Genomic DNA, 72,089 nt, shown 5'->3' on the forward strand with positions numbered 1-72,089 from the left:
ATTTATCTCTATCTATCCTCAGTGAAATTTTGTTTTTAAAAGTGTTATTTCAATATTATTAATCCACATTAAATAAAAGAAATCAACTAACATAATGAAACCCATAAAATACTAATTTTCTAAAAGTAATAAATAAACAAATCATTAGACGAGGATTTCTATGGTAATAAGAAATTTTTCCTACATTAAAACCTAATAATCAATTTAGGGAAAAAAATAAACTTTATAATTTTTTACATATGATTGACAATTAAATTTGATAAAATGACCTTATTTATTTGTAATCTATGTATTGCATTTATCTTGTTTAAGAGTTTGATGATTGATTTAGTATTTAGAAATTATATAAATTGATTAAGCTATAATTACAAATTTAAAAAACCTTGTAGATGTTTTTTAAATTCCAGGAGGCACTTGCCCACCCTAAGCCAGTGTTGTGTTGTGTGACTTGTGTCACTAGAAATTATTGTTTTGATTTAAATTAATAGAATCTCAATCAAACAATGGAATAAATTGAATGGAATCTCAATCAAACATGGAATAAATTGAATGGCCAATACTTTTTATCCTTCAATTGTGACAACACTAGTCAAGTCTTTCAAAAAAAAAAAAAATTATTGGAGTCTGATTAGGAAAATATATCTTGAAATATATCTTGACAAATTAAAAAAAAAGAAATATCATATCTGTAAATTTATCATTTAAATTACAAAATGTAAATAGAGAAAAAATGGAACCTATGTCATACATAGCTTAACCATATATATCTTATGGACAAAAAAAGAAATATATTTTCAACCCTACGTAATTAGAGGTTTCTAAATGTTGAAATGAATATATAATGACAAATTAAACAAAGAATATCATAAACCTTATTGAAGAAAATAAATTTTCTTCATACGTTTTGAAGAACTTTTATGTTGAAATTTCAATATATATCTCGAACTAGATAAAGAAATATCATAAACCTCAGGTGATAGATTCCTTATGGGTCACTCGTAAATTTCCTTCTTTTGGTCATAAAAATCTCTATCAATAATAGAATAAATTAATGCCCACAACTTTTCATCCTTAATTTACTATAGATATTTGTTAAGTCTTTCATTAAAGAAAAAAAAAGACTATATTGCAAATTTGTCGTTTAAATTACGAAAATGTTAATAGTTACGTCTTTTATTAAAGACAAGAAAAAAGGGAACATATGTCATTCATATCTTAATAATATAATCTTGTATGAATAAAAGAGGAATTTGCTTTCAACCCTAATACTTTGAAGGGTTTTTAAATGTTGAAATGTAAATAATATGGACAAATTAAACAAAGAAGATTAATGTGTCTCCTCGCCATTAATTGAAAACTTATAAAGATTTCAAGACTAAATAAAATAATGAAGTTGAATTTTCAGTTTGTAGTTATTATTAAAGAAATGGAAATTATATCTAATTGAATCAACCACGACTATAAACATTAAATGTAGCGGGACGTGTTCCACACTTGGGTTACGCCATTTTTTTAATGGATAACATTTTTTCTTTCCCCAAAATTTTTAGTTTTTTCTTTTTTTCTTGTCATTTTATGAAAGTTTGTCTTCACAAAGTAAACTAAAAAAACAAGTGGGGACATTCAATTTAAAGCAACCATTCACAAACAAGAGCTTTGGGCCCCAACTAAATAATTCTATCATTCTCTCCAAAGGCTCCCCAAATTCATTGAATACAACACAACTCTCTAGTACTTCCAACGCAGCACGCCAATGTTTCCAATGTGAAAGCAATGATTTAGTGAACAAATACTAACTTGTTTTGTTACACTTTTTAAAAAATGTTATTGTGATAAAGTGTTTAAGTTGAGTTCAGTTGAATCAAATCGAATTGGATTCGAATTGAAAATGTCTTTGATATATTTAAAAATTACATCAGAGTTAAATAAGCCGAATAATTGTTTAGTAAATTTTTTAAAATATTTTTAATACAGAATAATTCTTTGATACATTTTCTAAGATGTTTATTTTATTTTGAAACTTTTGTTTTTCCAATTTAAATAATATTAAATAGTTTGCTAATTTTTTATCATTAGATTTTAAAAATTCTCCATAATAAATATTTCAACTTCTTACTGAACTAATTTAAAAACTAGAAATTGAGAACATTACAATATCGTGCCATAAGGAGTCATACATCGTATCTGAATAAGAAATGATACTATTATATAATGATTACAATTGAAAATGAAATGAGTTGATAACTGTATTATAATTTCATATACAATACTAACCGATCCAATGGAAATTGTGATAATATTTTAGCCCATTATTACTACAGATGCCAATTCAAACGGTCAACCTATTAAAACCATTCACTATCTTCTATGACTCCTCCATAAGACAGCACCATGGCCACTGTATTTCATAAACTTCTTCAGCAAAAGACCAAAATTGCAGTCGTACGTCCACCAGCGCCCACGTGAACAGCGATCATCAACAGGTTTTTAACCCTCATCTCTGCCCTTGGCGGCAGAGATGATCACTTGAGCCTCAACATAAATCTATCTTGATGCTCTAACTCCTGAAGGGCTGGGATTAGCATTGGCAGGAGCCTCTTGTGATATGCTCTAGCGACTGTCGGGCTGCGATTAGCATCGGCAGAAACCTTCTGAATTTCTTCTTAATCCTTTCACCCACAGCAGGATTTGGAAGCCCTTCCTGGGAGGGCATACCCCCAGCATCTTGGGAACTTTCTTCGGCCTCACCCTCCCTGTTGCCAGGGTGTTCTTCGAGCACTCTAAAGGGCTGAGTTGAGGAACAGGGGTGCCTTGCTTAACTATATTCATGAATCTGTCATCCAAAGTTAATTAGACCAAAGCATGCATAATGTTAAAACACACAAGAAAGATTGGCTAAAACATACCTCATCAATGAGCTCTGACGTTCAGGAGTCCCAAATCTTTGGGCAGCTTCTCGAGATTTGATAGCCAAACACACCTCTCTTCTTCCTTATAATCTAGTGGTCCCCATGCACCATTTGGGTTGGTAGACATGATGCAATTAGTGCTACAAGGCAGTACGCACTGCAAAAGGCAAAAATTAGAATAACAGATGTTTGTGCATATCGCCAATTGAAAAATCTTCAGCATTTTGGAAAATAGACTTTGCAGCATAGTTCAAGCAACCAAATTCATCCATTAGGCAGATATCTAACCATCGCGAAGCATTGCCAGAACTAAACAAATTCTATGCAGGCTACAATGGTCGACAGTCCTGATATATCAAGCTATTATTGACTACAAGAGAATGAGCACCACTATAAATGAATGCTACCACCAACCTTTAGAGAAAGTGGTATTTTGCTAAGCTACTTTAAATGTAAGATTTATAAGATACAAGAGCACAGATACATCTTTACTCAAATATTTGCAAAAGAACACTATGCTTGAACTGCTTTCAATTGTTTATACTGCTTTTCAAAAGATATAAACTTAGACTGACCCCACTTCATGATATTGTCCACAGAATGGATCTTCGAGAAGACCACTCAAATCATATCCACAAAAAGCCAAGAAGAATAAAATTTACCACTTCATGATGTTGCCAGTGCTTTGGATGGTAATTGAAATGCTTAAGCATATCTTAGTCTGGGTTTCAACAGCGCCCATTAGCTGAAAACCAAAAGCATATAAAGGCAATTAGCACATAATAACCAGAGATGAGGAGCAATGCTTTTTAAGAGGGCAATATCTGTACAGTCACAGCATAAGATGGGGCGTTAAATGGATCATCCGGCAACTGAATCCGTCCATGATAGATTCCACCTTCAGTTCAGTATCACACGGACCCCTGATGGCGAATTGCCATTCAATATATTCTCCTGTGAACAAAAACTATAAGCTTACAACACCAAAACTTGCATAAAGCACAAAAACAACCAAATTGAAAGGGAAGACCCCTTTCAAAAGAAAATTCACTAGTCAGTAGGCATATTAAACCATTTACTTCTAAGTGTCACTAATTTTTTTGGTTTTTTTTTTTTTTCCTGGATCACATTCAAAAACTTAAGCCATGATAATGACCAAATCCTTGCGTAAAATTAATCACTACTCCTTTCTCTTCTAAGTTATAATAATCACTCGTAATTAAACAAACTTAAATGAGAAAACTGTAATTATAAACTTTATCTATCCCATTCAGCTTCATTTGTAAATTCAACTCCAGGAAGCCCTATTGATTTAAAACTCATTTACGTTACACTTATGCAACTAATAATAAATTCTGCATGAGACTCCAATTTTTCAATTCACAATAATAAAAACAAAACAAAAACACACTTCCAAAAAATCAAATTTTTTATAATCTATAAATATTGAAATACACACAAAAATAAGTATCCATACAAGCCCTGAAATTGAATAACAATAGATCTCTTCGCTAATTATTTTCAAAAACCAGGAAAATTTTAAAAATTACTGAAATATATAAAACTATATGATAGTCATACACCTCGAGTGAGAAGGCTGATGAATCATCTGATGTTAGATTTCCTCTTTAACCTCCTGTAAGATTCTCTCACAGATGGATTCTTCAAATTGTACTTATCGTCCGCCTTGGATTTCGATTTTATTTATGATCGACACACTACCGGCTGATTTGAAGACCAAATTCTTCTATACAACGGGGAAGGAGAGGAAGGGAAACTGATTTTTTTTAATCTAGCTGGGGTCGAGGGAGAGCAATGGGGTATTTTTTAACTTGATAGGAAAATTAAAAACAATCCAAGTTATTTTAGTTTTAGGGGTAAATATTATTTGATAATTAAGAAATTTTGGAATTGGAGTCTACTGTTATCTTCTTTTAAGTCTTTTATTTTAGTATTTTACTCAATTTTATGATATTAGATTATGGATACATTTTTTGGCCTTATGGTAAAAACACAACCCACAAGTTTAACTAGTGTTTATGCAGGTGGATGGGGGTACGGTCTGTGAATAAGGAAACAAATGTTCTTCTTCATAACTTTGGATAATTCAAGTTTCCACCTAGCTGGATAATCTCATCATAGGCCATTGTACCCAAGCAAATAGATCTGTTATTTTACATAGATCAAGTACTTAAGGACGGGCGAACACAATCCCACCATAATATTTCCTCCAATCACCCACCCAAGACCCGAAAAGAAAGTCATATTCTAGCACATAACCTAATGTTATTTTTTTCAAGTTATGAACTGCTTCCTTTTAAAAGCAACAATAAGGAAACAAATTAATGTTAATTCTGCACACACAAAACAGATTCTCTATTACCATGGACTTGAAAGAGCATAGGATAATGTAATAAAAGTCTCATCTATACACAGTTTAAAAAAAAAAAAACAGACATAGAGAAAAGTGTGTTAATAGAACAATTTGGACAAAATAGAAAAGAAAGAAAAAGAAAATCTGCATACCATTTTATTTCAGATTTACTGGCATTTTTTGACACCCCTAGGACAGAACAGTAGTCCTGCATGTGAGACAATATTAGTCATTCTATGTAATGGAACAGTTAACCAGCATATCATTTGCATTACAAAGTATATCAAACATACATCTAAAGACCCACAAAAGTAAAACTACTAATAAAATAGAGATTCCATCATCCCAAAAGAAAGCTAAAGCTTATTCCTATACTCACCGCAACAACTATAACACACAATCGTGCTCCTCTCTTATTCTTTGGATGAGAGAGTGAACCAATGACATTTACTTGAGTGAATCACTTCGCAGTTTAACCAACTAATCACAAATTTAATGCCAATATTTAAGAGTAATACCACTACTACTAATTACTATTCAACTTTTTCACATAAACGTTTTCTAAATTTAAAATTCCAATTTAAAAACTAGTTTCTGTTTTTAAGAGGTTAGTTCAGTCAATTAAGAAGTCCATGTCAATTAATGAAATGCGGACTTGGTTAGTTACTGTAGCTTTTCCTCTTCAGAAACATGTGTTTAGCTTAAAAGATTAAAAAAATACACACAAGAGGACAATTAAAAAAATACACAGCAGATTTTAAAAATGCTGAGAGTATTTGGCTGCGGCTATTACCCTTTTAAAGACCTTATCAGAAGCAAATTTTGCTTTTCACTCTATACCTGTATTCTTGGATATGATTAACACATAAGGTTTTTGTGTTTGTTGACGAGGCAGCTCTATTTTAGATGTTGAGCTGTAAAGAAAAAAAATCCTTGACTAAGGTGTCGTCAAATCAAATGTTCCAAGTGAGCTCATAATACCTGGTTTCGTTAGTTATTACATTCGTTAGAACTTGATTAAGCTTTGCTAGGCTGTACATAAGAGACGCTACTCTTTACAAACAATATCTTCTCATTAATAGAAATTTACAGAAATTCAGTTTTATGCTTCTCTCAACTTGACTAATGTCATCAAAAATGGAAAATTCCTCCTTTCCCTTTACCAACACACTAACGAAATTGAAAAAAAATGCAAGAACTTGATTCTGATGAGTTCTTTAGCAAAAGAAAATCAACCTTCCTCTGAAAAATGATTCAAACTTCTTCCAAGACACGTAACAAATTTGTGTGGATCCAAGTCTCTTGTCCAATAATTCCTAATGTGCTTCTGAGATTATTAATGAGAAGATATCGTTTACTAACCCCTTTATTACAAGTCAGATAAACCTTTAGGAGAGCCATTCACTGAGATGTGATAATTTAGCTGCGTGCACCAACACCTTAACCCAATTGATGAAGATTGGATCAAACCCACAGGCTGCTAGAACACAAAGAACAAACCCAGCATACATATTAAAAGCTTTAGTAATGCCAAATTTGAGACCAATGTTGTTGCCTCTGCCTTTCTTCCTACACTGAACATTTTCGAAAACCATGCCATTACAATAGAGAATTATAAGCTTCTTATAAAAATCACAATATACTCACTAACAACCTCATTAAAACAGTGACTCCATCCATATCTAAGCTGTGCATTGTTGGACCTAGCATACCTCACTTTAGCATGGGCATGAGAAGAATGAGTGCATTTGTCACCATCTTTAGTTAAGAGACCTTATATTTTTAAATAGCTATCAATCCCCAACCACATCAAAATTTAAACAAGAGGAAACAAAACACCAACATAAAATTAAGGCATTTCCCAAAGTCGAACAGCAACAAAACAAACAAACAAAATAAAGAATCAACAAGCAAAAACTAACCAAGAGATCGAGAAGAAAAGGTGATCAGAGTGATGGAACAACAAACTGAATCTGTTCATTGCCCCACACTTGAAACCCTAACCTATCGGGTCATCCCTATCGGCCGACACACTGTGGTTGAGTATTGCGAGGAAGCTTTGAGGCCGAGATTGACGGAATCATCAGAGCGAGACAGTGTAAGAATCGAAGGCGAAAGGCTGTGGTCGAACAGAGATTGGCAGAGGTCTGATAAGTGTACTACTGCCACATTAGAAGAGAGAAGAAAAAGAACAGTGTAAATATTTTATTAGTTGAGTAGAATCATACAAATTAAATATGTTATTAATTAAAATTTTAAAAGTTTTGTATAAGAAAACTTTGACATTTGTATTATATGAATTAGTTTTTTTTTTTTTAAATTAAATATTATTTTGATTATAAATGATTTTGCATTAAGACTCATTTAAAATCACTTCACTATATATACAATACTTTTTTAAATTAAAAAAAGTTGAGCTCAAGACTGAATGCATTAACTTATTTCCATCTTTCCACCAACACTGTCTCAAAACTATTAACTATAATTGATTATAACTTATTACTAATCTCTCCATTACAACACTTTTAAAACGTCATCAACCCTAAAGATGAAACTTAATGACCTTAGCTTCTGTCAATTCATCAACCTTTTTTTTTTTTTTTTTTTTTCCTTAATCAACACCTTCTATCATACATTCTTTTAGATGATTGTGATATCCCCGATTAAAAGGATATTTTTGAGTATAAATTTTCTAGGAAGACATGAGTAGAGATGCGTACCGTTAGAGAAGAGTGAGATTCAATTTAGATGATTGTGATAAGTTTAGTTGTTAGAAAGGCTACATTAGTCTCTGTTTTAACCCAGGACTGGCCGATTCGACCGGGAGCCGGCCTTTACTTTGGTCCGTTTATCATAAAATTGAATTCATTAAACCCGCTTTGGCTGGAAATGGACCGGCGGAACAATACAAAACCGCCGGTGTTGAGGCTAAAACGGTTGCTATTTTTGGGTTCTAATCCTAAAAATAATATTTCTAACTCCAAACCAATTTGCAGCACTGTTTCATTCTCCATTTCATTTGAATAAAAAAACAAATTGCATCTTCCATTTTCATCTTCTACTCTTTTTCACTTACTCTAAATCTACAATGTAAGAAGAGAAGTAAGGAAGGAGAGAAGAAGAAAGAGAAGAGAGACAAGAAAAGAGTAAGGAAGAAGACTAGAAGAAAGAAAAGAGGGATGAGAAGAAGAAAGAGAAGATGAGAGAAAAATTACAGTGGAGAGACCGAATGTTTGAAAAAGAGAAAGTTGAAGACGTGAATGTGTTAAGAAAGAAGAAAGAAGAAGTGCCGGGGAGTGATGGGAAGAGAGAGAGAGAGAGAGAGAGAGAGAAAAGGAAAGAAGAAAGTGATATGGAGTGAGAAAAAGGAGAAATGGAATGATGGGAGGAGAAAAAAATATTAATATAAAACCTTTGGTGTATTTGCTTTTTTTAAACTATAAGGGCTTATAGGTAATTTTAGGGATGTATTTACCAGGTTTTTGAACTTTAACAATTAATTGAATTATTTAGATATATGCTATTACCGTTCAGATCGAGCGTCCATCGCTGGCCCACTCGCGACCAGACCATTGACGAGTCAACAAGTGGGTCCGCTTTTTAAAAACTTCAGTTAGTGTGATGATCAGTAATTGATGGCCAAAACGCAACTGAAAAAAAGCTGTATGGATTTTTTTGCCCAGATGGTGCATCAGAGGTGTTCCCAATCTAGAAATCAACGATGTGTACTAGTCCGAGAGTTTTCATACAATTCCAGATATTTACGAGGTTTTTTCCCAGAGAGGAGAGAGAGTTAGCAGTAAATGGCACCTGGGAGCACCAATTCCAATTCTAAGGCTTCCTACTGATAACTCTAGAATTGAAGGGATATTTCTAATATTTCTAAGCAAATTGGTTTCCTCTACCCCACCACTCTCCAGTCACCAATTTATTTAGTGGAAAAAAAAAAAAATAATATGTGTTATAATTAGTAATTGATAATAAATATTAATTTAAATTCAATTTATTATTTCTTATAATGATATCCACAAAATCTAAATATGTTTTATTTTGATAATAATTATTATTTACTTTAATTATTATGCTAATGTAAGTGGCTTTTGCTATGTCATGAAAACAAAGAGATATCAAACGGATATAGTTAATCCGAATTAACACTCATAAATTAACCTTGATTAATAATATTTTTGTTAGTCCCAACTGGGACCAATGTGGTAAATTGATAATTTTGCTAATGAGTTATTTTCCACCAACCGCTATTCCTCTATACCACATAATGTACCACAATATGGTACACTAATTAAATTCAATATTTTGGAAAGGAAGTAAAAATGCTTCCTTAATATAATTTAATAATTTATTCATTAAATAATATATCAATTATTAATAAATTTTCATAATTATAAGGATGTTAATTTTTTCGAGATTTAACTGTAATACAGATACAAAAAAAATTATCATTTTAAAATATATATTAAGATTATAATTGAGTTTGTTCAAATTTGTTGGATTTTAAATCTTAAGAGTAATATATTCATTTTCTTTAATTGAGATGGTGTGTGTAGAGAAAAAGGAATAGAGTTTTATTCTAAAAGAGGTACATAATGAAATATCTTTCTTGAGTTTGGTTATTGGTGGCTATGGGGCAAGTACAGGGGAGGAACCCACCATCGCATATGTTGCCACCCTGGGTTCTACTCTAGGAAGCCAAAATGTGTGGGCGTTCACAAACAGAGAGTATACTCAGACGTCTCTCAGCTATGCTTTTTGATGGCGCAAGGTTGTGCGTAAAAGGTAGCTTTTAGTTTTGGTTCTCTCAGCCCAATATATTCGGTTATTATTGTCTTTATTGGCTAAGGGACTAAGGCTTGGCAGTAGGAAGGAGAAGTGGTTTGCAAACTTGGACGGATTTTTTTAGAGAATATGTTTTCACATAATCCACTCTGTTGGTAGTGAAGGGTTCTAAGTGATTACAAGAATATGTTGTTTGTTTTTATTCTTGAGTGAGAAAATTAATTTCCTTACACATTGCTCTATTGGGAGATTTTTGAGGGGCTGAAGACCACCTGTTAACAGTGTGAGAGAGTGATTACAAAGGGGAAACCTTTATTGTTGAGCAGGATAAGAAAGAAAGAGAATCGTTAAGGAAGCAGTTCCTTTGAATTAGTGAGAAAACATGTATCAGTTGTATGATAGCTTATAGCTTTTGCTCAATTTTATACGGTAATATAAAGTTTCACAAAGTGAGTATTTTGGCCATTGTGGCGTTAATGAATGGAAGATAGAAAAGAGATAAGAATAGAAGGGCCTTGTCTTGGACAATCTTCTTGGCTGTATACGAGGAGCTGTCTTTGACCAATATTTTCAGTTACAGTTAAATATTTTTACCTGTAAATTTGGAATGGCGAGAACATTTTGTTGACATAATGGTCAGTCCACTTTGGGCGTACTATAGCACCCCCTGAGTGATTCTTTGTCGTGTATCCCTGCCATGATAACATTAGTTGTTAACCTTTAGCTTAGGATGCACTTCACTTCCATACGACATCTTTATGGCTATTGCCCACCTCTCTTTCTTAGGCAGTATTCCTTCATGACTGACTATCTAACCATTAGATGCTGGATGTTTGTACAGGCATTTTTTGCATTCTGTTGCATGTTCAGGAAATATATGATTTTTAATTGAGAATTGACATTGTATCATGCAGGCAATATTTGAATGTCCTTGTTTCAGAGAAAAAAGTGGCTAATTATCCCTAAATCAGTGGCAACAGAGAGCCCTATGAGGATGGTGAAAGCGTAAGCTAGAAACTGGCCCTCTTCCAAGATTCTGCATGTGTGGTTCCCAATTGAGGAATATGGTAACAGAGATTGGGATTGCTTTTGAAGAGCAGATTTCATGAGACCAAGCACAATTTCCAAATCGAAGTGGTAGTGCACCACCAAGTTGGGAAGGGTAATTTGCAGCTATGGAAACCTTTTAGCTAAACAAAACTCTGGTCTGAATTAGGCTTGGAAAGTTTAAGCGACTCTTGGACATTTTGAATCGAGAGCAACTGCGTTCTGATCCAGCCTATTTTGCGTATTACTGCTCTAATGAACTTGAATCCACAGACTTCCTCCACTCTTATTTCACAGAGAATCGGCGTTGGTACGCCATATTTGTGTGTCTGGCAATAATTGAGGTCTACTGCATTAGATGATAATGGCAGTGGAGCCTTGCATCTGTCTAGTTCTCTCTATTCATAAGGAGGAATAGATGATAGGTCTCCAGACAGCTTCAGACAACGGGCAGAAAACGTCTGCATCACAGTGTAATTCGTTTTTTTTTTGTAATTATTAATGTCAGTGAGTTGCAGGAAGTCTGAACCAATTGAGGCTTGATAATTGGTATAAGTGGTTTACATAACAATAGTAATAAAACAAATTCTCTAGGGCTTTTGTTAGCAATTGGAAACAATTTTAAAGCTTAGACAGCTTTTTGATATCATTGACAAGGAACATCGAAAAAAAGTTTATTTATAGATTTTAAAGTAGTTCTTAAGACTGTATCCTAAAACTTTGAAACTCCCAAAGACACTTCTTAAGTTACTCAATATTTTTTTCTAAACAGAAATGATTGGGATTCATACTAAATGTTTCCTTAGTTTCTTACATTGTCAGTCTGAATTACCGACCTCATGCTTGCTCATACTCTTGAATCTTCTTGGGCATTTCACTTTTGTTGTGACCTGGATTTGGATGTTTTGTACCACAAACAATTGGAATTTCTTATATTTTGCAATATGATTTTTTTTTTTTTTTTCTGCCATCAACTTGGTAACTTTGGATGAAGGTGCTCTACCAGTGTTGAGTGTGTGACATTTTATCCTTTTAGGCTCTGCTCTCCATTAAGCTAAAATCTTGAGTTGACAATAATGTTGTCTTTTTATTTGTGTTGTTGATTTTTGCTTCATTTTTGTGTGTGTTGTAGGAAGATTTCCCTTGTACCCCTTCTCCTGTATATATCAGTCTCGCTCCTCAAGCATGCAACGACAGATGACCAACTGATCACAGGTCCATGCAGTTACTTTGATGTTTCTGCTATTCCTTTCAGAAGTCAGAGATCAATGGCTCTGCTGATGTTTGGGTGGATAAATCTGCCTTAGATTCACTGATACTGCATTAATATCCAAAAATGATTCTCTAGCTATGTCTTTTCTAGTTTAACAGCTCCTGATGGAGCAGGGTCTTCTCAGAACTGAAAATTGATGATACCACACTAAAACTGTTGATTGGGGGATGATGTGTCAGTTATTGTTGCCCCTCAAGCAGAGAGAGATTGAAAGAAACAATAAGAGCCAGTATCATGGAGAATTATGCTGCAACAGTATCCTCGGCACAACAAGAACCCCATATCAGGTTCAGGGTCAACAGCATCACCAGGATGATCATATCCAAAGTGGCATGGAAAACTCCGATGGACATGCTAAGTTCTCTTCTATCGAGGTGCAACTATCAATGCAATCCCCTGTTCTAACTACTCCTTGTTCAACAGTGGAACCTATATGCCATCAGGTAATCATTTTAATTTTCAGCCATCTGGTGTGTATGCTCTGCACTACAATGCAGGTGATATCTCTGAATTCTGCATTTCTCCCAGATTGTTGCTGGATACCCTCCCCATGGTCTCTGTTCCTATGCCATTTGGATGCTACTTCGTCCAAGCTTAATATCAAACTACGGATTTCAACAGAGAAAACATACCCGTATGGGTGATTTGCAACTCAGAAGTTCTATGGACACCATGTGATGCTGCAACCTTCTTTTGTGAATCCTCTTCAAACGCAATACTTTCAACACCTTTGGGGATGCATACGGTGCTTCAGTTCAGTATTTAGGTTGCCCTCAAGTAATGGTACTGGCTCAGGTTGATTCTTCTATACTGAAAGAGCCCCTTCTGCTGCTTATTTGGGGATCAGAACTTCTGTCTCCACAATGGGAGTCTCGGGTATTCCAATCCTAGAAAACTGGGAATTGCATTGGTGGTAATTTGGGGTCCTCCAGTGGGTGTCATGGCACAATTTCCAGTATCGCCTATTTCTAGTCCACTGTGCCATCATTACCAGTTGGTGGAACAAGTCATCCAGTTGTCGAAATGATTAAGGTATCCTCAGGGTAACAAGAAATACAGGTATCTATCCTGGATGGCAAGGGCAAAAGGAGTAAACATCTTGATGACCCCAAGAGGCATTCATTTCTTGAAGAACTGAATCCAGCAATGCGCAAAAGCTTGAGCTCTCGGACATAGTAGGCGTATAGTAGAATTCAGGCATTTTTCTTTACTGAGTTTTTGTTGCCTAAAGCCTACATGAGATTGTTTGACTGTCTCCTATATGAAAATCAATTTGCATGCATACTCACTTCAATGTGGATCAACAGGGGAGTCAATTTTTCAGCAGAAGCTGGAGCACTGCAGTTTTGAAGACAGGTGTCGTTTTTTCAAAGAAGTTCTTCCACATGCTTCAAAATTAATGACTGATATTTTGGGAATTATTTTATTCAAAGGTATGCTTTTCAACAATATTGGTCCTAAATGCATATTATTTAAGCAAATTATCTTACTGGACTTTTGAACTCTGTATTGTATGCTATTTATTCTTGTTGAATTCTGATTTTACAGTTTTTTGAGCATGGAAGTCCTGAGCAGAGAAGGAGCTTGCAGAGAAATTGTTGGCCAGATGCTGCCTTTAAGTTTCAGATGTATGGCTGCCGTGTATACAGAAGGTGGGCTAATTATCTCGAATATATCTCTTTAAATTTAGTGGTACATTGGCTTCTTCTATGCATTGTTTTGTGGTTATGGTAGCCTTCATGCGAGAGGTTTGGCTGTTCATGATATTCAGCTGATTGGTGCTGGCTTTAAAAGCTTTTAGCCTTCTTTTTAGGCCCCACAGGCCTCATAAATTTAAAGGGCCTTTAAGGTAATTTAGTCATTTAAGAATGTTTGACTGGAATTTGAGACATCAACAGATACAGCACCACCTTTTTGGAGTAGATTGGGCAATCTAAAGCATAGTAAATTCCAAGGGAAGGCTTTCAGTGCGGAAGAAAGATACCAAATTAAATAAGAACTTTTGCAGGAATATTGTGGGGAGAGGGGGCAGAACTGGACTCTCTCTTTGAAGGAAATCTGTCTTGTATATAAAGAGAGGGATCCTTAAGGTATGACGGCATAGTGAGGCTATACTCCTCATTGTGGATTCATTATAACTTATTTATCTGATTTTGTCTACTTGGTTATGTCCAAAGTCGAAAACATTTATTTGCCACACCTGATTTTGTGAGACGGTGAACTTGCTTTTTTTTCCTTCCCCTGAATTGCTTGAGTCTTCTTTCCCTCCAGTGCTATACTTAGTCCATTGATTTTGATCAAATCTTTATTCATCCCTTTGTTTAAATTGACTTTTGATTTCAATAGTGGGACATTGAACCATTTGGATGTTTATGCTTTTGTAGCGCAAGGTTGTTGCATATAATTTTGTAGGTAGGCAACTTGTCTAGAATTTTGTGTGTTAATGTAATAAAACTCTCTGATTTTCATCATAGCTTGTATGTTATTCTTGCTTTTAGTTAATCTTGTTATTCCTTTTATATTCATATTATCTTATGACCTTTTCCTTTTCTTGGTGTTTATATCGTGTGGGTGGGGGGGTTCTTTTCAGTTCTAAGGGCGTGTGAATTTATTTTCCTTGAAACAATGCATCAATTTTGCTTGAATGATGTCCAAGTATACCTATATTCTTCAGTTTGAAATTTTATATTTTTTTTTTTTTTTTTTTTTTTTAATCAGCCCTTGAGTCATTGAGCTTGATCGAAAACATAATTAGTCCTTGAGCTTGATGGCTGATTGAGATTGTACGTATGAGGAATCATGTGATCAGAAGTGTAAGAAAGTGTCCCTACAGAAAAATTGGATTTTTATTTCTGCTTTTCGAGGTCAAGTTGCCATGCTCTACACATCCATATGGTTGGTGATCGGAATACAGATCCCCCAGACTTCTTTTATTATTATTTGAATCCCATTTGTTTTGATGAACTATTATTTTTTTCTTTTCAATAGAGTTTTGGAGCATTGTTCGATGAACAACAGGTCAATGTATAGTGGATGAAACTTTGGAACTGCTATGCTGCAGTGGGAACTATGTTACCCAGGTAGGTATGTGTGCTTTGTGCTGTTTACTTATCTTTAATTGTTGTTGGATAGATCAACTGCTATTAAGTGCTTAGAAACAAGTCGTTTCTCATAAATGGTGTGTTTTTGCTTCTTTATTCCAACACAAATTTATTTGTTTGTATATGCCTCAACTCTTTCTTTGAACTAGTTGATCACACATCTTATTTGCCTTGATTAGACTTGTAGTTGTCTTAGCTTTTCCACCGAGTTCATTACTTTGTTAATAGTTTAGCATTGTTGGCCTTCATTCACCAATGCTTATGATCTCACCGTTGGTGAGTAGATGATTCTTCATATTTATTTGGTATTACTGTCAGATGGTTTGCATATCTAATTGTACTAGACAGATTAATTGATGGCTAACAGCATCATACAAATCTAATTTATATACTGCGTTGTTCCCCGCACAAGTTCATATGAGACTTGCATGTGGAGTGTCTTTTTCAGGCTTTTTGGTGAGCAAACATATGGTGACAAATTTGCTCTAGAATGAGATTTTTTGGACTTTTCTACTCACATTAATTTTTTTTTTTTTTTTTTTTTTTTTTTTGAATTATGGATTTATTGATTTTGGATTTTGAGTTTTGCTTTGTTGCATTTTTTTTTCTTCTCTGATGTTGGATTGAGAATTTCATGCCTTGCAAAGGAGTTTTTATTCCTACTCCATCTGATATATTTTTTTCCTAGTGACAAGATGAAGGGAAAGGGTTTCTCTTCTTGTGAACTAAGGCTAAAGCACCCTCTAAAAGTCTGCTGTGGTCATCCCCCTTTTTTTAGTATATTGTAGCCTTGACCTTTGAATAGTATTCTGATTTTACATTTATTAGCTTGCTTTGTGAATTAGTGTGTGTTTGCATATTATTCTTCCGGTCTTTAGTGCTTTATGAGGTTCTGTTTTTAGTTGGTCAAAGTCATGTTTTGTCTGAGTTTTTTACTGCCTAAATTACCCACCTTTTCTTTTTGTTTGTAAGATGTTCTGATCTCTCTGATGGTTTTCATACTTTATATGAATTGGTTATACTGCTCGTAGCATGTTCTGGAGAGGGGTAAATCCAATGAAGAAGCCAAATTATCAGCAAGGTGGCTGGAAAAATTGTACAGTTGAGTCACATAAATATGCATCAAATGTTGTTGAGAAGTTTTTGAGTATGGTGATCTGCTCGAGCGGGAGCTATTGATTGAGGAGATTATGGGCAATCAAGAAAATGACAATTTATTGGTGAGACAATTTATTCGTAATTTACAAATTCTACTATTATCTTTCACGTCATTGCCTTTTTTGAGGTATGTCTTTTTTTCTCTTTGCTGACTCTTGAGTTCTGAATTTCCATGTATCAGATTGATGAAGGACCAATTTTCTATGTGGTAAAAATTCTTGAAAATGTATGAATACAACGGGCAGCATTGATCAATCGATAAAGGTTCATTGTCGGCTCTGAAGAAATACACTTATGGGAAGCACATAGTTGCTCGGTTTTGAACACTTTAGGTGAGGTCATAATCTCCTATTGGTGCTGCTGTTTAATTTTGTTGTCATTGTATGCTTGAATGTTTGTTTGCTCATACGCACATGCATGGCTAAAGCAAGAACAAAAGTCTGGCGACAAAATTTGCATTTAGATAAATCTTTTGGAGGAAATTGAGCTTTCAAAGCATGGCCTAGTCTTCGTCAATTTCTCAACTTTTTTTTTTTTTTTTTCCCAACTTCCTTAATCAACCACTTCTATCATACATTCTTTATCAAAATTTCAATCTAATTCACTACAGCCATTAATTATACTGTGTTGACCATCACGGCACATTGCCGTTTCTATGATATCACCAGGTCACATGCATTTGGTATCATTATGTATACATAACATTCAAATGTGGACACGTACGCTTTTCGTGGACATTTAACAGAAGGTCCCTGCCTACCAGTGTGATTGGTGTAGCAATTTATTACTTCATATTTTATTGCCGTTTCTAGAGTGTGGCTGATGATTATTCTAGCGTCAACCAGAGTATTTTGTCCATTCTGAATTTATGACAATTTTTTTATTAAACCTCACTACGACATTTGGTTACACTGCTGACCATCCTAGACAAAATTATCAAAACACCTCCTTGTAGGAGAGGTGTGTATTTAAGTAGGACGCCATAATTAGCCAAGCTTCAAGTTGAATGAAATTTATCCTTTAAGATATTTTTCTTATGGGTGCCACTGTTTGTCATTGCTTCAGTATTTTGTTGACTATCATAAGATGTACATGGCGTGTTCGATTTTATGGATGCATGTATAAGTATAAGATATTTTGTTATCTGACTCTAATACTGCCAGTTGATAAAGCTAATTATTGTTATATAAAATTGTGATGCTTGGATCATCCAATTAACTATCATTATCATGACCACGCATTTTATTAAAGCATTGGTGATTTATTTTCAAATCCAATATTCTTAAATGGAGTTTGGTTTTAATAAAATATCTTTATTAATTTATATAAGCTATATTATTCACAACTTCTAGATTTTAAGGTCAAGACACGTACCATCTTATTTGACAGCAACTGGATTACAGTATCGAACTTTTTGTCGCCCAGTGTGGACAACCAATTAAATCCTGCGCTTAAATTCCGTATGATTTCATTAAAATTTAATATTATCATAGATCAAATATTTTTGTCAACTCATTCGGTGTGTAACGTTTCAATAACTCTATCATTGGTTCCATATTTGGTACATATCCCGCGTTTTTTTCCGTCATACCCGTAGAACTAGTCAACTCAGAATGATGATACTATAATTAATAAGCTCGCTACAAATGTGAAACCAAAAATATTTATCTTTTTTTAATAAGCTGATTTATACATAATTTTAGATTAAATGTTATACGTTGTCATATTTTAATCTTGATTAGAATGATCCCAATTTTTAAAATGTAACAAATTAAATTTTTAAAAGTCTTGTATAAACAACTTTCATTTGTATTATAATGAAATTCCGTTTTTCAAACAAAATTAAAATTAATTATTTATATGAATTTGAAAAGCCTAATACCTTAAGAAGTAGACAAAGACATAATAGCATGTTTTTGGCTAAGTCTGGATAAATGGTCACATGTTATTTATAGAATTAATAAATTTTTCTTGATTTTTTTATTGCTTAAATTTTTTTATTTTATAATACTATATGCAGTTCTTTTTAATTTTTAAGTATTTTTTTAATATGATTTATAACTATTTTATATCTTTAAATTTTTCTTTAAAGTACTTGCACTCCATGGTTTTTTTGCCATTTTCTGTGTACTCAAACTTTTATCCTTTTTTTTTTTTTTTTTTCAGAAAAAAAAATCTCCTAAATACATTAATTCCATTTATTACATTTTTTCTAGTGACTAAAATACTATAAAAAGTTTCTAAAGATTGATATCCGCTTTGTAGTACTACCTAAATTTAAAAGGAGTAACAATAAGAGTTTTATTGTTCTTCCAAATTTGAGGGAATTATACAGCAAGTGACCAACGTCTCTAACTTACTACACTTGCCATTTTAACCTAATACAACCTAATATTTCCTTATTTTTCCTCTCATTTTTCAAATATTTTTTCCTTTGAGAACCATTTGGATTTTAAAATTTAATCATTGATTGAACAGTAAAACATCTTGTCAATATTTCTGTCATATAGGACAGCATAGTGATGATGATATCAACACATGAACAATTTATAGATAAAACCTAATTATTGAATAAAAATATACATGTCTCAGATAATACTGTAGATTAATTTAATAAAAATACCCACTTTTGAGTAGGATCAAAGATAATTATTATATGGATAAAACTAAAAATGCAAAAGAACAAAGAATAAATTATTCTAAAACTAGTAATTTTCCATGATATACTAAAGTTTATGATCCTTATCCACTACTAACCTTTATCAAAAGCGATATTTTCTAATAGCTGTATATATAAATTGACACTACTCCTAACAAAACCTATCTTCTCCTTATGGAAAACCCTTTCAGTGCACTAAATAAGATTGTTAAAGAAGTGTCTTTTGCTCATGTAATTTTTGTTGAAAAAGATTAAGAAAGTACATGTCGTGTTCGATTTTATGGGTACATGTCATTGCTTGCCAGTTTGATAAAGCTAATTAGTATGTAATATATAAAATATGGTGATTGCTTGGAGTTACTTTTTCTATTTTCATATTTGAAGAGAGGGGCTTTCTTAGAGTGTCACATACCAATTTACTTAAAAGTCGGGCAATTTACTTAACATTTGAAGTTTATTTTAAAATTCCAATATTTCTTTAATGGAGTTTGGTTTTTAATAAAAGACTCTTTTATTAATTTATATAAGCTATATTATTTCACAACTTCTAGATTTTAAGTCAATACACTTAATGCAAGCCTGGGTATCCATCTCTCCTTGTCACAACTGTAAACTTTTGTCCGCCCAGTTGGAGCAAACCAATTAAATATCTGTAATAACTGTAAATTTACTATTGATTTAATTTCATATTTCTTGAGATTAATTTTTTTATAAACTTGAAGGCAAAAATATTTACTAAAGTTTCTAAAGTAAATAGGAAAAAAAAACCTTGAAATGTGTAAACAAAACACGTAGACCTTCCACATATAAACTTAAACTCAGTCATAAATGCAATTAATTAAAATTCTCGGAATTCTCTTCTGGACTCATACTGTGCAAACCAAATTAACAATATAAAAATAATTGTTTCCATCAAAATAAATATAAAAATAATTGGAATGAAATGTATTCAACCACTAATAGCTTCTTCACTGCTTATACTTGAAAATTACATTGTTATCTAACTTAGTATGACTTATATCAAAATCAATGCTAAACATACTTAAAAAAACCACTAAAAACAAAAATCAATACATATATCAATGAAATACAACCATAACCTACGCCAATGTGGGTTGATCCAAAGGATCATTATTAAGGCCATTATAGTTGTGGTATATGATCCAACAAAACTCCAGCGGAATGCTACCATGTCAATAACAGATTCGTTATCATCTTCTTCTTCAATGGATGCTAGAGGTGGTGGTATTGGCGCATTAGTGCAACTTTTCTTAATTAATTGACCACAAAGATAAGGATTACCTTCATAATCGCTTTCATGAAAAGTTGCGAACTGAGCTTGATTAGGAATGGATCCAGATAAGTTGTTGTGTGCCACATTGAAGACCTCCAAATAATTTAATTGAGTTAACTGTGGAGGTATTTGGCCACTTAAATTATTGTGGGAAAGGTCTAGGCTCTCTATCTCTTTCAGATTGGAAAAGCTCTTTGGAATAGGTCCTGATAACAAATTGTAAGACAAATTCAATGCTAATATTCCTTGGAGGTCTCCAATTTTTGACGGGATTTCACCAGTTAATTCATTGTTTGACAAATCCAATCCAGCAACCTTTTCAAGAGGATAACCCTGGTAAGACTCAAATCTATTTTTCATGGTAAATTCTACTTCCAAGATTACTTCTGGATTTGTCGATCTACTAGATTCTTCCTCCGTAACAAATGAAATAGATGAATCATAGTGGTAAACACCTAGTGCATCACAACCAATAGACCAAGAAAACCATGTACTGAAACCTTTTGAATCAATCTCTCCTGTCATACTCCAGAGTGTCAAATTAGAAAAGCATGAAGGTATTGATCCATTGAGTCTGTTGTGTGAAAGATCTAAGAGACTTAGGTTTCTTAGTTGACACAATTGGTTAGGAATATGGCCTTGTAGGTGATTGCCTGACAAAAGAAGAAACTTTAGAGTTGAATGATCATTAAACCAACGCGGATCGATATTTCCAGAAAATTTGTTCTCTCCCAAATCAAGTGTAATCAAGTTAGAGCTTTCGAACAATGAATTTGGAATTGATCCACTCAGAGCATTCTTTTGCATGTAAAGATAGCTCACCGATGAAAGATTAAAATCACTTGCTATGGATCCAAACAACCTATTTTCAGAGACATCTAGCATTTCAAGGCTTTTGAGATTGTTTAGTTGAATGGGAATAGTACCTTCTAAAAGATTCTTTGACATTAAAAGAAAAGCAAGATATGAAAATTTGCCAATCCAAGAAGGAATTTTACCAGATACCTTGTTGTTGGAGATATTTAAGAAAAATAAAGAAGTTGCATTCAAGAGCCCATCTCCAATCTTCCCACTAAAGCTGTTGTTATCCAAGTATAACCATTGCAATTGAGTTAGGTTCATTTGTCTAGGAAAAATCTGCCCATGAAAATTGTTATCCGATAGTCTTAGTAATACTAATGAGAAGCAACCATTAACAAAATGATCAGGTAACTCTCCTGAAAAATCATTGCTAGACAAATCCAGAACACTAAGTCTTTTCATTTCACCCATTGAAAAAGGAATATTACCTTTTAAACAATTCCTTGACATGTCTATATACAACAATTTAGGCAAAATTGTACCAATATTCTCGGGCAACTGACCTGTGAAATTGTTGTAAGCAATATCTAGATGAAGTAAATTGCACTTAGAGTTGGGCACTTGAAGGATTCCTGAGAATGAGTTATTCCTTAAACGTAGAACTTGTAATCTGGTGTTATTTTGTAACAACCGAGTGGGAAAAGTTCCAACCAATTTGTTATCAGAGAGGTCAACATATCGTAGATTGTAGTGGTATAAAAGAAAACCAGGTATGGCATCCAAGTTGCAATTCAATAAGTTGAGAACCTTCAATGGATATGTTTGAAACCGATTTTCACTTGTAGGTTGAAACATATCATAAGTCAAGGAACCTTCTAAATTGTTATCGGAAAGCGACAAATATTCAAGAGATGTGAGGTCAGCAATAATAGATGATAAGTACTTCCCACTTAATTGATTGGATGAAAGATCAAGAAGCTTGAGATAAGTCAAGTTGCTTAGGCATTTTAAGTGGTGACCATCGAAACTATTGAAACTGAGACCCAATTCAGCCAATTTCTTCAATTCACATATTCCTAAAAATGGGGATCAAATAGATAAAAATAAAAGGTTAAACACTCATACACAGATAGGTGTGCGATTATAAAGGGAATTTTAGAATCATATAAAAAAAAAAAAAATTAACAAAACATTGATAATAAGAAATGGATACATATAGTTGAGGTCAATTCAATTTACCATTTAAAGATCAATTAGTTTTAATTGATTCCGAAAGTATTGAAACACCCTTACTTTTAGTACAAAAATGTCAAAATTAATATATTAAGGGCACTATAGTTGTTTTATAGACTAAAAAAATAGAAGACAAACATTTTTGTTTTTTGTTTTTTTTTTGGGAGGTGCCCAAAAGAAGTTCTATTTCCTAAAGTTTAGTCAAGAGAAACGGGTTAGAGTTTAAGATACAAAGATCACCCTCCAATTACTCTTTCAGATGAAGGTTCAATTAGTTTACATGAGCCAACTAGTTGTAGTTAAGTAATTGTCATGCTATTTATTTTACATTGTCTTCCTAATTGATTGTTTTATTGTCATTTATCCACGTAGTATGCAATTAGTACTTGGAATGAAAGTTGAATTATAAGGGTGTCATTATTTATTTTAACATAAAATTAAAGAATTTTTTTTCAAAATTTTAGATTTTACATACCTAGGCTTGCCAAAGAGTTGTTGATTTGATTACTTCGTAGATCCAGTATTTTCAAATTTGTCAAATTTGCTGAACCTGAACCAATGAAAAGAAGAAATATAATTTGAAAATCACATAGGAAATCATAGAATTGTTCTCAAAAATTAATTGAGGCCAACAACTAAAACAATGAATATTTTACCTAAAGTAAGAGAGTCACCGCCCATTACATTATATCCCATATACAACTCTTCCAAGTTTTCCAAACTTTTTAAACCTGCATCAAGAGATAAATGGATGACAAAAGAAAGATCAAACTATACATTGTTTTTGTATTAGGGGCCTTGAGCCAACTACTCATATACAATGAAGTGATTTGATCAACTAATCATGCAAATAATAATATTCCAATCTTAATTTGTAGGGTAGTGCCATACTATTAAACCATGTATATAAATTCTTCTACATAAATTGATATGTTTATTTAATAGACCCTGTCTTATATCTATATAAATTACTATTACCCAATAATCCTATCCCAATAGAAAGAATTAGATATTAAAACACAAAAATACTCTCCAATAACATAGTTTATTTGAGCCAACTAGCAAATACAATGAAACATAGTTTAATGAGTAATACAATGAAACATACTCTCCAATAACATAGTTTATTTGAGCCAACTAGCAAATACAATGAAACATAGTTTAATGAGTAATACTATACTATTGGTCTATACAAACTCTTCAAGGTATATTGATTTGATAGACATGCTATGTAATTGTCACTTTATTCATTTTATAAGTTTGTTTAGTTAATTCATTTTTTTATTATTGTTTATCCACATATCATGCAAGCAGTACTTGGAATAAAGGTGCAATTATAAATGTGCTATTATTCATTTTAACATTAAAAGAAAATTTTGCAATTTTTTTATTTTTCATACCTCTAGCATTGGCGATTTGATTATCACTTAAATCCAATCTTTTTAAATTGGTCAAATTTACTAAACCTGCACCAATGAAAAAGAGAAATAGAATTTAAAAATCAAATAGGAAATTATAGAAAAAATGAGATAATTATGTATTCTCAAAGATTAATTGGGTCCAACAATTAAAATTACAAGTAATTTGATATGATTTTTCAGAAAACCACTTTAGACTTAAAAGTTCAAGTTATTATAAAATTTTTCAATATTAAAATATTTAAATTAAAGGTTTTAAAGTATTTTGGCAGTGGATAAGATTATTAAAATATTTCGATCTAAAACTTTGACAAATATTGGTTGTCATTAATGTTACCTAGCGAAGTAAGAGAACCGTCCATCCCATTCCATCGCATATTCAACTCTTCCAAGTTTTTTAGATTTTGTAAACCTGCATCAAGAGACAGTTGGATGAGAAAATAGGATAATGAAGTAATCATGCGAATGATAATATTTCAATCTTTGTATAGTAGTACCATACTACTAAACTACTTATATAAAATCTTTTAAATAAATTAATTGATATGTTTGTAATGTCATCTGTTTAATTTTTAATTTTATGCAAGAGTACTTGTAATTATACTTTTTTTCAAGTGTGATATTTATAGCATACCTAATATGTTACATACCTAAACTTGCTAGAGAAGTGTTGATTTGATTATAACTTAGATCCAAGCTTTTCAAGTTTGTCAAATTTGCTAAACCTGCACAAATAAAAACAAAACCAAAAAACAAGAGAAGAAATAGAATTTGAAAAGCAGGTAGAAAACACCAAATGATTGTAACTTTGACAAATATTGGTTACCTAGTGAATTAAGAGCTCCGCTGAGTCCATTTTCCATCATACTCAACTCTTCCAAGTTTTTCAAATATTTTAAACCTGCATGAAGAAGAGAGAAAGTAAAATATAACTCTTACTACTTATTTGATGGGCCTTGGGCCAACTACTAAACTATCTATTGATATGTTTGTTATGTGATTGTAATGTCATCTATTTTATTAACTCATTCATTTTTATATATGTACTTGATCTAACTTCTTACTTCCCTAAGTTTTTCAAATATTTTAATAGGTTGAATGACATTTTCTCACCCCAAAGTTTGGCCAATCTACATTTTCCCACCCATTATTAAAATTCTTACGTTAGTTTTAATGGTTAAAAGACATTATTGTCAGTCTAGTCTGCACAAATTTTATTATAAAGTTAATATTACTTACAGCCCTAAAACACAAATAAATGGTAATTACATTCATTAACTTGGGAATTAGTCACTTAAACTTCTATCTTCAATTTCTATTAAAAATTATATTTTTATTAAAAATCAGGTTATTAAATAAAAGAAAAGTTAAGTTTTATAAAAAAAAATGTATAAATTAATAAATAACCAATTTTTAATAATTTAGGAAAAAAAAAAGATCAAATTTTAAAAAAATATAATTAAAAAAAATTGCTCCAGCCCCTTTTATCTTTCTTCCACACCCCACCGCCACAAAATCCTCCACCCCCAATATTCTTTCATAATTCACACCTGCTGCGCACCTTCCCTCATCCCCAAAATCTAACAACCTCCAACAACCCTAGCGCCCCACCTTCATCATCTTTCGAAACCACTACGAACTCTAGCAGAATTTATTTTCTTCTTTCTCTTCATTCTTGTTTTCCCTCTCTCACTATTAGTTTAATGTTTTCATGGATTTGTTCATTTTCAAGGTGAATTTGATGGTTTTTTGGGGTGCACTAGTTGCTTGTGTTGGGTTAATATAATGTTTAGTTTGAAGATTTTTGTTTGTTGTGGTTATGGTTTAAGGGTACATTGATTGCTGGAATCGCACTTGGCTTGGTGCTATTCTAGGCTTGGTGCAAACTGGACGGTGGTGGAGGTTATGACAACAGTGGTGGGTATGGAGGCTGAAGAGGAAGGGGCGACAGCGAAGGGGATTGTCACCAAGGAGGCGACGGCTGTGTAGGAAGGAATGGTGGTGGCAGCAGATCTCTTTAATTGGTAATATATCCTACTCTCTTTTATGAATAATACTACATATACATCATTTCCATACAACATTTCTTATACAATATTATGTGGCAAGATGTGGTTGGGTAAAAGTTTAATTTTAACTTTAAATTAATCAATCATATCTTGCCACATAATATTGTATGGGAAATGTTGTATGAAAATAATGTATGTGTAGTATTACTCCTCTTTTATTATTATTATTAGGACAGTGAAGTAATATTCAATCTTTGTATAGTATTACCATACTACTAAACTGCCTATATAAAATCTTTTAAATAAAAGTTATGTGAATGTAATGCCTTCTAATTATAGCATAAAACGCAACTTTTTGCAAATTTTTAAATGCTACATACCTAAACTTGGTAGAGAAGTGTTGATTTGATTATAACTTAGATCCAACCTTTTCAAGTTTGTCAAATTTGCTAAACCTGCACCAAGGAAAAAGAAGAAATATAATTTAAAAATTAAGCAGATAGAATTAAATTACATAAAAAAGTAAGATTGACTACATCTCTCAAATATCAATTGAGCATAGATAGTAAAAAATTTAATAGATATTGTATACCTAGGCTTGATAGAGAGTTGTTGATTTGATTATCACGGAGACTTAATACTTTTAAGTTTGTCAAATTTGCTAAACCTGTGTCAAACAATAAAAGAGATTTAGAGTTAATTAAAAGCAAGATTGATGGAAAATTTTAAGAAAAGGAAACTGATTTTAAGAAAATATTATCTTTAATTAAAATATTTGGGCACTCTATCATGAACATTTAGAATTTTATCTATATTATGAGCATATATTATCTTCCGATTTGTCACTATATATATATCAATCATGTCATTATATATAAAAATTGTAAATTATTATATGCCATCAAACTTGAAATTTTAATTACTTGGAAGAGAATTTAGGAAAATGAACCCAATTCAAATATCATAAATTCATTCAACTATTTAAAAAATATATCTCAAGAAAATGATTAATAATATCTACAAGGAAAATCCTCTAATATCAAGGTGAAGTTTCTATATACCAATATAAATTTGAATTTTTATCTTTGAATAATTAAAATAAAAATAAAAATTGCTTCATGGGAGGTACCTAGACTTTATAGAGATCCATTTATATGATTAAAACTTAAATCTAAGACTTTCAAGTTTTTCAAATTTGCTAAACCTACACAAATAATAATAATAAACAAAAAAAAGATAAATAGAAGTTAGAAAGTCATATACAAGAATCAATAATTGAAAGAGAAAAATTAATCATATTTTCTCAAAGATTTTAGAGCAGTAATAAAAAGATGGTAGTAATTTGATATACTGGTTAAAACTTTTCATATTCGAGCAGTGATTTTTACCCAAATAAAATTGAACAAATTGTAATGTCATTTCCTTTAGTCTTCTCTTATAAATCTATTAATTCACCACAATTAGAAAATAGATATACCGTTCTTCTCTGACCCACCCTATATATATATATATAATATATTATATATAATAAATTCTCATTTGGTTTTATCACTTAAATTCTTTTCTATAATATTTCACTCATCAACTATACAACTTTCCATTGAGAAATATTATTAATTATTAATATATTTAATATAAGAGTATATTAGTAAATATAAATTTAAACGTCATTAGTTTAAAAACACATTATGTATCCAATAATTACTAAATTTAAAAAAAAAAAAAAATGCCCCTATACCTGCACCAATAAAAAGAGTTATTTTTTTTTTAAATAAGAAATAAAAAGATTAAGATTAATTAATAAGAAATTAAAGAATCATACTTAAAACATATATACCTTGTTTGGCCGAGTTGAGACCTTCTCCCATTTTATTCCATCCAAGATTCAAAGTGGTAAGTGAAGTTAGGTTATTCAAGTGTGGTAAAAGAGTTGCGTTGAAGTAATTGTAACTAAGATCCAAGATCTTGAGTTGTTTCAAACACTTGAAGCCATCATATACTGTAAAGGTAATGTCAACACATTATTGACTCAATATATCTATTATTTACTCAACATATTTATTCATTATCCAAAGAAAAACAATTAATGCATCAACATACATATATAGCTCATAATAATCTGCATAGCTTATATAATCAATTTTTTAGGTAAAACTATTGACCTATAAATAGAAGACAAAATAGAAATTGTTTAATACATCAAAACAATACTTTTACAATTAATTAACAAATTAATAAGCATGCTTTGTAATTTAATTAAGGGTGTCAACAATGACATAAATTTTTTGTATGGCCCATATACTGAATGTAAACTATGAAAAAAGTTTTAAAAATGACTATATATATATATATATTGCTAAACTATTGCAAAAGTAATTTAATTGGAGCATATATTTTAAGCTAACTACTTAAATTATATATCTACCTTTATTCTCATGCCAACCTCCAAAGTAATTATCAGATAAATAAAGACTTTTCAACTCTTCAAAAGGATGAAACAAGGATAAATTTAGAGTTGGATGTCTATCAAAAGAGTCATATGGACTGAATTGCCTTCTATGATTAAGGGAAAGTTTGATGACACGTCCAGTAGTGGCGTTGCATTGAACTTCCTCCCAATCACAACAATTAGACATTTTATCATCAACCCATGAAACAAGAATTTCTTCCGTTTGAAAAACACTAACTGCTTTTATGAAGGACTTTAAATCTAACAGACCAATCCTCTCATTCTCCAAACAACTATTGAATCCAGATGTTTGAACCAAAACTAATACAACCCAAAATGACAACTTAATTAACACCCTTTCCATTATAACAATTCTCTCTCTCAAAACCTATCAATTTGCTTGTTTACTCTCTTCAAGTTTTTCTTTATTCCCCTTTTTGTGTTGATTTATATAGAACTAAATTTGAAATCTCTATCAACTTTTGTATTTGTAGTCATGACAATCTCAATCAACTAAAGGAGTAAATTGGACGGCTAATAATACTATTTAATACGGTCATAGCAATCTCAATCAATTAATGAGACAATAATTTTTGTTTGTTTAGTTTACCTCAAACTTGAAAGGTCATTTATTAAGTAATATTAAACAAAAATGATTAATTTTTTTATTTTTCATTTTTAATCAAATTATATAGAAGAACAAAGTGAATTTTTTAATTTTTTATTAAAGGGTCAACTTTTTTTTTTTTTTTAAAGTCATGACAACATCAATCAAGTGGCGGAATAAATGGAACGGCCAATAATTTTAGTTTTGTTTTTTGTAACTGATTTGCTAAAATATTAATAGAAATTATTAGGCTTCTAAAAATTTTATATGAAAAAGGATCACTGATGATGATATGATAGTAATTATTGATTTAAATCAATTTACTATAAATATATATGCACTCACTCACACACATGCAGGGAATTAATTACTTGACATCAAAACATTAAATTTATATATCATAAGAAAACTCTGATAATCTTTTAATCCATTATATTTATCTATATATCAATTGATATTTAAAATCACAAGTCAATTACTATTTTGGTCGTAACAATCTCAATCAATTGATAGTCCAACCTTTTTTGTTCTTTTCGTTTACCATAAATTTGAAAGCTCAACTAAAGACTATCACATTATTCACACATCAACTTTTATAATTTTTGTTATGACAATTTCAATCAAATAATAGAATAAATTGAATGGCCAACAATTTTTCTTCCTCTAATTTTCAATAAAAAGGGAAAATTTTGCTTAACCCCCATGTATTTCATATAATTACTAAGCACCCAGTGGTTTTTTAAATAGATTTTTGTTCAACTATTAAAAGACATTTTTATCCTTTAAACTAAAACTAAGAATATAAATATTATCCCAAATCTTTTAAATGTCATCAAATTTTTGCAAAATTTATTTTTACCTAAAAAAAAACTTTAAAAATATTCCCTTTTACCTAATAATCTTAAAATCTAATTAAAATTATTAAATTCAACATGTCCAGAGCAGTAAAATTTGGCCGCCAATGTGGTCACATGTATGAAAATGAAGGGAGAAAGATTTAAAAAAAAAAAAAAAAATTTATGGTTCTTTTTAGAAGCTAAAGGTCGAATTTACCTTTTTGTTCAAAGAGATATATCAATTATACTTGTCTCAGTCCTAGTTTTGAAAATAGGACCCTATCATTTACCCTTTAGCGGAATGAGAGCTAGGGTCGTATTTTCAAAACTAGTGGGTGCTTGCTTAATAGTTGAAACACACCAAAAAAAAAAAAAAAAAAAAATGTTAATAGTCAAGTCTTGCATAAGAAAAAAAAGAGGAATAATATGGCTTCGTTTGGTTCACTTTTTTACAGTTTCTGGAAAAGTTTTTTGAAAAATGTTAAAAAAAGTTGAATTGGGTGGGTATTACGATGTAGGATTTGAAAATTAATAAAATGCCTCGTATGTTTGTTTATTTACTAAACGCCCCTATAATAAAACATTAAAAGTTAACAAAAATGCCCCCAACCCACCCATTAAATACGAACAGCCGGCCACCACCGCCCGAGGGTGGCCAGGGTCGCCGTATCGACGCATGACCGGTTGGATCTTACCGGTCGTGCGTCGATATGGCCTTTTTCGGCCAGATCCACGATAGATCTGGCCAAAAAAAGCCAGATCTACAACTAGATCTAGCCATTGATGGCTAGATCTGGCCACGCATTTGCTCATCAACGATGGTCAAAGATACGGCCATCGTTGATGGTCAATGACAACCATATGTTGGCCGTCATTGACGATTGGCTACGGGTAAAGACCTAGCCATCAACGGCCAAATCTTTGGCTGTAGATTTGGCCAAAACGTGGATCTGGCCAGAAAAAGCTAGATCAACGCACTACCGGCCAGATTCAGCCGGTAGTGCGCCATTATACCAGATTCCGGCAGTGGTGGCCGGAATCTAGTACTAGGGTGTTTTGCAATTTCTAAAAAAAATATTTAGGGGTATTTAGTTAAATTAATAAATTTAGGGGGTTTAAAAAAAGTTGAATAATCTTCTCAGTTTTTGCAATTTTACTGTTTAACTTTATTATGAATACTACTGATAGTATTCCCAATACTAAGCCAAACGAAGCTTATATCATTGAAATATATTCAAAGAAAAATATTTTTTGGCAAATTAAATAGGGAAAAATCATAGGCCATTCAATTCACTTCATGAGTATGATAAAAATAGATGACTTTAAGTGAACCATTCATCACTCATACAAACTATTGTTTTGTACAATATAAGATCACAAGCATAATTTAACGGTGAATAAATGGTCTAGCTTCATGTTGTTCTGAAGATAGTTTCCACTTAACTGTAAAGGTCTCTATAAAAGTAAATTATTAGGCTTATGTTCTTAATCCATTGATGCAGTAAATTCAAGTGCCAACTATTTGTGTTTATTTAGTTTATCTAAAATTTACAAAGTCAGTCAACAACTTTCATATTTTTGGTCATGCCAATCTTAGTTAATTAAATATTGGAATTTAACAATCATTGAAATTTAAATAAATTTTTAAACATAATAATAAATATTGAAATTTTAATAACTTTATTCAATACAAAAATATATATATCTATCTATCCTCAGTGAAATTTGATTTTTTTAAAAGTGATTATTTCAATATTATTAATCACATTAAATAAAAGAAATCAAGCTAACATAATGAAACCCATATAAAATACTAATTTTCTAAAAGTAATATAAATTAAACAAATCAATTAGACGAGGATTTCTATGGTAATAAGAAATTTTTCCTACATTAAAAACCTAATAATCAAGTTTAGGGAAAAATATAAACTTTATAATTTTTTTACATATAATGAATTCAATTAAATTTGTATAACATGGACCTTATTTATTTGTAATCTATGTATTGCATTTATCTTGTTTTAGAGTTTGATGATTGATTTAGTAATTTAGAAATTATATAAATTGATTAAGCTATAATTACAAATTTAAAAAACCTTGTAGATGTTTTTTAAAATTCCAGGGAGGGCACTTGCCCACCCTAAGCCAGTGTTGGTTGTTGTGACTTGTGTCACTCGAAAATTTATTGTTTTATTGATTTTAAAATTGAATAGAATCTCAACTCAAAACCTGGAATTAAATTGAATGGAAGTCTCAATCAAACACTGTATAAATTCCCCATGGCAATAACTTTTTATCTCTTCATGTGTGACACACTGAGTATAAGTATCTTTTCAAAAAAAAAAAAAAAAAAAAATTATGGAGTTCTGATTAGAGGAAAATAGTATCTTGAACATATCTCTTGACAAATTAAAATCCCCCCACAAAAAGAATATCATATCGTCCTGCTAAACTTCTATCATCTATTCCAAATGTAATAAGAAAAAAATGGAACCAACATTATGCAATACATAAGCTTAACCATCTATCTGTCATGCTGACACAAAAGAAGACAAATATATTTCAACCATACGTAATCATTCAGGGTTTCTAAATGTTGAAAATGTGAAGATATATTAAGGACAAATTAAAACAAAGAACTATCATAACCTTAATGAGAGAAAACTAAATTTTTTCTAATCCGACGTGTTTTGAAGGAACTGTTTAACAATTTGAAATTCATATTATCTCGAATAGATAAGACATATCCATAACCTCAGGTGATAGATTCCTTATGGGTCACTCGTAAATTTCCTTCTTTTGGCATAAAAATTCTCTATCACATAATACGCATAATTGATATGGCCAACAACTTTTCATCCTTTATTTACTATAGATTAGTTGTTCATCTTTATACTTAAGAAGAAAACAAAAAAGACATGATAGTTGCCATTATTGAAATTTGTCAGTGTAAATTACGGAAAATGTTAAGTTCGCTTCCCCCCCCCCCCTCTATCTTTCCCCCCCCCCCCCCCCCTCACCCCCTTACCCCCCCCCCCCCCCGCAACCACCACACCCCCCCACACTCCCCCCCCCCCCCCCCCCCCCCCCCCCCCCCCCCCACCCCCCCCCCCCCCCCCCCCCCCCCCCCCCACCCCCCCCCACCCCCCCCCCGCCCCCCCCCCCCCCCCCCCCCCCCCCCCACCCCCCCTCCCCCCCCCCCCCCCCCCCCCCCCCCCCCCCCCCCCCTCCCCCCCCCCCCCCCCCCCCCCCCCCTTCCCCCCCCCCCCCCCCCCCCCCCCCCCCCCCCCCCCCCCCCACCCCCCCCCCCCCACGTACCCCCCCCCCCCCCCCCCCCCCCCCCCCCCCCCCCCCCCCCCCCCCCCCCCCCCCCCCCCCCCCCCCCCCCCCCCCCCCCCCCCCCCCACCCCCCCCCCCCCCCCCCCAACCCCCCCCCCCCCACCCCCCCCCCCCCCCCCCCACTCCCCCCCCCCCCCCCCCCCCCCCCCCCCCCCCCACCCCCCCCCCCCCCCCCCCCCCCCCCCCCCCCCCCCCCCCCCCCCCCCCCTCCCCCCCCCCCCCCCCCCCCCACCCCCCCCCCCCCCCCCCCCAACTTTTACACGCCAAGAAAACACGGGCAACCAACCCTACCTCGTCAATTCATCAATTCACACAATATATATCTTGTATGACATAAAAGAAGGAATTTGCTTTCAACCCTACGTAATTGAAGGGTTTTTAAATGTTGAATGTAAAATATATGGACAAATTAAACAAAGAAAGATTAAATGTGGTCCTCGCCATTAATTGAAAATTATAAAGATTCAAGACTAAATAAAATAATGAAGTTTGAATTTTCAGTTTTGAGTTATGAAAAGAAAAATGGAAATTATATCTAATTGAATCAAACCACGACTATAAACATTAATGTAGGCGGGACGTGTCCACACTTGGTGGTTAGCCATTTTTTTTAATGAAAGATAACATTTTTTCTTTCCCCAAAAATAGTTTAGTTTTTTCTTTTTCTTTGTCATTTTATGAAAGTTTGTCTTCAAAAGTAAACTAAAAAAACAAGTGGGGACATTCAATTTAAAGGCAACCATTCACACAACAAGAGCTTTGGGCCCACCTGAAATAATTCTATCATTCTCTCAAAGGCTCCCAAAATTCATTGAATACAACACAACTCTCTAGTATCCCAACGCAGCACGCCAATGTTTCCAATGTGAAAGCAATGATTTAGTGAACAAATACTAAGGCTTGTTTGTTACACTTTAAAAAATGTTATTGTGATAAAGTGTTTAAGTTGAGTTCAGTTGAATCAAATCGAATTGGATTCGAATTTGAAAATGTCTTTGATAAATATTTAAAAATTACATCAGAGTTAATAAAAAGCCGAATAATTGTTTAGTAAATTTTTTAAATATATTTTAATACAGAATAATTCTTTGATACATTTTCTAAGAATGTTTATTATTTGATTTTGAAACTTTTGTTTTTCAATTTAAATAATATTAAATAGTTTGCTAATTTTTTATCATTAGATTTAAAAAATTCTCCTAATAATAATAATTTCAACTTCTTACTGATACATAATTAAAAACTAGAAATTGAGAACATTACAATATCGGTGCCATAAAGGAGTCATACATCGTATCTGAATAGAAATGATACTATTATAATAATGATTACAATTGAAAATGAAAATGAGTTGATAACTGTATTATAATATTCATATACAATACTAACCGATCCAATGGAAATTGTGATAATATTTTAGCCCATTATTAACTACCGATGCCAATTCAAACGGTCAAGCCTATTAAAACCATTCACATATCTTCTATGATCCATCCATGAAGACAGCACCATGGCCACTGTATTTCATAAACTTCTTCAGCAAAAGAGCCAAAATTGCAGTCGTACGTCCACAGCAGCCCACGTGAACAGGCGATCATCAACAGGTTTTTGAACCCTCATCTCTGCCCTTGGCGGCAGAGATGATCACTTGAGCCTCAAGCATAAATCTATCTTGATGCTCTAACTCCTGAAGGGCTGGGATTAGCATTGGCAGGAGCCTCTTGTGATATGCTCTAGCGACTGTCGGGCTGCGATTAGCATCGGCAGGAACCTTCTGAATTTCTTCAGTAATCCTTTCACCCACAGCAGGATTTGGAAGCCCTTCCTGGGAGGGCATACCCCCAGCATCTTGGAACTTTCTTCGGCCTCACCCTCCCTGTTGCCAGGGTGTTCTTCAGAGCACTCTAAAGGGCTGAGTTGAGGACAGGGGGTGCCTTGCTTAACATATATTCATGAATCTGTCATCCAAAAGTTATTAGACCAAAGCATGCATAATGTTAAAAACACACAAGAAGATTGGCTAAAACATACCTCATCAATGAGCTTCTGACGTTCAGGAGTCCCAAATCTTTGGGCAGCTTCTCGAGATTTGATAGCCAAAACACACCTCTCTTCTTCCTTAAATCTAGTGGTCCCCATGCACCATTTGGGTTGGTAGACATGAATGCAATTAGTGCTACAAGGGCAGTACGCACTGCAAAAAGGCAAAAATTAAGAATAAACAGATGTTGTGCATATGCCAAGTTGAAAAATCATTCAGCATTTTGGAAAATAGACTTTGCAGCATAGGTTCAAGCAAACCAAATTCATTCCAATATGAGGCAGATATCTAACCAATCTGCGAAGCATTGCCAGAACTAAACAAAATTCTATGCAGGCTAACAATGGTCGACAGTCCTGATATATCAAGCAAATGATTGACTACAAGAGAATGAGCACCACTAATAAAATGAATGCTACATCACAAGCCTTTAGAGAAAGTGGTATTTGCTAAGCTACTTTAAATGTAAGATGTATAGATACAAGAAGCACAGATACATCTTTACTCAAAATAGTTGCAAAAGGAAACACTATTGCTTGAACTGCTTTCAATTGTTTATACTGCTTTTCAAAAGATATAAAACTTAGACAATAGACCAACTTCATGATATTGTACACAGAATGGATCTTCGAGAAGACCACTCAAATCATATCCACAAAAAGCCAAGAAGAATAAAATTTACCACTTCATGATGGTTGCCAGTGCTTTGGATGGTAATTTGAAATGCTTAAGCATATCTTAGTCTGGGTTTCACAGCGCCATTAGGCTGAAAACAAAAAGCATATAAAGGCAATTAGCACATAATAACCAGGAGATGAGGAGCAATGCTTTTTAAGAGGGCAATATCTGTACAGTCAACAGCATAATGATGGGGCGTTAAATGGATATTCAGCCGGCAACTGAATCCGTCCATGATAGATTCCACCTTCAGATTCAGTACACACGGACCCTGATGGCGAATTGCCATTCAAATATATTCTCCTGTGAACAAAAACTATAAGCTTAACAACACCAAAACTTGCATAAAGCACAAAAACAACCAAATTGAAAGGGAAGACTCCCTTTCAAAAGAAAACTTCACTAGTCAGATTAGGCATATTTTTAAACATCATTAACTTCTAAGTGTCACTAATTTTTTGGTTTTTTTTTTTTTCCTGGATCACATTCAAAAACTTAAGCCAATGATAATGACCAAATCCTTGCGTAAAAATTAATCACACTCCTTCTTTCTAAGTTATAATAAATCACTCGTAATTAAACAAACTTAAATGAGAAAACTGTAATTTATAAACTTTATCTATCCATTCAGCTTCATTTGTAAATTCAACTCCAGGAAGCCCTAATTGATTTAACTCATTTACGTTACACTTATGCGACTAATAAATAAATTCTGCATGGAAGACTCCAATTTTTCAATTCAACAATAATAAAAACAAAACAAAAACACACTTCCAAAAAATCAAATTTATTTAATAAATCTATAAATAATTGAAATAAACAACAAAATTAAGTAATCCATACAAGCCACTGAAATTGAATAACATAGATCTCTTCGCTAATTATTTTCAAAAACCAGGAAAATTTAAAAAATTACTGAAAATATATAAAACTTATATGAAATAGTCATACGAACCTCGAGTGGAAGGCTGATGAAATCATCTGATGGATTAGATTTCATCTCTTTAACCTCCTGTAAGATTCTCTTCACAGATGGATCTTCAAATTGTACTTATCGTCCGCCATTGGATTTCGATTTTATTTATGATCGATCAACCACTACCGTCTGATTTGAAGACCAAATTCTTCTATACAACGAGGGAAAAGGAGAGGAGAGGGGAACTGATTTTTTTTAATCTAGCTGGGAGTCGAGGGAGAGCAATGGGGATATTTTTAACTTGAATAGGAAAATTAGAAAACAAATCCAAGTTATTTTTAGTTTTAGGGGTAAAATTATTTGATATTAAGAAATACATTTGGAATTGGAGTCTACTGTTATCTTCTTTTTAAGTCTTTTATTTTAGTATTTTTACTCAATTTTATGATATTAGATTATGGATACAATTTTTTGGCCTTATGGTAAAACACAACCCACAAGTTTAACTAGTGTTTATGCAAGGTGGAGTGGGTACGGTCGTCTGTGAATAAGGAAACAAATGTTTCTTCTTCATAACTTTGGATAATTCAAGTTTCCACCTAGCTGGATATCATCATAGGCCATTGTACCCAGAAGCAAATAGATCTGTTATTTTACATAGATCAAGTACTTAAGGACGGGAGCGAAACAAATCCCACCATAATATTTCCTCCAATCACCCACCCAAAGACCGGAAAGAAAAGTCATATTCTAGCACAATAACCTAATGTTCATTTTTTTCAAGTTAGAAACTGCTTCCTTTTAAAGACAACAATAAAAGGAAAACAAATAATGTTAATTCTGCCACAAACAACAACAGATTCTCTATTACCATGGACTTGAAAGAGCATAGGATAATGTAAAATAAAGTCTCATAATACACAGTTAAAAAAAAAAAAAACAGACATAGAGAAAATGTGTAATAGAACAATTTGGACAAAATAGAAAAGAAAAGAAAAAGAAAATCTGCATACCACTTTTATTTCAGATTTACTGGCATTTTTTGACACCCCTAGGACAGAACAGTAGTCCTGCATGTGAGACAAATTAGTCATTAGCTATGTAATGGAACAGTTAAACAGCTATCAATTGCATTACAAAGTATTCAAACATACATCTAAGACCCACAAAAAGATAATAAACTAATAAAAAATAGAGATTCCATCATCCCAAAAGAAAGCTAACTTATTCCTATACTCACCGCAACAACTATAACAACAAATCGTGCTCCTCTCTTATTCTTTTGGATTAGAGAGTGAACCAATGACATTTACTTGAGTGAATCACTTCGCAGTTTAACCAACTAATCATACAATATTAAATGCCAATATTTAAGAGTAATACCATACTAAATTATCTATTCAAACTTTTTCACATAAACGTTTTCTTAATATTAAAATTCCAATATTTAAGAAACTAAGTTTCGTTTTTTAGAGGTTAGTTCAGTCAATTAAGAAGTCCATGTAGATTAATGAAAATGCTGACTTGGGTTAGTTACTGTAGCTTTTCTCTTCAGAAACAATGTGTTGTAGCTTATATAAAATGAATTAAAAAAATACACACAAAGAGGCAAATTAAAAAAATACACAGCAGATTTAAAATGCTTGAGAGTATTTGGCTGCGGCTATTACCCTTTTATAAGACCTTATCAGAAGCATAATTTTGCTTATCACTCTTAATAACTCTGTATTCATTGGATATAGATTAACACATAAAGGTTATTGTGTTTGTTGACAGAGCAGCTTCAGATTTTATAGTGTTGAGCTGTAAAGAAAAAAAAAATCCTTGACTAAGGTGTCAGTCAAATCAAATGTTGCCAAGTGAGCTCATAATAACCTGTGTTTCGTTAGTTAGTTACTAATTAGTTAGAACTTGATTAAGCTTTGCTAATAGCTGTACATAAAGGAGCTACTTTAACAAACAATATCTTCTCATTAATAGAAAATTTACAGAAATTCAGTTTTAATGCTTCTCTCAACTTGACATATGTCATCAAAAATGGAAAATTTTCCTTCCTTTTCCTCTTTACCAAACACTAACGAAATTGAAAAAAAATGCAAAGAACTTGATTCTGATGAGTTCTTTAGCAAAAGAAAATCAACCTTCCTCTGAAAAATGATTCAAAACTTCTTCCAAGACACTGTAACAAATTTGTGTGGATCCAAGTCTCTTGTCCAAATAAAGTTCCTAATGTGCTTCATGAGATTATTAATGAGAAGATATTGTTTACTAACCCCTTTATTACAAGTCAGATAAACCTTTAGGAGAGCCATTCACTGAGATTGATAATTTAGCTGCGTGCAACAACACCTTAACCCAATTGATGAAGATTGGATCAAACCCACAGGCTGCTAGAACACAAAGAACAAAATCCCAGCATACAATATTAAAAGCTTAAGTAATGCCAAATTTGAGACCAATGTTGTTGCCTCTGACCTTCTTCCCTACAAGCTGAACATTTTCGAAAACCATGCCATTACAATAGGAGAATTATAAAGCTTCTTATAAAAATCAACAATATACTCACTAACAATAACCTCATTTAAAACAGTGACTCCATCCATATCTAAGCTGTGCATTTTGGACCTAGCATACCTCACTTTAGCATGGGCATGAAAGAAATGAGTGCATTTGTCACCATCTTTAAGTTAAGAGACCTTATATTTTTAAAATAAGCTAATCAAATCCCAAACCACATCAAAATTTAAACGAAGAGAGAAACAAAAACACCAACATAAAATTAAAGCATTTCCAAAGTCGAACAGCAAACAAAACACAAAAACAAAATAAAGAATCAACAGCAAAAACTAACCAAAGAGATCGAGAAGAAAAGGTGATCAAGTGAGTGATGGAAACAACAAACTGAATCTGTTCATTGCCCCAACATTGAAAACCCTAACCTATCGGAGTCATCTCCGATCGGCCGAACACTGTGTTGNAAATATATCTTGACAAATTAAAAAAAGAAATATCATATCTTGTAAATTTATCATTTAAATTACAAAAATGTAAATAAGAGAAAAAATGGAACCATATGTCAATACATAGCTTAACCATATATATCTTGAATGGACAAAAGAAGAAATATATTTTCAACCCTACGTAATTAGAGGGTTTCTAAATGTTGAAATGTGAATATATAATGACAAATTAAACAAAGAAATATCATAAACCTTATTGAAAGAAAAATAAATTTTTTCTTAACCTACGTGTTTGAAGAACTTTTAAATGTTGAAATTTCAATATATATCTCGAACTAGATAAAGAAATATCATAAACCTCAAGGTGATAGATTCCTTATGGGTCACTCGTAAATTTCCTTCTTTTGGTCATAAAAATCTCTATCAAATAATAGAATAAATTGAATGGCCAACAACTTTTCATCCTTTAATTTACTATAAGATTAGTTGTTAAGTCTTTCATTAAAGAAGAAAAAAAAAAAGACATATATTGCAAATTTGTCGTTTAAATTACGAAAATGTTAATAGTTACGTCTTTTATTAAAAGACAAAGAAAAAAGGGAACATATGTCAATTCATATCTTAATAATATATATCTTGTATGAATAAAAAGAAGGAATTTGCTTTCAACCCTACGTAATTGAAGGGTTTTTAAATGTTGAAATGTAAATATATATGGACAAATTAAACAAAGAAAGATTAAATGTGGTCCTCGCCATTAATTGAAAACTTATAAAGATTTCAAGACTAAATAAAATAATGAAGTTTGAATTTTCAGTTTTGTAGTTATGATTAAAGAAAAATGGAAATTATATCTAATTGAATCAAACCACGACTATAAACATTAATGTAGGCGGGACGTGTTCCACACTTGGTGGTTAGCCATTTTTTTTAATGAAAGATAACATTTTTTCTTTCCCCAAAAATAGTTTAGTTTTTTCTTTTTCTTTGTCATTTTATGAAAGTTTGTCTTCACAAAGTAAACTAAAAAAAACAAGTGGGGACATTCAATTTAAAGGCAACCATTCACAAACAAGAGCTTTGGGCCCCAACTGAAATAATTCTATCATTCTCTCCAAAGGCTCCCCAAAATTCATTGAATACAACACAACTCTCTAGTACTTCCAACGCAGCACGCCAATGTTTCCAATGTGAAAGCAATGATTTAGTGAACAAATACTAAGGCTTGTTTGTTACACTTTTTAAAAAATGTTATTGTGATAAAGTGTTTTAAGTTGAGTTCAGTTGAATCAAATCGAATTGGATTTGAATTTGAAAATGTCTTTGATAAAATATTTAAAAATTACATCAGAGTTAAATAAAAAGCCGAATAATTGTTTAGTAAATTTTTTAAAATATATTTTTAATACAGAATAATTCTTTGATACATTTTCTAAGAATGTTTATTATTTGATTTTGAAACTTTTGTTTTTCCAATTTAAATAATATTAAATAGTTTGCTAATTTTTTTATCATTAGATTTTAAAAAAATTCTCCATAATAATAATAATTTCAACTTCTTACTGATACATAATTTAAAAACTAGAAATTGAGAACATTACAATATCGGTGCCATAAAGGAGTCATACATCGTATCTGAATAAGAAATGATACTATTATAATAATGATTACAATTGAAAATGAAAATGAGTTGATAACTGTATTATAATAATGATTACAATTGAAAATGAAAATGAGTTGATAATTGTATTATAATATTCATATACAATACTAACCGATCCAATGGAAAATTGTGATAATATTTTAGCCCATTATTAACTACCGATGCCAATTCAAACGGTCAAGCCTATTAAAACCATTCACATATCTTCTATGATCCATCCATGAAGACAGCACCAGGCCACTGTATTTCATAAACTTCTTCAGCAAAGAGGCCAAAATTGCAGTCGTACGTCCACCCAGCCCACGTGAACAGGCGATCATCACAGGTTTTGAACCCTCATCTCTGCCCTTGGCGGCAGAAGATGATCACTTGAGCCTCAAGCATAAATCTATCTTGATGCTCTAACTCCGAAGGGCTGGGATTAGCATTGGCAGGAGCCTCTTGTGATATGCTCTAGCGACTGTCGGGCTGCGATTAGCATCGGCAGGAACCTTCTGAATTTCTTCAGTAATCCTTTCACCCACACAGGATTTGGAAGCCCTTCCTGGGAGGGCATACCCCCGCATCTTGGAACTTTCTTCGGCCTCACCCTCCTGTTGCCAGGGTGTTCTTCAGAGCACTCTAAAGGCTGAGTTGAGGAACAGGGGGTGCCTTGCTTAACATATATTCATGAATCTGTCTCCAAAAGTTAATTAGACCAAAGCATGCATAATGTTAAAAACACCAAGAAAGATTTGGCTAAAACTACCTCATCAATGAGCTTCTGACGTTCAGGAGTCCCAAATCTTTGGGCAGCTTCTCGAGATTTGATAGCAAAACACACCTCTCTTCTTCCTTATAATCTAGTGGCCCCATGCACCATTTGGGTTGGTAGACATGAATGCAATTAGTGCTACAAGGGCAGTACGCACTGCAAAAAGGCAAAAATTAGAATAAACAGATGTTTGTGCATATGCCAAGTTGAAAAATCATTCAGCATTTTGGAAAATAGACTTTGCAGCATAGGTTCAAGCAAACCAAATTCATTCCAATATGAGGCAGATATCTAACCATCTGCGAAGCATTGCCAGAACTAAACAAAATTCTATGCAGGCTAACAATGGTCGACAGTCCTGATATATCACTAAATGTTGACTACAAGAGATAGCACCCACTAATAAAGAATGCTACATCACAAGCCTTTAGAGAAAGTGGTATTTGCTAAGCACTTTAAATGTAAGATTGTAAAGATACAAAAGCACGATACATCTTTACTCAAATAGTTGCAAAAGGAAACACTATTGCTTGAACTGCTTTCAATTGTTTATACTGCTTTTCAAAAGATATAAAACTTAACAATAGACCCAACTTCATGATATTGTACACAGAATGGATCTTCGGAAGACCACTCAAATCATATCCACAAAAAGCCAGAAGAATAAAATTTACCACTTCATGATGGTTGCCAGTGCTTTGGATGGTAATTTGAAATGCTTAAGCATATCTTAGTCTGGGTTTCACAGCGCCCATTAGGCTGAAAACCAAAAGCATATAAAGGCAATTAGCACATAATAACCAGAGATGAGGAGCAATGCTTTTAAGAGGGCAATATCTGTACAGTCAACAGCATAAATGATGGGGGCTTAAATGGATATTCAGCCGGCAACTGAATCCGTCCATGATAGATTCCACCTTCAGATTCAGTATCACACGGACCCCTGATGGCGAATTGCCATTCAAATATATTCTCCTGTGAACAAAAACCATAACCTTAACAACACCAAAACTTGCATAAAGCACATTATCACTACAACAGCTCCATTAGGTAGATGCTTGTGCTTACTATGTTGTCTTTGACAACAAATATAAAAACAAAATTGAAGAGGGATGTATCTCCCATTTCACCTTCTAATTTCCCTAAACATATCTTTCTTTTGTGGGACAAAATATTAAAATATAATTTTACCTACTACTGAGAACTGGTTAACCCTTCCACAGCTCAATAGAGATTTCACCAAGTATCATCTATCAAACCAGGAATATGATTTCCAGGATAAGAAAATTTAAAATGAAAATACAAAAATGCACATGCAACTATCTCCTGTTCGCTGTCTTTCCCTTGCTTAGATCTGCAAGCTCCTCAATAAGCTTTCTCTCTTCGCTGCTCAATCTTTTTGGGATTTCAACTTGCATGAGTACCAACTGATCTCTTCTCGTGTTGCTTTTATTTAGTACTGATACCCCTTTCCTTGCCATTACAAATGTTGTGTTTGGCTGTGTCCCAGCTGGGATCTTCAAATCAAACATGCAATCCACCGTCGGGACCTTGATTGTAGTCTCCAAAATTGCATCTATGTATGAAACTTTGCAGGTGTACAAAATGTTGGTGTCATCACGTTCTATTACAGGGTCTGGGGTAACATCAATAACGACAAATAGATCACCAGGAGATCCACCTCTTCTTCCAGCATTTTCTTCGCCGCGCACACTTAAACGGCTACCAGTGTCCACACCAACTAAAACTTTTAGACTGATCCATTTTGTTCTCCTCACACATCCATCCCCGGAACATGTGTTGCATGGAGTAACACTTCCCCAGTCCCATTACAAGAAGAGCTGGTCATTACCTGCTGGAAGACACCTAAAGGAGTCCTTGCTGATGAGACAACTTGCCCTTGCCCACCACAGGTAGTACATTTATATGGCTTCNGTTTAAATTACGAAAATGTAAATAGTCTCGTCTTTTATTAAAAGACAGAGAAAAAAGGGAACCATATGTCAATTCATATCTTAATAATATATATCTTGTATGAATAAAAAGAAGGAATTTGTCAATCCTACATAATTGAAGGGTTTCTAAATGTTGTAATGTAAATATATATTGACAAATTAAACAAAGAAATATCAAATGTGGTTCATGCTATTAATTAAAAACTCATTAAGATTTCAAGACTAAATAAAATAATGAAGTTTGAATTTTCAATTTTGTAGTTGTGATTAAACAAAAACGGAAATCATATACAATTGAATCAAAACACGACTATAAACATTATTGTAGGCGGGACGTGTTCCACAAGTGGTGGTTAGCCATTTTTTTGAATGAAAGATAGCATTTTTTCTTTCCTTACAAATAGTTTAGTTTTTTTTCTTTTTCTTTGTCATTTTGTGAAAGATTGTCTTCACAAAGTAAACTAAGAAAAATAAGTGGGGACATTCAATTTAAAGGCAACCGGTCACAAACAAGAGCTTTGGCCCCCAACTGAAATAATTCTATCATTCTCTCCAAAGGCGTCCCAAAATTCATTGAATTCTACACAACTCTCTAGTACTGCCAACACGGGACGCTAATGTTTCCAATGTGAAAGCAATGATTTAGTGAACAAATTCTAAGGCTTGTTTGTTACACCTTTTTAAAAAATGTTAAATGTGAAAAAGTGTTTTAAGTTGAGTTCAGTAAAATCAAATCGAATTGGATTTGAATATAAAAATGTGTTTGGTAAAATATCTAAAAATTATATCAAAGTTAGAAAAAAAACCGAGCAGCTGTTTAGTATATTTTTAAAAAAAAAATTTTAAGACAGAATAATTGTTTGGTATATTTTCTAAGAATGTTTATTATTTGATCCGGAAACTTTTTTTTTTTCAGTTTAAATAATATTAAGTAGTTTGGTAATTTTTTTATCACTAAATTTTAAAAAAATTCTCCATAATAATTTCAACTATTTAAAACTAGAAATTGAGTGCATTACAATTTCGGTGCCATAAAGGAGTCAAAATAAGAAAGGATACACTGTATTATAATAATGATTACAATTGTAAATGAAACTGAGTTGATAATAATTATACTGTATTATAATAATCATTACTTAATACTTACAATCATTGGGATGTATAAAGATGAATATATCAAGGATCATATTCATATACAATACTAACCAATCCAATGGAAAATTGTGATTAATATTTTAGCCCATTTTTAACTACTGATGCCAATTCAAACAGTCAAGCCTGCTAAAACCATTCGCATATCTATAATCCATCCATGAAGACAGCACCATGACCACTGGATTTCATAAACTTCTTCAGCAAAAGAACCAAAATTGCAACAGTAAGTCCACCAGCAGCCCACGTTAACAGGCGATCATCAACAGGTTTTTGAACCCTCATCTCTGCCCTTGGCGGCAGAGGATGATCACTTGAGCCTCTAGCATAAATCTCTCCTGATGCTCTAACTCCTGAAGGGCTGGGATTAGCATGGGCAGGAGCCTCTTGTAATGCTCTAGCTACTGTCGGGCTGGGATTAGCATCGGCAGGAACGTCCTGAATTTCTTCAGTAATCCTTTCACCCACAGCAGGATTTGGAAGCCCTTGCTGGGAGGGCATACCCCCAGCATCTTGGGAATTTTCTTGGGCCTCACCCTCCCTGTTGCTAGGGTGTTCTTCAGAGCAGTGTAGAGGGCTGAGTTGAGGAACAGGGGGTGCGTTGCTTAACATATATTCATGGATCTGTCATCCAAAAGTTAATTAGACCAAATCATGCATAATGTAAAAAAACACACAAGACAGATTTAGCTAAAACATACCTCATCAATGAGCTTCTGACGTTCAGGAGTCCCAAATCTTGGGCAGCTTCACGAGATTTGATAGCCAAAACACACCTCTCTTCCTTCTTATGAGGTAGTGATCCCCATGCACCATTTGGGTTGGTAGGAATGAATGCAATTAGTGCTACAAGGGCAGTACGCACTGCAAAAAGACAATTTCTTTAGCCCAGAGCAAAAATTAAGAATAAACAGATGTGTGTGCATATGCCAAGTTGAAAAATTTGAGGCAGATATCTAACCAATCTGCTAAGAATTGTTTCTAAAGAAGCAGCAATATTCAATGGTTTTTTAAACAAAATTCTATTCAGGCTAACAATGGTCTACAGTCCGAATATATCAAGCTAAATGATTGACTGCATGAAAATGAGCGCCACTTATAAAATGAATGCTACATAACTTCACAAGCCTTTAGAGAAAGTGGTATTTGCTAAGCTACTTCAAATGTAAGCTGTATAAGATACAAGAAGCACAGATATATCTTTATTCAAAATAGTTGCTAAGGGAAACACTATTGCTTGAACTGCTTTCAATTGTTTATACTGCTTTTCAAAAGATATATACTCAAAGATATAAAACTTTGACAATAGATCCAACTTCATGATATTGTACACAGAATGGATCTTCGAGAAGACCACTCAAAATCACATCCACAAAAAGCCAAGAAAAATAAAATTTACCACTTCATGATGGTTGCCAGTGCTTTGGATGGTGATTTGAAATGCTTAAGCATATCTTAGTCTGGGTTTCAAAGCGCCCATTAGGCTGAAAACCAAAAAGCATATAAAAGGTAATTAGCACAGCTTAACAACACCAAAACCTTGCATAAAGCACAGAAACAACCAAAATTGAAAGGCAAGACTCCCTTTCAAAAGAAAACTTCACCAATCAAATTACGCATATTTTTAAGAAAAATGCTACGGACACCGACGCTTTGCATTGAATTTTTACACCGAACGATGTATCCACTGAATCAGACAAGCCACGTATTATGTTAACAAATATTTCGCGAATGAACGGCCATCCATCAAATATGGACGACCGTCCATTGTTATAGGACGTTCGTTCATTTGAAATGGACTCCCGTTTATATTATATGGACAGTCGTCCACCTAGAATGGGCACCCGTTCATAGTTTAAACTAAAAAAAATTGGCCTAAATTGTCTATGGATGCCCGTCCTCTTATGAGGACGGGCGTCTACACTGTAAAGTTTAAAAAAACAATTAAAAAAAATTTATGGACGCCCATCCATTATTCAGTGGATGGGTGTCCCTCGCTGCTTAAATGGACTAAGAATCTTCTTAAATGGTCATTGCATAAACATTTTTGCTCAGTTTGTAATCTGCTTATGACCCACGTTATTTGGAATCTGCTTATGACCCACGTTATTTGGAATCTGCTTATGACCCACGTTATTTGGAATCTGCTTATGACCCACCTACTAAATGGACTATAGAATCTGCACTGCAATTAATCAATTTCCATCTTTCTTCTAACCATTTTCATTAATTCTGCTACAATTACGTATCCAATCATGTTTATCCTATGTATATATAACATACATGGCGATAAAATTTGCAGCATGAACTTTTTAATACACATGAGACTGCTAGTGAGAGTGTTTTGTAACAACTGAGCAATCCTCATATACAGTTTTGAGCTACTTTTGAGAATCAAGAAGCTCAAAAATCATTGATCCAGTTGAGGCTGTGGACATAAGTTATGAGAAATATGGAGCTGATGTTGCTACCTTTCGTGACCCATAAGTGTCATGATTGCCAGCAGGTTTGTTGGCCAATTGATGTTTGTGGCGTTTGAGAATAGATGCCAGATTCTCTTTTCCCTCTGGGAAAGCCACATCACCAGCAGCAGTGCCTGTTCATCCCTTTCGACAAGATATAGCAGTCTCTACGTCCTTACTGATGTCTAGAAGCATCGCTGTAGTTGTGCATTTCCCTTTTCTTGGTTTTGCAGTAGGGGGCAACATGTTTGTTCAGTTTGGAACAAACGAGCTCTCATCCCTCATTGCAGTGCAGATCCTCTTGAGGTACTCTGTTTTAATCAGTTTTGCTTGCTTTTGAGCAATAAAGAATAAATCACTCATAATTAAGAGTAATGCTACGGACACCGAAATTTTACACCAAATTTTTGTACCGAAGGACATGGCAACCAGTCAGACGCGACCACGCTGGAGTCTTTCGTGAATGAATGGCTGTCCAATATTTTTGGATGCCCGCCCATATTTAATGGACTCTCGTTCATATTGTATGGACGGGTGTCCATTTGCGTCCAATTTTTTTTTTTAAAAAAAATAATGAACTTGGCATTACTCAAAAGCAAGCAAAACTGATTAAAATAGGGTACCTCAAGAGGATCTGCATTGCAATGAGGGATGAGAGCCCTTTTGTTCCAAACTGAACAAACATGTTGCCCCCTACTACAAAACCAAGAATAGGGAAATGTACAACTGCAGTGATGCTTCTAGACATCATTAAGGATGTAGCGACTGCTATATCTTGTCGAAAGGGATGAACAGGCACTGCTGCTGGTGATGTGGCTTTCCCAAAGGGAAAAGAGAATTTTGCATCTATTCTCAAATGCTACAAACGTCGATTGGCCAACAAACCTGCTGGCAATCATGACACTTTTGGATCACGAAAGATAGCAACATCAGCTCCATATGGCTCATAACTTATGTCCACAGCCTCAACTGGATCAATGATTTTTGAGCTTCTTGATTTTCAAAAGTAGCTCAAAACTGTATATAAGGATTGCTCAGTTGTTACAAGATACTCTCACTGGCAGTCTCATGTGTACTAAAAAGTTCATGCTGCAAATTTTATCGCCATGTATGTTATATATACATAGGATAAACATGATTGGATATGTAATTGCAGCAAAATTAATGAAAATGGTTAGAAGAAAGATGGAAATTGATTAATTCCAGTGCAGATTCTATAGTCCATTTAGTAGGTGGGTCATAAGCAGATTCCAAATAACGTGGGTCATAAGCAGATTACAAATAACGTGGGTCATAAGCAGATTCCAAATAACGTGGGTCATAAGCAGATTACAAACTAAGCAAACATGTTTATGCAATGACCATTTAAGAAGATTCTTAGTCAATTTAAGCAGTGACGGATGCCCATCCACTGAATAATGGATGAGCGTCCATAATTTTTTTTTAATTGTTTTTTTAAACTTTACAGTGTGGACGCCCGTTCTCTTATGAGGACGGGCGTCCATAAACAATTTAGGCCAATTTTTTTTAGTTTAAACTATGAACCGGCGTCCATTCTAGGTGGATGACCGTCCATATAATATGGACGAGAGTCCATTTCAAATGAATGACCGTCCAATAACAATGGACAGTTGTCCATATTTGATGGACGACCGTTCATTCGCTGAATATTTGTTAACATAATATGTAGCTTGTCTGATTAAGTGGACACGTCATTCGGTGTAAAGATTCGGTGCAAAGCATCAGTGTCCGTAGAATTTTTCATAAATAAATTATGCATGAAAGACTCCAATTTTTCAATTCAACAATAATCAAAACAGCAACAAAAACACATTTCCAAAAAATCCAAATCTATTTAATAAATCTATAAATATTTGAAATAAACAACAAAATTAAGTAATCCATACAAGCCATTGAAACTGAACAAATAGATCTCTTTGCTAATTATTTTCAAAAACCAAGAAAATTTTAAAAAATTATTGAAAATATATAAAACTTATACGAAATAGTCATACAAACCTCGAATGGAAGGCTCATGAAATCATCTGATGGATTAGATTGCATCTCTTTAGCCTCCTGTGAGACTCTCTTCACAGCCAGATTCTTTAAATTGTACTTATCGTCCGCCATTGGATTTCGATCTTATTTATGATCGATCAACCACCACCATCTGATTTGAAGACTAAATTCTTCTCTACAACGAGAGAAAAGGAGAGGAGAGGGGAACTTATTTGTTGGCTGATTTTTTAAGTTCCCAAGATCAATTAATATTTTGTAAGTGAGAAAGTAAAGCTCCGATTAGTAATTTTAGTGGGTCTTGTGGGATTGAGTGCAACTGCAAAGGATAAATAAATGAGTAATGATAAATTTACAACCTAATTTCACAACTTTCTCTCACAATTTTTAACGTGACAGTTGCCTGAACTCAGAAGTGTATATAATAATATATACTCTTTATTCTATTTTTCATTTAAGCACATTTGGACCTAACTTGATTGGTCCATTTGGCACTATATTTGTCTAGTCCATAGATCATCAAGTAAGGTCACTGCACAAGAATATTACCTTGTAAGTAATGACAGTCATTAAGACTGTAATCTGTTTTTATTATCTATAGTATAATTGCATTAAATTCATTTATTATTATTATTATTATTATTATTACTATTATTATATATATATGGAAAGACCACAATTAACATAACAAGAAATATATATGTTATTATGGAAAGACCACAATTAACATAACAAGCAAAAGTAATTAGATGTGTATCAAATTATCAATGATATTGCTCCATGAGTTACAAAACTAGCTAGCTACTTCATCTTAATTTTTGAATGGGCGAGGCATATTTAAAATTTCCAATTTCACTTCTAGAGGCTCAACGGATGGGGTAGGAGCTTTATAACACACATCATCATGAAGAGTCTGATTCGACCCCTCTGGAGATTGTGGAGAGGGGGTAGGAGCTTTATAATACACATCATCATGAAGAGACTCAGTCGACCCATCTACAGATTGTGGAGAGGGGGCAAGAACCTTATCATGATGATGATGATGATGATGATGATGATGATGATGATGATGGTGGTGGTGGTGATGGTGGTGGTGGTGGTGATGGTGGTGGCGGTGGTAGTGGTGTTTATTATAACATCTTGACCCCTCTAGAGAGTTTGCGAAAGAAGCAGAATATTCTTCATCAGCTGCTTCAGGTGTAATCATTATTATATATAATGGTTATGTATAAACAACATTTGAAATGCATGCATAAATTAATACTCACCAAAGTGACATTAAGATTAGTTCATTCTTACCAGAAAGTAAGAGGACCAAGAGCAAGAGAATGAATGAAAGCGGTTTTATCTCCATGATTAAGACTAATTTTGACTAAGCAATAAGCAGTGGACATGTTGATGGTTCATGATATGGAAGAGACCCAGTACCTTTAGGCATAAATGACATACTCTAATTGACATTATATTTATATATGGGTACAGTAGCGGATCCAGAAATTTCTGTTAGGGTGGGCCAAAATAAAAACTAATTATACTTTAATATTTTTGTCCATTAATATTTTCGTTAAGGTGGGCCAAAATCTAGAAATTGTATATATTAGTATTTAAAAAAAAATTGAGGGTGGGCCAAACTAGGCTGGATCCACCCCTGTATGGATATACAATTAATTAATTAATTAATGTGTCATTAAGACTATAATCTGTGTTCTAGATTTTTATTATCTACTACTTCATGACTGCATTAAATTCATTTCCATGTTAGTGTAAAGCTTATTTTTGAACTTTAATAAGTGATACATGTTTTTTTTTGTTAGTGACCGTAGTGTCCAAACCAGTTTACACGTACCTCAACTAATCTCAGAGTTTATTGAATATCCTACAAGCCCAATATCATTGTATTTATTAATTTATTATTTAAAGAAAAATTCGTCAATAAATTACTTATATTTTTGTAGAAAATAAATAAATAATTAATATTACTATTTTTGTTTTCTCATCTAAATGCTTCTTATGACTGAGCACGTGTATAGCACGTGATATTAACCCATTCAGTTATCGTCCCACTAGTGCTGCTACTGCATAGTTTTGGGCCTACTATGTTAATGGCCCACTCAAAAGCCCATGAAGCTTTCATGAGCCCATTACATTAAATAATTAGGGGAAGTTTCAACTAATCAACTACAAATTAAAAAAAAAAAAAAATTTATTTGGACTGACTTGCTTCATTAGATGCCCTCATTTGAGGAGAACTTGATGATCTCAGGAATTCTTTGGGCGTAGCCAAAGTATACTCAGTGGGGATAGTTGACCCTACTGAAATTATTAAAAATATGTATATATTTTATAGTAATTAATAATTTTGATCTCATCCAAATTTTATTCATATTTTATTGATCTTATTAAGATATTTTTATATTTTATTAATCCCGATATTCAAAAATACTTATATTTGTTTTTTTACCAACTTAGATCTTTTAACCCATTAACTATAAATCTTTGTTACGATTATACAGACATTTTTTCAGAGACGATAAGACCCCGGAATCTGATTTCAATACTAATCCCAATTTCCAATACTAGATCATTATCAGTTTTTCTTGTAAACGAGGGAAATATTTGTGCATATAATCTGAACAGGCACCGTATGTTTATTTTGATTATCATTTTAAATTGTAAACAAATACAGAGAAAATTTGTCGTCTCAATTCTGTTACAATCAACGTTACTCAGCTAGCTACTTCACCCTGAATTAAAAAATCAAAACATGGCGGTGTGTGCAAGAATTGGAGGCCAATATCATTCTTAAGAAGTAGGAAGATCGAAGGGAAGGATTGCTCCAGTGTTCATTCAACATCTTCAAACTCCCAACTACTAGGATTCCGCATGCTCATGTTCCTGGAGTTCTCTCTAATTCTATTTCAGTGTCTAAAGCAATCTTACCCCATCCACTTTCAACTTCCGCATAATCCTGAAACAGTATAATTAATCATTCTAATAGTTCATTAAGAAAATCTAGAATCAAATCTCAGTAATATTTTTTTATATGCAATTTACCGTCTTCATTAACTTGGCCTCCAATACCTTCACATCTACCAGAATCTTAATCCCTGTCATAAAATGAAAATAAAAATAAAAATAAAAATAAATCAAGTATGTTGATGGAGCATGTTAACTTCAGACAGAGAAAGAGAAAGCTTGTACAGAGATGTGAATGGTAGGGGTCTTTGCATCTGGTAAATCGCTAATCCGATTATGACAAAATTCATCAAATTCCGCGTTGCTTCTTTCACTGGAATTGTTACTGAGGAGGATGAACAACTTGGAGAAGATAGAGAGCGAAGCTCCATCATAGAGCTAAGAAGAAACGAGTTTAATGGTGTGAATGTAATTGAGATGCAATGGTGAAACTAGAGGGGACGAGTATTTATAGTGGCATTGATATGTTATGCCATTAATACTAATACTATACGTTACATTATGCAATTCCGAGATGCATTTCTAGGAAATGTTTCACCGACAATGTTGCACCATAAGTTACAGTAAGAGATTATAGGGTTTAGGGTTTGAGGTTAATATTACCTGATCATTTGGATCATCGAATCATAATCTAATTATTTTTTTTTGCGTCTTTTACTCTGTACCGTCTTTGTCTTGTAGGTATTATAAGAAAAATGTCTTCTTCTGATGATATTTCTACTAACGTAGATGAGAAATGTTAGAAAATAGATTTTACTTGAATGAAAACAGTTCGTAAACAATTATGATCCAACCTTACCATAGATTACAAATAAAAATGCTTATTTTGGGAAGGTTATACGTTTTAACTTACTTAATTATATACTCTGTTAGTGTGATTGTAATGCCCACATGGAGGTACATAATTTAATTTATGCTCTTATACCTTTAGTTGATTTTTGCTAAAGTTATTTTGAGAAAATGTGAAGAAAATGCCTTACACTTGCATTAAGGGTAAAATGGTCTTTTCACCCCAAATTAGTTGAAAAAGTGGGGAAGTGAAAGGAGATAGAATTTCATGGAGAATGCAATAAAAATGAGGGCATTATGGTAATTGACTAAGGGACATAGATGGAATTTTAAAGAAAGTGCAAGGGCAAAATGGGAAGCTATATATAATTTTTATGTTATATCAAATTGAAGAGTGAAACCCTCGTCACTCTTACCCATTTGCATGCCACTTTCACCTCCGCATTCTCTCAAATTCTTCAATTCTTCTTCAAAGGAAATTCATAGGTTTTGGGTATTTTTGAGTGGATTTTCAATCTCAAGCAACTTTAGGTAAGATCCTTGCACTAAGAAGTGATTTTTCATTTTTAAAGTGTTGAATTTTAATGGTTTGTGCTCATAGGATTTACGAAGAAGAGAGTTTGATTAAAGAAGATTCTTAAAGGGGTTGGATTGCTCATATCAAAGGTAAGTAAATCCCACCCAAGTTATGATTTGAGAAATCAAGTGTGCAGAGATTTTACACATATGTATATGTTTATGATTTTGAGAATTGTTGATGAAATTGATGAATTATTGATGAGTTTAATGATTATTGATGAATATAATTTAGCCATGAGAAGTGATTCTGGTTGTATGATGATTAATTGAAGTTTGGTTGAAGTTAGAAAGAGTTGAGTAGAATTTTTAGGAGTGTATTGTTTTGGACAGGTTTGGTCATTGTTTAAGGGAGTTTTACTCCAAATATGGGTGGCTTGAGAAAGAGATAGAATTGTAGTCAAATTAGAGTTTGATTATGCATGCAATATGTTTGATGAAATATCCAAGAGCACTGTATGCAAGAGTTTTATTCATTTATGAATTGATATGAGTTTGTAGATGGTAGAGAGAAACTTATTTTTATGCTACATGGCATCCTTGCATTTAAACATTTGTATTTAGAAAGAATTATAAGCATGAAACCATCTACATGCATACATATTCATAAGAGCATGAAAATAGCCCTAAAATATTTTAAGGAGAAAATAGAAAGAAATGAGAATAATAAGATATTCAAATATGAAGTTTTTAGTTAAAGAAGTGTAAAAAGATAAAAAGAAGAGAATGTTGTTGCGATGGGGAGCCCGTGAGTGACATAGTCCCACATGCACGCCGCCTTTAGTAAGCGGCCTCAGAATTCAGAAAGAAGAATTGTACAGTCCGTTAGAAGTGTGCGTGGATGAGGACTGTACCTAGAATTAGAGAATTCACTCACACGGCCAATGCTCCAAATCCATGCCTTAACTGAGTCCGATCAACAAGAAAAGAAAGAATAGAAAGAAAGAAAAGAAAGAAAAGAAAGAATGTAAATAAAGAAAGAAAGAATAGAAAATAAAGAAAGAAAGAATCGAATATAAATAAAGAAAGAAAGAATAGAAAAGAAAGAAAGAATAGAAAATAAAGAAAGAATAGTAAGAAAGAAAGATTAGAAAGAAAGAATAGAAAGAAATAAAGAAAAAGAAGCAGAATAGGAAAAATATAAAAGAAAATGCATAATCTATGCATTTATGCATTTTCATCATGTATATGCATTATACCATGCTCATTATTATGAGTAGTGAGAAATTAGAAAACAGAGAAAGAATAGAGAGAAGAACAGAGAAAGAATAGAGAATAATCGGGAAATGTGATGTAAGGAAAGAAAATTTGGAATTTAAGCAACAGAGAGAGAAGGGTAGCATAGTGGGTTTACTTACTGAGCCTTTAGTGCTCACTCCGTTGTTTTTAATGTTTTTGCAGGTAATAGGTGAGTTGCGGCCACTCGAAACGTCACGTAGTGGAAGGGTTTGCTACACTGTCAAGTTGCTATTTTTGAAAACATTTTGTAAATATTTGTATATAAAGAAAAATTAAATATGGGCCCATACTTTATTACTCGTATATATGTGTGTATTTTCTTATATATATTTTTAATGAGTTTTAGTGATTATTTTACGAGTATACTAGTACAAAGAAAGCATTAGATTTTTGGTATCAGAGCAAAGGTTTTGGGATTTGACAGTGTGCCTCTCCTGCCATGTTGATGTTCCATAGCCGACCATTGTAAGTTATTTCTTTCCTTACTTGCAGTAGATGAGTTGATTGAGTTGAATAAAAGTGTTGGTTTATGTAGATGAGACGTAGAACCCAAGGCAGTAGTAGGAAGGAAATGAGCGCCGGTGAATCTTCTAACCCTCCAAAATCTACTCCCCCTATCCTCGATGAAGCGAGGATTCATATTATTATACAGCAAGTCTTGGCAGAAAATCGGGGAGGCTTCGTATCAGAGAAAGTTGAGACCCTGGTGATTGTACCAACCCCTAGAGAGGAGAGAGAGAAAGGCCGGTATCCCCAGTAGTGCAGAATCGTATTGAGCCGATTTATGGGTTACGTAGTCAACACCAGCCGTCAGAATTTAAGGTACAGTGGACCCACCAGTGGCAGATGAGTGGTTCAGATCAGTGGAGTGTACAACGACACTTTTTCCTATGAAAGACCGGGAGAAGATTCAGTATGCCAGTTTTTTATTTAGGGGTGATGCCCGTATATGGTGGGAATTGATGGAGGATACTCATAATAAAACTTTGATGACCAAGGGAGATTTCAAAAGATTGTTTGAGGCAGAATATAGAACAGTTGATCGAGTCCATGAAAAGATTTAGGAGTTTATTAGTTTGCAACAGGGGGCTAATTCAGTGAAATAATATTCAGTGAAATTCAATTCCCTAGCAAGGTTTGCACCAGGTGTAGTGAGTACACCAGAATTGAGGAGAGATAAGTTCGTGCATGGGCTGAAACCAGAAATAGCCCTGAGATATGATGGCTAGTGCCCAGCCCCCTCAGACATACAATGAAGCTTTGGAATGAGCTTTACGGGCAGAAATATTTGTGAATAAGCTAACCTCGATAACTCCATCAGCAATAGCCCCCAGTGTTCCACCTCCTGCTCCACAGAGAGATAGAGCCGATGCCCCCACTAATAGAGACGTGAGAAATAAGAAAAAGTTTCAACCCAAGAAGAACATGAGGGATTGGCAGAATAAAAAGCCGAAGTGTGGAAGAAATCATTCTGGGGAGTGTCTTAGAGATTTGGGCCAAAATGTATGCTATAGATGCCGGCATCCAGGGCATATGATGAAAGATTGTAAAGCCCCTCCTGCACCCACAATGCAGACATCTAGAGGTACCAATGCTCGAGTGTTTACAGTAGCCTAGAGTGAAGCTGAAGCTAGCCCATCCGCAGTTACTAGTCCGTTATTATTTCATTTAGTTCCCCTTTATGCATTAATTGATTATAAAGCCACACATTCATTCATTACACATGGGATTTTAGAGAGATTAGGTTTAAAACCTATTAGAGTGGATTGTCCCATTAAGATAGAGTTACCAAATGGTGTTAATGTAATAAATCAAGAAATGCTTCCAGGGGAGTCCGTAGTGATCCATGGAAGGGAGTTGCCAGTGGATTTGATAGTGTTTGATATGCCTGATTTTGATATTATTTTAGGCATGGATTTCCTGGGAGCTTTGGAGTAGAGATTGGCTGTCAGAGAAAGAAAGCAAGATTTAATCTTGATGATGGAGATAAGTTTAATTTTGGCAAAGGTCACCAGCTTAGTATGTTAATCAGCAATGTGAAGGCTAGAAAGATGTTAAGAAAAGCATGCTCAGGATATATTGATCGTGTAGTACATAGTAGTGATGTCCCACAACCAAAGATTTAGAATGTGACAGTAGTTCGGGAGTTCTTAGATGTATTTTTGGAAGATTTGCCGGGTTTACCTCCGAAAAGAGAAATAGAATTCAGTATTGAACTGGCACCAGGGATTGCACCCATTTCTAAAGCCCCTTACTGGATGGCCCCAATCGAGCTTTAGAAACTCTTAGACAAGGGTTTTATTCGACCTAGCCATTCTTCCTAGGGTGCTCCAATTTTGTTTGTGAAAAAGAAAGATGGATCTTTATGGATGTGTATAGATTACAGAGAGTTAAATAAAGTAACAATAAAGAATAAATACCCGTTACTTTGCATAGATGATTTGTTTGATCAGCTGAAAGAAGCAGCAGTATTTTCAAAGAATGATTTGAGGTCAGGTTATCACCAAGTAAGGGTTGCAGAGCAGGATATTGCCAAGACTACTTTTCGGACCAGATATGGGCATTATGAGTTTGTGGTGATTCCTTTTGGGTTAACCAATGCCCCAGTAATCTTTATGGACTTAAGGTGTTTCAGGATTGTCTTGATCGATTCATAGTGGTGTTTATTGATGATATTCTGGTATATTCTAAGATAGAAAAGGAACATGAAGAACTCCTAAGATTTGTGCTACAACGATTGCGAGATAAGAAGCTGTTTGCTAAATTTTCTAAGTGTGAGTTTTTGGCTAGATCAAGTTATTTTTCTGGGCCATACCATCTCAAAGGAGGGTGTATCAGTGGATCCAAGTAAGGTAAAAGCAATTGTAGAATGGCAACAGCCGAAGACAGTAAAGGAAGTGAGAAGTTTCTTGGGGCTAGCAAGCTATTATAGGTGGTTTGTAGCAGGGTAGCTCAATTGGCTAAACCGCTTACAGTTCTCACTAAATAGAGAACTCCTTTCATTTGCTCGAATGCCTATGAAGAAAGTTTTCAAGAGTTAAAAAGAAGATTGACCACATCTCCTATTCTTGTGTTACCACAGGAGGGTGTAGATTATGACATTTATACAGATGCTTCATTTCAGGGACTTGGCGCAGTATTGATACAGTTGGGTAGAGTAATAGCTTATGTTTCTCGTCAGCTAAAAAAGTATGAGACGAGATACCCTACACATGATCTGGAGTTGGCTGCTACAGTTTTTGCCTGAAAATATGGAGACATTATTTGTATGGAGCAAAGAGTAACATTTATATAGATCATAAAAGCTTGAAGTATTTCTTCACCCAAAGAGAGATGAATATGAGATAGAGGAGATAGTTAGAGTTGGTTAAAGATTATGACTGTGAAATTAAGTATCAACTTGGGAAAGCCAATGTAGTAGCCGATGCCTTGAGTAAAAAAGCTTACTTGTCCCGACTTACAAGGCAGAGAGAATTAATAGAAGAATTGTGCAAAGAACAGATTGAGGTCATACCAGGAAGGATTGCCAGGTTAGAGATTCAGTCTACATTACTGGAAGAAATCAGAGGAAAGCAAGTTGCCGATGAGTGGTGTCAGAAAATAAGTCAACAAGTGCTTGAGGATAAGATACCAGAGTTCCATCTGTTAGATGGCGTCCTCTGTTTCAGGAGTCATTTGTGCATTCCTCAAAATGACAAGTTAAAGAAGAGAATTCTTACGAAGGCTCATGACACACCATACACTGCTCATCTTGGAGCAACCAAGATGTATCAAGACCTAAAGAAAGACTATTGGTGGCCAGGTATGAAGAAGGATATTAGAGATTTTGTAGCTAAGTGCTTGGTTTCTGAACAAGTGAAAGCAGAACACCAAAGGCCATCAGGGTTGCTTCAGCCGCTTAGTATTCCTGAATGGAAATGGGAGAGTATTTTGATCGATTTTATTACAAGTCTCCCTAGAGTACAGAAAGGGTTTAATGCTATATGGGTGATAGTAGACAGATTGACCAAGGCAGCCCATTTTCTTCCAGTAAAGGAGAGCACTACTTCGGATCAATTGGCCCAGATTTACATTAAAGAGATAGTGAGATTGCATGGAGTACCCAAGACAATAGTATCAGATAGAGATTCCAGATTTTTCTTAGCTTTCTAGACTAGTTTACAGAGGAACTTGGGTACCAGATTGGCTTTTAGAATCGCATACCATCTTCAAACAGATGGCCAGACAGAGAGAATGAATCAGATACTTGAGGATATGTTAAGGACTTGTTGCATGGATTATAGAATGTCCTGGCATGAGATGTTACCCTTGGTGGAGTTTGCTTATAATAATAGCTATCACTCTACAATTAAGATGACTCTTTACGAGGCTTTGTATGATAGACGTTGTAGATCTCTACTACATTGGGATGAGATAGGCGAGAAAGATGAGTTGAATACAACTCTTGGGCAGCCAGAACTAACTCAGAAAATGATAGAAGATGTTAAGTTAATCAGAAGTAGAATGAAACAAGCCCAAGACAGGCAGAAAAGCTATGCAGACTTGAAGAGGAAAGATGTTGAATTCGAAATGGGTGATAAAGTGTTTCTAAGAGTTGCCCCCTACAAATGGGTGATACATTTCGGTAGCAAGGGAAAGTTAGCACCGAGATATATTGGTCCCTTTGAAGTATTATAGCGAGTGGGAAAGGTAGCCTATAGGTTGGCTTTACCACCCAACATGGATAGAGTACACAATGTATTTCATGTCTCGATGCTTCGGAAATATGTAAGTGATCCCTCCCATATATTAAGTGTAGAAGATGTGGACTTAGAAGAAAATCTTGTGTATGAGGAGCGTCCAGTTAAGATATTGGACGGAAAGATTAAAGAGCTCCGAAACAAGAGTATCCCTTTAGTGAAAGCCCTTTAGAGAAATCATAAAGTTGAAGAAGCTATTTGGGAGGTGGAGCAAGATATTTAAAACTGTTATGCAGAGTTGTTTGTTTGAATTTCGGGGACGAAATTCTTATAAGAGGGGGAGAATTGTAATGCCCACATGGAGGTATGTAATTTAATTTATGCTGTTATACCTTTAGTTGATTTTTGCTAAAGTTATTTTGAGAAAATGTGAAGAAAATGCCTTACACTTGCATTAAGGGTAAAATGGTCTTTTACCTCAAAATTAGTTGAAAAAGTGGGGAGTGGAAAGAGATAGAATTTCATGGCGAATGCAATAAAAATGAGGGCATTATGGTAATTGACTAAGGGACATAGATGAAATTTTAAAGAAAGTGCAAGGGCAAAATGGGAAACTAATATATAATTTTTATGTTATATCAAATTGAAGAGTGAGACCCTAGCCACTCTTACCCATTTGCACACCACTTTCACCTCCATATTCTCTCAAATTCTTCAATTCTTCTTCAAAGGAAATTCATAGGTTTTGGGTATTTTTGAGTGGATTTTCAATCTCAAGCAACTTTAGGTAAGATCCTTGCACTAAGAAGTGATTTTTCATTTTTAAGTGTTGAATTTTAATGGTTTGTGCTCATAGGATTTACGAAGAAGAGAGTTTGATCAAAGAAGATTCTTAAAGGGGTTGGATTGCTCATATCAAAGGTAAGTAAATCCCACCCAAGTTATGATTTGAGAAATCAAGTGTGCAGAGATTTTACACATATGTATATGTTTATGATTTTGAGAATTGTTGATGAAATTATTGAATTATTGATGAGTTTGATGATTATTGATGAATAGAATTTAGCCATGAGAAGTGGTTTTGGTTGTATGATGATTAATAGAAGTTTGGTTGAAGTTAGAAAGAGTTGAGTAGAATTTCTGGGAGTGTATTGTTTTGGACAGGTTTGGTAATTATTTAAGGGAGTTTTACTCTAAATATGGGTGGCTTGAGAAAGAGATAGAATTGTAGTCAAATTAGAGTTTGATTATGCATGCAATATGTTTGATGAAATATCCAAGAGAAGTGTATGTATGAGTTTTATTCATTTATGAATTGATATGAGTTTGTAGATGGTAGAGAGAAACTTATTTTTATGCTACATGGCATCCTTGCATTTAAACATTTGCATTTAGAAAGAATTATAAGCATGAAACCATCTACATGCGTACATATTCATAAGAGCATGAAAAAAGCCCTAAAATATGTTAAAGAGAAAATAGAAAGAAATGAGAATAATAAGATATTCAAATATGAAGTTTTTAGTTAAAGAAGTGTAAAAAGATAAAAAGAAGATAAGGTTGTTGCGATGGGGAGCCTGTGAGTGACATAGTCCCACATGCACGGCGCCTTTAGTGAGAGGCCTCAGAATTCAGAAAGAAGAATTGTACAGTCTATTAGAAGTGCACGTGGATGAGGACTGTACCCAGAATTAGAGAATTCACTCACACGGCCAAGGCTCCAAATCCATGCCTTAACCGAGTCCGATCGGCAAGAAAAGAAAGAATAGAAAGAAAAGAAAAGAAAAGAAAAGAAAAGAAAGAATACAAATAAAGAAAGAAAGAATAGAAAATAAAAAAGAATAGTAAGAAAGAAAGATTAGAAAGAAAGAAAAGAAAGAAATAAAGAAAAAGAAACAGAATAAGAAAAATAGAAACGAAAATGCATAATCTATGCATTTGTGCATTTGCATCATGTACATGCATTATAGCATGCTCATTATTATGAGTAGTGAGAAATTAGAAAGCAGAGAAAGAATAGAGAAAGAACAGAGAGAAGAACAGAAAAAGAATAGAGAATAATCGGGAAATGTGATGTAAGGAAAGAAAATTCGGAATTTAAGCAACAGATAGAGAAGGGTAGCATAGTGGGTTTACTTATTGAGCCATTAGTGCTCACTCCGTTGTTTTTAATGCTTTTGCAGGTAATAGGTGAGTTGCGGCCGCTCGAAACGTCATGTAGTGGAAGGGTTGGGCTACACTGTCAAGTTGCTATTTTTGAGAACATTTTGTAAATATTTGTATGTAAAGAAAAATTAAATATGGGCCCATACTTTATTACTCGTATATATATGTGTATTTTCTTATATATATTTTTAATGAGTTTTAGTGATTATTTAGGAGTATACTAGCTACGAAGAAAGCATTACAGTGATCGCTTGAAACATTGTCGTTTTATAGCTTAAATGAGACGACGTCGTTATGAGCATAATTGAAGAATCAATCCTGAGTGTTGATGAAGAGAAGATCCAAAGGCTGGAAATTAACCCTTCGGTCAACCATATAAGAGCTAAACTTTTTGGCAGATAGCAACACAGTAATTTTCACGTGAACTCTCTCTTCTTTGTGATACAAAATAAAGTCTGTTAGGGTTTATGATTTTGGGCATTTTGAATCTTTTAACTTGTTGATTGAGTGATTGGGTCAAGTCATTCTAGGTGTATTTGTATGCGCAATCAGTAGGGATTCGAAGGGTAGAGTCTCTAGGGTGAGTTACAGGTTGAGGAAGAGATTTAGAGGGTTTTTGTTACTGTGTGTAATCTGAACTGTAACCTTGAAAGTGTTTAGTGCAGCGAGCTTGTGTGATTCCCGAGCTCAACGTGGACGTAGCTTACTCAGATTGAGCAAGTGAACCACGGTAAATTCTTTGTGTTCTTGTGTGTGTGGTTGTGATTCTTGGTTGTGTGATTTGTGGCTGGTTGATTCTCTGTGTGTGTGGTTATAACATACTCTTTATTTATTTTTCTTAAATACATGTAGACAAAGCTTGATTGGTCCATTGGGACCAACAATATGTCTAGTCCAAGCTCGTTAAACTGAGATGGAATTGGAGGATTACAACCTTATAATATTAATGCCATTAAGAACGTAATTTGGCTTAGATTCTTTGGTATCTAATAATTTATTAAATATACTAAATTTACTTCCATCTTTAACATAAATAATTAATAATTACTGAATTTACTGCCATATAAGAAATTCAAAATTAAATGTACTAAATTTACTTCCATATTAGCTAAAAACTTCCATCTTTAATATATCATAAATAATTACTGAATTTATTACCATATATAAATAATTAAATATACTATACTGGATTAATGTCTTATAATTAAAGTAATTAATACTGTAATCTGTTGTGTAGATTCTTTATAATAAATGTATTAAATGCACTTCCATACTAGGTGAAAACTTCCATCTTTAACAAATATAATCAACAATTACTAAATTTATAATTTTCATATTAGGTAAAAAATTCGATATCTTTAAAACCTAAGTAATAATATTTGCACATATGAGATATGTAGACCATCTCTTGAATATAGAAACTGAAAATAATTAATTATATTAATCACTTTGTGTTTTTAAGTCAATAATGTCAGGGACCTTAAAAATAATTAATTAGTTATAAAAACTAATATAACATAGCATATAATATATTAAATCAATTGAAGAAGAAAAATTTATAAACCAGTCAAAATAAATAAATCAATTATAATGAATACTATCACAATAAATTTTAGGAACTAGAACCGAAACCTGTTGGTTCCACCTTGTTGAAGATAACAACAACAACTTACGGTGTTAAAAAACAGAAAGAAGAAGAAATTGAGTTACTGTTAGTTCCATTAGTTTTTCATATGAAGGAACGGTAGCGTTTTGGTTTCAATAAAATATCTCTGCACTTTCCTATTCTCTGCAAATTGTGAACTGAAGCAGACTAAGACTTAGGCTTAGGCTTAGGCTTTTCTCTTTCTATTGAAGAAGAAGAAAATGGTTTAACGGTCAATATTATATGTGTTTGTGTTTGTTTCCAAAACAATTGATGGTTTAGATTTGTGTTTAAAAGGATTGCCAACTTGGATAGCAAGTATTGTATAAATACTTTTGTAAAGTTTTTTGATTTTGATTCAATTAAAAAAAAAAAAAAAAATTGAGGTTTTTCATCTTTTCTCTGTTTTTTTTTACTCGATCCTGTTAGGGCTATTTCATTTGAAGGAAGTTTTACATGGTATTAGAGCAGTTTGACTCACGTCGCCATGATTAACACCTCAAATCTCAACACTTCAGTGAACAAAGGAGAAGGAGACAAAGCAATGGAAGCCAAAATCAATGTCTCTAAAGGAAATGAAAAAGGTGCAAATTTCATGAATTCTTCATGGAATTCTGGTATAAGTTCTGCAAATTTCACTTCGAATTTCAATTTTCTTAATTTGTTGCTGGTGATATCTGTGAAATTGTTTGAAAAGAACTACAATTACTGGAAATCGCAAGTATTTCCAGCATTGGTGTCATTTGATTTAGATGGATTCGTGACTGGAGAAAAGTCATGTCTGCTTATGTTCTGTGGAAAAGAATGGACCAATTCTTGGTCAATTGGTCGTTTGTGTCGATTTCTGAGTCAATGTTTGGGCATGTTGCAAAGTGCCAAAGTGCTTTTGATATCTAGAAAAACTCTTGAGCATCACTTTATCACAGAATCCAAAGCTAGAACCATGCATTTAAGAAACATGCTTCAGTCCACAAAGAAGGAATCACTTTCAATTAATGAATATGTACTGAAAATGAAGGAGTTCTCAGTTTCTCTCTATTCTAATAAAGTTCATATTTCAATAGAAGACCTAATTACATATATACTGAATGGACTTGGTCCTGAGTATGATGTAATTGTAGCAAATCTGTCATCAAGAAGTGATCTGACAATTTAGGAAGTACAGTTCTATCTGCATAAACTTGAAATGAGGATTGAAAGGCATAGTGCAATTTATGGAGGAATGCATGAACAATCTTATCTAGCTAAGCCAGCAAATATTCCTTAGTCTAATATGAAGAGAATAGATTTTAATATATGAAGTTTTGAGCCTGTTAATTACACTAGTAGCAATTCTTTGACATACAATGGGAATGATGTTCACAATCAATCTAGTTTATATGAACATCACAATCAATCTGGTTTATATGAACACACTAGCTTTTATGTGGTTTCTCATCAAGAAAGAATGTGTTTGTAGCTTTTGCATTTACTCAAGAGTCAAATAGTTATGGCAGAGGAAGAGGAAGAGACATAAATTTTGTGAAAAATAGAGTAACTTGTCAAGTGTGTAATAAGTCTTGGCATATTGCTATCAATTGTTATCACAGGTTCAATCTATCTTATCAAGGAGCTCAAAATCAAGGTGCTAGCAATGGGGTTTCACAATTCAAAGGAGTAGAACAGGCCATGATGGTTCAGAATAACACAAATTTTAGGGGAAATACAACAAGTACAATTGGCCAAACAGATTTTATCTGACTCAATCAAATAATATTGCTGGACAATGTTCTTATTTTTCTTAGCCACCACTGTTTCTGATCCATCATGGTGCATTGATTCTGGTGCAACTAGTCACATCACACCAGATCTCACTCAATTGGAGAAAAGCAGAAATTATGAAGGTGGTGAGAATTTACAAGTGGGCAGTGGACAACTCTTGAATATCTCACATACAGGTTTTTCTTCTATTCCCACCTTAAATTCAAACGAAGTTCTTTATTTGCAAAATATCTTGTGTGTGCTACAGATTACTAAGAACCTTCTTAGTATTTCCAAGTTTACAAAGGATAATGATGTGATTGCTGAATTCTTTTCTGAACATTGCATTATAAAGGATAAAGCCTCAGAGGAAGTATTATTGAAAGGGGTTCTCAAAGATGGTTTGTATCAGCTGTTAATTCCTCAAGATCACTCTCTGTTCAAGTTTTTGTTCCCAAAGAAGTAAAGAAGACAGAAGAATGTAATAAGAAATCTTATTAGAAAAGTTTCTTTTCCAGTAAGTCTTACAATAAGGATGTACATTCTGATTCAACTGCATTAGTTAGTAGTACAAATAAGGATGTACTAAAATGGCATAAAAAATTAGGGCACCCAAGTATTCAAGTACTGTCAAATGTGCTACAAAAAATGAATGTAACTTGTAATGTTTCTGATATTAATAAAGGTTCAGTTTGTGTAGCTTGTCAATATGGAAAACAACATCAAATTTCACTTCCTTCTAATGGTTTGAATACAGAGCATCCTTTTGAGTTGGTACATGTAGATTTATGGGGACCAACACTAATCATGTCAAAGTAAGGATATAGGTATTATCTTGTGATAGTAGATGACTTCACCAGATATAGCTGGATTTATCCATTGAAATTGAAGTTAGAAACACACAACATTTTTGTCCAGTTTATTACTTTGGTAGAAAGATAGTTTTTTTTTTTTGTCAAAATTAAAGGAATTCAGACTAATTGGGGAGAAGAGTTCAGAACACTTCAACCTTATCTAAGCAAACTTGGCATCATTTTTAGACATCCTTGTCCACACACACTTCAACAAAATGGAAAGATGGAAAGAAAAAATTGGCACATCACTGAAGTAGGGTTAACCATACTTGCAAATGCTTTTATTCCCTTGAAATATTGGTGGAATGCTTTTCACACAACAACTTATCTCATAAATAGGCTGCCATCTATAGTTTTGAACTACAAATTGTTAAAGTAGATGCCCTAGAGCCAATCAATTATTGTAGAATTGACTCTTTATAATAATGTTCATTAATCAATAAAAGATATTTTATTTTATATCGCCTAAATCATTATTATTGTAATAAGTATTGATATATGTCCTTAGAATGGTAGAACCGTGACGAGGGTATCAAGTGTTTCAAATCTTGATAGTGAGAACCCTATAGCACATATGGTGGCCATTCTAGAAACGTCCGTAGCCCCAGTATTATTTTGAAGTAAGGGCACAGATAATACGGCAAGGCTATCATAGTGTTGAACAACCCTGTCAAAAGGCAGTGACTGATCTCACTTGTCAAGGTTGTTTGGTGACAACCTGGTGTAACACATGGGTGCTTGCTGTAGGCGATTACACCATAGCAAGTTCACTGGATTGACCTACCAGAGGATTCCATATGGATGGTAGCCCTAGTGTTTATGGAACAAATCCTCTAACGAATGGTGGTACATGTGATCCTTAGACTTGAGATCACCGGAGCACTTTGTGCACCGATTGGTGTAGTTTGACACTAGCCTAATGCAGTTCTTTTTAGAGCTGTCAATACGGTGGTGATTGGTTGCATCAAGGAGTGTATCAAGACTATGGTGGATTGACAGAAGATTCATCACTCCCAGGTACGGGAGAAGTTATCTCACGGTGCAATTCAGTATATGGCAATGACACTAAAACTGTGGCCACAGTGGGATTAAGTTGTTGCTCTATTTGGTTTATAATACAAGTCATTGGTCCAGAAACTGAATACATAATATCGAGAGTAACCGAAGGTTGACACTATTTCTATGCCTTCGTCTCGTCGAGATACAGTATAATGAAAGGATCAAATTGTACGGTAACCATATCATTGATAGGTAGCTACTTTGCTAAATCCGAATCTATCGGGTGGCCATGATGCCTTGCTAGGGGCCAATCTTGGTTTGTGTATTAGTGAGATGATTAATTGGTGTTAATTATGATACTATACACTGCCGGTATAATGAGGAGCCTATAGGTCACACACATACAAGATAATTTAAGAGCCAGGAAGAAAGAATGGCGTTTTCGTCTTTTTGGGTGAAAGGGTATTTTGGTAATTTCACAGTGCAATTAAATTTGCTGGGGTCGTAGCCTTTATTTAATTTGTTAAAAAAATTAAATAAGTGAAATTACGTTTAAATGTGTGTTTGCACATATTTAATTAAATCATCATTATTGTTAAATGTTAATTAAATATTAATTGATTTTAATTGAGATAATGATGAATTAAATAAAATATCTAATTGGGAGTGTTTGGTAACATGGGGTGTTTGGGTTGGAGCCCAAGCCCATTCCATATGGGAATAGGGCAACTAAATTTGCCTATAAAAGAAAAAGTGTTTGTGTGATTTTAACAAGATTTTAATTTGCCTTTTTGAGAGAAAAGAAAACACACAACACAAAGAAAACACTCTCCTATGCCAGTTTTTAGTTTGTGCTAAAATCAAATACCTTTTGTTTTCTTCTTGATTTCTTAAGGCCAAGGAGGATCTAGCAAATCCCTTCTTGGTTCCTTGTGATTGTCTTCGTGTGGACTTCGTGGGTTCGATCCTACGCTTGGATCGGTAGCAAACACGTTCAAAGACAATATTGGAGGAGCCTCCAATATGGGTATGGATCTAAACTCATGTTACTTTTCTACAGATTCTTGTAAATATAAACTGTAATTTATGTGCCCTGATTTTTGGTTTTAAGGAACGATCCAAGGTTGTAAAATTTCTGTTTTTCCGCTGTGCAACCGGGTCGTTTCCTAATGCAAATCACCATTATATGTGTTATTTCAAAAACCATCAGATTTTCATTCTCTGAAGGTGTTTGGGTGCTTATGTTTTCCATTTATCAGGGCTTATAACAAAAATAAGCTAAATTTTCATACCTTATAGTGTGTTTTTCTTGGTTACAACACTTCTCACAAAGGATATCTTTGTTTAAGTCTAGATGGTAGAGTTTACATTTCAAAAAGTGTTACATTTGATGAGGGAAAATTTCCCTTTGCAGAAGGTTTTCCTTGGCCAAATCAGAAACTTGAAACATCATTCAAAGTTGATAACCAGTAGTCATCTTGCCAACTAACTTTCTCTTTGGTTTCTAAGGATCAAGAGAAGTTTCAAATGTCAAGTTCTAACAATTTTGTTTCTGATGATGTACAGGGAAAATCTAACAAAATTGCTTATGATGAAAATAAGTAGAATGCTAGTGGATCTAACATATCAGTTAGTTCATATAGCTCATAAGGAGATGAAAGTGCAGAGCCAAGAGGCATAAATTCTTCAGAAAAGCAAAATGATGGCTTGAATATAGTTTCAAATTCTTCAAACTATCTAGAAATTCAGCTGGAAGTTCAGTTGCCACCTATACCAACCTCAGCAGCCAAAATAACAAATCAACATTCCATGATTACTAGATCAAAGGCAGATAATGATTCCTTTGCTTTTAATGCTACTGTTGAATGTCCAAAAGAACCAACCTTAGGAGAAGTAGCTCTACAACATAAGGAATGGAAAGCTGCGATGCAATTGGAGTTTGATGCTTTGCTTCAAATGATGCCTGGCAGCTAGTTCCACATAAGTCAGACATGATTGTAGTGGATAACAAATGGGTTTTCAGGATTAAATACAATGTTGATGGAAGTTTATAGAGGTACAAGGCTAGATTAGTAGGAAAAGGCTTCCAACAAACTACAGGTTTGAATTATTTCGAAACCTTTTCTCCAGCAGTTAAGGCTTGCACAATTCGCATAATATTTTCCCTTGTTGTGTTTTTTGACTAGCCTATTCATCAGGTAGATATTAATAATGCATTCCTCAATGGAGACTTAATAGAAAATGCGTATATGACACAACCAATAGGTTTTGTTGATCAAGATAAACCAATTCATGTTTGCAAGTTGAACAAGACTCTATATGGGCTTAAACAAGCTCCTAGTGCTTGGTTTGATAAGCTCAAAGGAGCTTTACTGAATTGGGGCTTTTTACACTCCCTATCTGACCAGAGTTTATTTTTTTGCAAAAAAGGTGAAGATATGTTGTACTTACTATTATATGTTGATGATATACTCATCGCAGGGAGTAATAATTCTCTACTGCAGCAGGTAATTAATGACTTAAATGCCAAGTTTGCATTGAAAGATATGGGGCAAGTTTCTTACTGTCTTGGTATTAAAGTAACAAGAAGTGAATCTAGAATTTTGTTACATCAGCCAAGATATGCTCAAGAAGTTTTGAAGAAAGAACATATGCTTGAAGCTAATCCAAGATATACTCCAATGGCCTTGGGTTCAAAAATCCTCTAAGAAGACCGTGAAACTTATGAAAACCCATTTCTATATATAAGTATAATAGGAGTTCTGCAATACCTTACTCTTATAAGACCTGATCTGTGTTTCCAATAAACAAGTTAAGTCAATTTTTGCATAATCCTACTTAGAATCATTGGCAAGCATGCAAAAGAGTGCTTCAATATGTGAAAGGCACTAAACTTATGGTATTCATTTCAAAAAGCATAACAGATTGAATCTGGGATGCTTTACTGATGCTGACTGGGCAAGTTGCCCATCTGACAGGAAGTCCATAATTGGTTACTATGTCTTTTTTGCAAGAAATCTCATACAATGGTGTTCTAAAAAGCAAAAAGTAATTTCTTTGTTTTTAAAGCAGAATACAGATCCTTAGCACAGGGTGCTACTGAAATTGCTTGAATACAACATCTGTTTGATGAACTAAGTATTTATGTATCACCAATTTCTATCATTGGTGTGACAATTTGAGTGCTAAAGCTCTTGCAGGAAATCCAATATTTCATGCAAGAACTAAGCACATAGAAATAGATGTGCACTATGGTTGAGAATTAATTGCAGCTAAGAAACTAGTTATACATTTTTTTCTATTTGAATTTCAACTGGCAGACTTGTTGACAAAACCTTTGTCAGTCGCAAGATTTTCTATGTTAAGGGGCAAACTAACTCTCATTTCTTGTTTTCCTAAAACACAGGAGCTATGTAAGCAGGAAGGTTGTTAAACTAGGCTTCAACTTCAAGGAGGACATACTAAAAGACTGAAAGAAGCTAATTGCCACTATACAAATTAAGTGCATATATGTTGTATTTCTCAAGCTTCAGCAAGATCCTCTATGCTTTGCTTGAGGGAGGATATTGAAGTTATTGACAACATGTTCCTGTTGGTGTTTACATGAGGATTCATTTTTTTTTTTTTTTTTTTTTTTGCTGTTGTTTGTTATTTCAAGCTGTTGCAAGATTCATGCTTCTCTATGCTTTGCTTGAGGGAGGATGTTAAAGATAACAACAGCAACTTATGGTGTTAAAAAACAAAAAGAAGAAGAAATTGAGTTAACTTCCAAGTCTGTTAGTTCTGTTAGTTTTTCATATGAAGGAACAATAGCATTTTGGTTTCAGTAAAATATCTCTGCACTTTCCCATTCTTTGCAGATTGTGAACTGAAGTAGACTAAGACTTAGGCTTTTCTCTTTCTATTGAAGAAGAAGAAAATGGTTCAACGGTCAAGATTATATGTGTTTGTGTTTGTTTCTAAAACAATTGATGGTTTGGATTTGTGTTTACAAGGATTGCCAACTTGGACATCAAGTATTGTATAAATACTTTTGTAAAGTTCTTTTGATTTTGATTCAATAAAAAAATAAAAAATTAAGGTATTTCATAGTTTTCCTTGTTTTTTTTTTTCTTGATCCTGTTAGGGCTATTTCGTTTGAAGGAAGTTTTACTCACCTCAGGTACTAGGACCTCAATTCTGGTTCCTAAAGTGGTGGAACCGGAACCAGAACTGCACAGTACTGATTCCACCAAATTTGGAGTTAGAATCGAAATTGACACCCCAAGTCCCTAAGTACTCGTTAGTTTCGGTTCTACCTTAAAAATTTATGAAAGTTTAAAAACCTACCAAGTTGTTAGAACTTAAGCAAAATGGATTCACTTGTTCATTTTCTGCTTTATGAGTTGATTAAACAATGATCAAAACATTTAAATCATCCAAGACTAAAAGTAAAGAACACAACTCATTTTTACATGGTTTGACAACTTGCCTACATCCATGGGACCAAGTCTAGAAGAAGCAATCCACTATGTAAAACTTATGTGTT

At 33.7% G+C, this 72,089-nt stretch overlaps 1 protein-coding gene and 4 pseudogenes across 1 annotated transcript; 1 reads left to right on the forward strand and 4 right to left on the reverse strand.

Moving 5' to 3' along the window:
- The first annotated feature begins 12,567 nt into the window (after positions 1–12,567).
- Positions 12,568–14,131, forward strand: LOC116146204 (annotated as a pseudogene).
- A 6,238-nt stretch (positions 14,132–20,369) lies between these two features.
- LOC116146205 (receptor-like protein 1) lies at positions 20,370–28,883 on the reverse strand. Its single transcript, XM_031431613.1, has 11 exons — positions 28,496–28,883; positions 27,908–28,069; positions 26,663–26,737; positions 26,451–26,525; positions 24,888–24,962; positions 24,712–24,786; positions 24,399–24,473; positions 24,044–24,109; positions 23,300–23,374; positions 23,119–23,193; positions 20,370–22,486 (listed from the first exon to the last, which is right to left on the reverse strand). Exons 1-11 carry the CDS (start codon positions 28,881–28,883, stop codon positions 20,370–20,372), a joined length of 3,258 nt encoding a protein of 1,085 aa, XP_031287473.1.
- Positions 28,884–34,695: 5,812 nt separating this feature from the next.
- Positions 34,696–37,551, reverse strand: LOC116146180 (annotated as a pseudogene).
- Positions 37,552–41,916: 4,365 nt separating this feature from the next.
- Positions 41,917–50,109, reverse strand: LOC116146176 (annotated as a pseudogene).
- LOC116146177 lies at positions 45,378–46,934 on the reverse strand (annotated as a pseudogene).
- Positions 50,110–72,089: the final 21,980 nt, after the last annotated feature.

Source organism: Pistacia vera, unplaced genomic scaffold (genome assembly GCF_008641045.1).
Source record: "Pistacia vera cultivar Batoury unplaced genomic scaffold, PisVer_v2 Contig474, whole genome shotgun sequence".
In the NCBI taxonomy this organism is placed as follows: Eukaryota; Viridiplantae; Streptophyta; class Magnoliopsida; order Sapindales; family Anacardiaceae; genus Pistacia; species Pistacia vera.

Excerpts from the sequence above, each read along its gene's own strand:
- LOC116146205 (XM_031431613.1), bottom strand. The coding sequence starts at position 28,883 with ATGGAAAGGGTGTTAATTAAGTTGTCATTTTGGGTTGTATTAGTTTTG. Across the intron at positions 28,070-28,495 it reads AGGTTGGCATGAGAATAAAG|TATATGATGGCTTCAAGTGT; the intron begins GTAGATATATAA and ends TTACCTTTACAG. Across the intron at positions 26,738-27,907 it reads TCTCAACTCGGCCAAACAAG|GTTTAGCAAATTTGACAAAC; the intron begins GTATATATGTTT and ends TGTTTGACACAG.